The sequence below is a fragment of the Pinus tabuliformis genome, chromosome Q, assembly GCF_031772625.1.
Source record: "Pinus tabuliformis cultivar Carrire ecotype Pingquan chromosome Q, CPIR1, whole genome shotgun sequence".
Taxonomy (NCBI): domain Eukaryota; kingdom Viridiplantae; phylum Streptophyta; class Pinopsida; order Pinales; family Pinaceae; genus Pinus; species Pinus tabuliformis.
In genome coordinates, this window is record NC_142296.1 from 134,498,691 (window position 1) to 134,570,779 (window position 72,089).

Genomic DNA, 72,089 nt, shown 5'->3' on the forward strand with positions numbered 1-72,089 from the left:
TGGCGTCGAACACCACGCAAAATCTTCTGGTCGAAGGTCATTGATGTATACCTGTCGCCGGAAGTGAGAAACTTGCCATTGAGGCATGCAAGCTTCAAAGTACTGAAGGGGTTGTTCCTAGATCAACTTCTTGGATAATGAGCTGATGTCGACAAGAAGCGATCCGTCAAAGGAGGGCCTTGATGAATCCCACATCAGTGACACGGAACGGAGCTAATGATTTTAATGGAGGTGAAAACGATCTGTGACATATGATTCAGGGTGGCGGTCATGAATGGATGAAGGATAATGTATGGCAGTGGATGGGACCCGATTGACTCTTTCTGAACGACTTCTCTTGAACATATGGCGACACTGACGCGATAGATCAATAGCATTACCCCAAATATGGATGGTATGGCGAGACCATGGTGATGTGACCGGTGAATGAGACAACCCAACCCGATTGTGGTACGGAGGAAAAGTGTCATGTTCAAGAGCGACCTGCTACCATCAAAGTTTTCTCGATTTTCTCCCAATTTTTCCCCAGTCATTGCTGACCAATACCTCTTTATTTTTGTCAAGATTGAGGAGGATAACATATGCTTTTTCTATAACCTGCCCTTCGGGCAAGCCCATCGCTATGTTTTAACGAGCCTAGCGATAGTGAAACTCGTTCTCGTCTAAAGACAAGTTTGTCGCTATTTAGTGGTTTAACGAGTCTAACGACAAGGATAACTCGGTCCCTTTCATTTTTAGAGAGTCTGAAAAGGTACGTAAAGTTAACTCCATAAGTCCTTTTTCGTCATTAATCCCTTAAGTCCGAAAAATTATAAAACAATACAGAAGGGATGAGTTTTTGATAGTTTTAACGAGCCGAATAAAACAAGCGCTCGATCTTTTTTTGCAATAATCCCTCAGGTCCAAAAAAGATTAAAATCTAGAGGAGGGATAGCACTTCTGGTCGCTTTAACAAGCTGGAAGGCCAAAACTCGGCAATCTTTTCATATTTTACGAGTCAGTTGAAAAGAGCTTAAAGAAGACTCGTCTTCTGAGGAACGAGTGATGAACAGGGTTAGCAGCTGATTCCAGGTACAGGTTGGAATTTTCCAATCACGGAAGTGTCACAAGGATGGCTAGGTGAAATCACTCTTCGCAGCTGTTCCTCAAAATGGGTAAACAATCATATGGAGGTAAACGATCGGCCAAATGAAAAGTGGAGGTGACGGTGCAAACACGACCAAGGCTTTTATGGCTGATAAGGTTACGTACACAATGGTTATTTTACCGGTAATGGGTTCATTTTTTAAAGAGCTTGAATGTGCCAAAACACTGCTCAAGCTTATGTTTATTTTTTAACGAGCATGAATTCCGCGTTAAAACTGCTCGGATCTTGCGTTTATTTTTTAACGAGCATGAACTTTATGCTAAAACTGCTCGTTTATACCAGTCATATGATAAGAGTGTCTCATTGGAGATGCTATTTTTTATGGAGCTTCATCTCACGTAAGCTTTGCCCCGGATCCTTTCGTTATGCAAGTTCGGAAACGACTAATCCTACGAGTTTAAAGGGTTAGAGGTCCTAAAAATTTAAAAAATAAATAGCCGCCCCTTGCTTACACTCCAAAAGGTTTGCATGCCCCCAGGCATAAGACAGAGTTTCAAGGTTACCTCTACTTCTTTTCCGTCAAAACATTTGTTTTAACGAGAGAGGCTTACCTCTTTCAGGTTACCCAAAGATTGTCTCATTCGCGGCTACGAATAAAACATTTCTTCGGCGATGTCTACCAACGGTGAGCGACGACGACCGCCGACCCACATAACTTTGACAAAAGAATCTTATTCTAGAACAACCCCTCTTCCTCTACGGACGGGGTACGGACTAGTCATATTCTCCCGCGGAAACCTACCCTATACCCAAAGTTTCCCTGCCAAAGCAGGCCAGGACGCATGCCCCCTGGGTTCCAGTCATATCCTCCCGGATTACTCGCGCTCATCAGGAGGACGGACCGTGGGTTGAGACACTTCTTGCGTGAATAGACCATTTAGGGATGGTATATGACTATTTGCGATGCGTGATCCGGGGAATGAAAGTTGGTCCACGAGCTTGACCATTCTTCCTTCATGCGGAAAACACATTACTCTAAAGAGTGATGAGACGATGGCTCCCATGCAATATATATAGTCTCGTCCAAGGAGTAGGTTATAATCCAAGGGTCCTTGAACGACCATCACGTTCATTTGAATGGTCTTCCCTTTCAATGTTATGGGCACATTGGGGAGGATCCCTAAAGGTCGACTGGTTCCCTTATCAAAGCCTGATAGATTTCTCATTTCAGGCAAAAGTGCAGGCGAACCAAGCGCTTTCCAAGCAATAGAGGAAAGGATACTCACAGATGCCCCTTCATCAATAACTGTACCAGCCATTACCATTCTGCATATTTGGACAATGATTCTGAATGGTATGCTAGCTGGAAAGCGGGGTCTGCCTAGTTGGTTCCAGTTGAAGGACACAACCAGGTTGCTTGGTGGTGGGACCGAGTATACGGCCGGATAGCGCTCTGATGAACTTCCTTCCTGCGATAAAGGAATGGTGGCATTGCCCCCTTGATCATCAGAGTCAGTGCTGATGAAGAGAATCTGGACGGTGTCGTCTTTATTCTCCCCTGTGATGGTGTCATTCGAACATAGATCCTCTGAAGGCAAAACCGGGTCAACTGCCGTTTCAACCTTTAGACTTTCGTCAGGTATGGATTCAGACGGTTCATCTTCAATGACAGGTGCTTCGGCTGACCACCTGGGCGGGTCAGCCGAGTTCTCAACTAGCGAGGGACTTGGCAGGAGTCTTTGATATCCAGGAGGAAGTTGCGCTCGTAAAATTGGGCGATCTTCCAGAACTCTTTCTGCCTCGTCTAAGAAGGGACAACGGTGGATGGCGTGATCGCCTTCACACAGTCTGCAGGGAAATTTAGCTTTCCCGCTCTGTCCTGGGGCTTCACTCCCACTAGTTGACGGTGAGCAGTCGACATGGCTATCACAGGTCGATGCTACCGAATTGTGCAAAAGGGGGGACTAGTCCCTTAGTATCCGGGGGATACAGGGACAATCTCTATGGAAGTGGTCTCCCTTGCATATGACGCATGGTGATTTAGGCCTTACGAGTGCTGTGTGTGGATTTTTGTTAGATGACACTTGTTTGCCCCCAGTCACCTTAGGCTCCTTCTTCTTCTTTTCTTTCTTCTTCTTCTCCTTCTTCTCCTTAGGAACCCGGTTTTTTGTTCGACCAGTTCCGTCAAGCGAAGAGGAAGGAGGGTAGGAAGATGAAGTGGAAGGCTGGGAGGCAACTCTTGTCTGATTTAACTGTTGACTTGACTGTTCAGGAATGGTGGTATTCTGAACGACATTGGTTGAAAAGAGCCAGACTGGTAGGCCAATTGTCAGTCCTGGAAGTGACAATGTGGCCATGTGGGGCGCACCAACATCTCCCCAAGAGGAGAAGGGACTAGGATTTCCACCAAGGGGAATTCCTTGGTTGGTGTGCTCCATCTTTTCAACCTAAAGATCAACGCGGGAATAAAGGGTGATTGTTCCGTTTAAAATATATTGTTAACGACGCTTTAGACACAACTTGCTTTTTCACTTTTAAAGAGTCGAGAAAAAGCTAAAGATGACTCTAGTCTCCTTCGATGTTTTAACGAGCCAGAAGTGACAAATGCTCGGATGGACTTTTTCTGTTATAGAGTCTGAAAAAGGCCAAAAGAAACTGCTCTGGAGATCTAGGCAGAGGGTGTGCCAAACTTTTCGCAAAACCGCAGAATACTTTTTAAGGTACGGGCGGTCGATCTTCGTGAATGCTGTGTTCACTGCATTGCGATCAGTAGGGCGGCCGACACGGCTTCCTAAGGGTAAAGGATATATGCCTATAGGGGTGTCCCAATATATACGCGACGGTACGTCGGAGCACAATCCGTACTAGCGCTATCGTCCCTCAGGAGGAATAACCCACCTTCCACGAGATCGACAGTCACTAGGCTTAACGACGCCGGAACACGTCTCTAGCCTAGACCTCTATGTTGTGCGTTATGTTTCAAAGCGTTGTTAGGTTCATTCAGTTTATTTTAAGTTGATCTTTTTTAGAAGTTTGTCTTTCAGGATCACCACGAGATGTATGGTACAATTCCTAAATGCAGTCTAAGATGATAAGCAAGCTTTATTATCTTTTCAACTTTGAAAATCCTAGCTACTAAGGGAAAAGAAAGACATTATCTTTTCTCAAAGAGCAATTAGCACACTCTAATGCACTCTTTCCTAAATCAATCATGCAAACTATCAAATGCAAAATGCACAATGCAGGTGTTTGTTTTCCACTTTCTTAGTATAGATGCCTACAAAGAAAGCTTTTTGTACAACTTTGAATTTGCTTTTAAATGACAGATACAAACAAGTTTACTTTTTCGAAAACAACAAGGGTAGAAGAGATTACAATCACTTTGTGACTTTCGAAATAAAGACTTGTTTTGACACTTAAAAGAGACAAATTCAAACCAATAAGAAAAAGTAAATCTATAATCAATCTGCAAACAGCCAATGAACTCTCTCCTAAGATCACAGTCAATCAGATCTGAATCAAGGGCTACAGGATGATTATTTCACTCATGCAAAGGAAAACTGTAAATGATGTAAAAACACATAAAAACACTCACAGTCTTTTTGTACAAAAGGAGGTGGAATCTAAGCAAAGAAAAGGGGTTATCAGACTGGTACCTATGCTGGTTAAAGGCTACAAAAACAGAGATCAAAACAGGGCAACAGACAGCAGAGAACCCTAGCTGCACAAGGCTAAATTGGTTCAGCGCAAGTCTAACACTGTGGAGTTGACATTCAGCGCAGGTAGCCTTCATGGGACCTGCGTTGAAATGCAGACTGCCTTCACAGTGTCTGCGCTGAAGGAGAAACTCTCGTTTCCCCTGGGTTCTGGGTCACAAAATGCTCAAAAATCAACTGTTTCAGGCCAAATCAGAAACAAAAGCAAGGTATAATCAGAGGGATGCTTTGAGAGGGTACTAAAGACTATCACAAAGGATCATCAAGTCATTTGTGAGTCCATTGTTCAGATCATAGACAAAATCCAGTGAAGGATCAAGGCAACAACAGTCTACTTTGCAGAAGCAGTTCGATTGTTGCTGTTGAGTCTATGAAGCAAACAATGATGTAAACACAAATAAAATGAATAAAGCAATCTCCCCAGTGGAGTCACCAATTTGTTGTGGGGAAAAATGCCTATGCAGGACGATCCTATCCACCTAAGGTGTGACAGTGCCTTAGCAACAAACAGATACAGCTATTCTGGTTTCTTCCTTTATGAAATGTGAAAGAAGGGAGATCGATAGACTTACCGTTGTCTTCCGTTTGTCCCTTGATCTAGATCCTCTTCTCTTTGGGTGTTCACAGCTACTTGCCTCCTCGCTTGCTCAAGAGAACAGCTACTTGATTCCCACGAGATCACAAGAGAACAACTACCTGTGACAAGAGAACAGCTACTTGCGACAAGAGAAGAACACAACACAAATGCAAATATTCATATTCATAAATGATTCAGGATTAGAAGTAAATCAAATACACTAATGCAATCATACAAATACACCAGTATATAGGAGAAAACCAAGATAGCTTTATTGATTGATAACAAGGTTCAGGAAGAGATACAACCCAGAGGGCTCCAATCCAGCATCTCCTTCCCAGCAGAATGGAATTCCTTCTTCAGCTCCCTTCAAAGCATTAAGCACCCAATGTTTCCAGTCTCAAACCAACAGCAATTCTTTGCAATAACAAAATTCCAGCCTCTAGATCTCATGGAGGAGAGATCTATATATAGTTATTTTGGAGAGAGGATGAGTCAGCTTGAGATCTGACTAGTGTCCTCTCCCTCTCTCAGTTCTTGAGTCCACTTGGAGGTTCTTGCTTCCACTTGGAGATTTGGAACCTCTTACTCATCACCAGTCGAATTCCCTGAGGCAAGTGTCATTTTGGAAGCTTCCTGAGCATTGACACATTGAGGAATGAGCCTGCCACTTGTCCAAACTCGCTCAGCGCAGGTAGCCAGTGTTGGAGTTGACATTCAACGCAGGTAGCCAGTGTAGCAGTTGACATTCAGCGCAGATGCTCAGTGGAGCAGTTGACATGATCCTGAATTGACTTGTTTTTGAGTGGTTTCAGGTGGAGAACTTCTGTGAATTGCTGTGGTTAGTTAGCCTTGTTCCTCTAGGGGTAGGAACAACATGTTTAGGGACTTTGGATCCCTTAGATTATGGACATTTCATGCTCATTGCTGTAAGGCACAAAAATGTCTATAACAGGAGGAAGTGAGGCAGAGGCACCTGATGACAACCTTGTGGTGATCCTTTTTCTCCTTGCTAACTTGCTAACTGAAAGAAGTCACAAATGGAAGCAAGCTAACATACAACCAATCTAATCTACACTGTTGTAATGGAAATACAGCTACTTAAGCAAATGAACAATAAAACTATGAATCTATACTAACATACATGTAAAATAAAGAGGAGCCTTGGATACTCCTAACCAAAGAGCTTCAACCCTCTGAGCTAACTCAGTGCTAGCTCAAAACAAAAATCATTCTTGTTATCAAAATAATGGATTACATCAAAAACTGTCACAGGTCTTGTAGCTCGAAAATAGAGTAGAGTTTTACAAAAAAAAAGTGAATCCTACTGAGGTCCTAGGCCTCTCTACTTATACATGTAATGTCTCCAATGACTTCCTTAAAATTAGGGAGGCTTCGCTCCCAAACTTTGAGATAAATTGGTGCTTTGTCTTTCACTTGCTCGGCTACCTTCTAGTCCTCATGATTTGGAAGTTTGCACTCTGAGCTGATGGAGGAATATTCGAATGGATGGGTAGTAAATGAGGAGTATTTACCTCCTATATTTCCTCTCCCTTATCACATTCAAGTTTTGACCAAGGTCTTTGCCAAAATTCCTTACTTTTATGCTTTAATCCTGCATTAAATGCACATTAGACCACAAAGGAAAATATCCAACTCTAACTCATCTCGTAAACAAAATATAAAAAATTATGCAATAAGTTGTGAGAATAGTTGGTTTGACTAGTCTAGGAGGTGAATTAAGGCCCATATAATTACACAATGATGAGGCTCATCAGTTGGTGACCTAGAAAGCCTAAAGACCTAATGGAGACACTAGACTGAGTGAAATCATGATGGGGATGACAGACATGATTATGATACTCTCTTAATGAGGATACACTCAGATGAATGATGAAAGTGACCGGGATGTAAAAATTCTTGAGAAAGTGAAAATAACCCTAGACATACTAACCAGTGACCAAAGTTTTTGAATGGAGGACCTAGTAGAATGAAAAAAAATTGAACCTAAACCATAATGGTAATGCTGAAAGAGAACATTTGATTACTGGTGGCAAGCAGAAAAAATACTAACACTAACATGCTCAACAACATTTAAAATACTAGTCATAAGAGCATAGTCTTTATACCTTGTTGGTAAGTGAGTCTCCCTACCTAATATCCTTGGTAGCATACTTGCCTCAAATCTATCTTGATCACTCGTTATTGGACTTGGATTGCTAATTGCACCCACATCACTATATTCCTCCTTTTGATGTTGTCGTTGCATATGGTTGTCTTTGGCTTCATCATTTATATCATCAATTAGTAAAGGAATGTGCAACTCCTCATAGTTTTTGTCTCTGTTCCCTTCACCAACATTTTCATGGAAGATAACATCTCTACTCGCAAAGACCTTGTGAGTAGATGGATTAAATAGTTTATATGCATTGAAATGAGAATAGTACCCTACAAATATGCATTTTATGGCTTTAGCATCCGATTTATTCCTATCCTCAGGAATATGTGCAAAAGGTTTCGAACCAAATACTCTTAAATGACTGATTGCAGGCTTAAAACCATATAAATCCTTGAATGGAGTCTTGAGATAAAGACTCTTAGTTGGACTTATATTCTTTAAATAGACCGCAGTATTAATAGCTTCTAGCCAAAAGCCATTAGATAGGTTCTTACCTTTCAACATGTTGCATGCACACTCCACCAGAGTTATTTTATTTCTCTCTACAACCCCATTCTGTTGTGGAGTGTGGGGTACTGTAAACTATTGAATTATTCCATGATCCCTGGAATATTTGATGAAGTTTCCAAGCTTGTATTCTTCCCCTTGTATTATTATTCCCTGTATGCTTTTCAACCATACTTATGAATTCTTTAAAATATTCAAAAGTGTGACTTTTAGTTTTGACAAAATATACTCATGTATATCTTGTGCAATCATCAACAAATAACATAAAATAATAAGCTACTCCTAAGGAGCTTGGCTGCATTTGTCCACATATATAAGTGTGCACAAGTTCGAGTATATCTCTCTTATGCCTATTTAAATTTGAGGGAAATTCATCCTTGTGCATTTTTCCATGTGCACATCCTTCACAATCAATATGTGTATTTTTTAAAATAGGAATTCCATTAACCATACCTTGTTTCTGTAGCAACAATATGTCATGAAGATTGATGTGTCCAAATATTTGATGCCAAAGATCCTCTGTTGTCATAGTTGTTGAAGTTAAAGCTTGATGTGGCATGCTTGTAACATTGAACTTATACAGGCCTCCAGCTTGTGTTCCTTATGCCACCAACTTCTAATGATCCAACAAATCCTTTATGACACAATAGGTTTTGAAAATTTCTACCTTCAAGTTCAGATCTGCAATCATGGAAACCGAGATCAAATTCTTCTTAATGTCTAGTACATACATGATGTTTTGGATGTGCCTGATATTACCATCAAACAATATCACAAGAATATCCCCATACCCTTTAATCTGGTATGCTCTGTCATCACTAAGGTATATATTAGCACCATTGTTGGTTTCTTTAAAACTTTGAAACCAATTCTTATTACCTGTCATATCAGTGGATTCTCCGGAATCCACAAACCAAGTTTTGGCCTCATCAGTCTCAGTAGAGAAAGGAAAAACAGACACAATCAATTTGAGGTCATGATTCTGATTTTCATTAGCAAAGTTCCCTATATGCTTCTTATGTCTATGTCTGGCTTCATCAATCTTCTTTTTATAACAATTTCTAGCAATCTGACCAGTTTTACCACAGTAAAAACACTTGATTCCTGAATCATTTCTAGTTAATGACATACCTTGGAATGGATTTTTCTAGGGTGTACCACCACCTTTTTGTCATGCTCCTTGTTTCCCTTTGAAATGTTTTTTATTCGGCAATAATTCCAGGTTTTCATTTTGAGGCTTCAGATTCATATGCCTCTCTTCTTTTTGCATCAAGATATCTATCAATTCTTTAAAGGTGGGATATTTCTACCTCACTCTCAGCCCTGTAATAAACATCTAATAATCATTAGTCATACCATTTAAGGTAATCGTGAGAACATCACTGTTGGAAACTTTCTCTCCTATGTCACCCAACTTGTCTCTTAGTTCTTTGATCTGAGAGATGAATGCAATAATGGATTCATTCTCCTCCATTCTCATAGAGAGAATCTTACTCTTCAGAAAAAACAAGAGATTTGTATTCTTTATCTCATATAGATCCTTGAGAGTCCCCCAAATATCATTGCTAGTTTTGCACTCTCTGATGTTTTTCACCAATATTTTCAACAACACCTTCGCTTTGTTTTCTCTCCTCTCCCAATCTTGTATTGTTGTCGTTGTTCCTCCTCCGGTTGTAGTCGGCTTCGGTTCGTCCCCATTTGCAATTTCCCATGCACTTGAGCCCTTGAGAAGTGTTTGTAATTTGACCTTCCAATTGGTGTAATTTGACCCATCGAGCTTATTGGTCTCATTTAGATATGCTTCTGCCATGTGATTATTCATTGTGATAGGATCGATCTATGGATCTACCACAATATCCTCAATCTCTAGCAATTGATCTGGTCAACAACTAAACTACACCAGCACCGATGATCTTAATCTCAAAAAAAACAAAAAAAATGTACCAAAGGAGTGATATCTACCTTATCAAAGCACCACCAAAAATCACGCACCAAAAACTTGACTTTAAGCAATTTACCTCGGCCTCCACATACCAATAGATCAAAATAGAGTACCATCCAAAATCGGAGCAGGGTTACAACAACAAAAGCCACAAATCACGAAATATTACGGAAGGCGTGAATAGTAGCAGTGAGCACAACATTCAAAATGACGAAGGAAAAAAAGTTGGAAGGGAAGGCTTCCAATATGCTCAACCTTCACAGTTAGGGAAATCTCGGGAAAAATGGTCGAAGTCACCACACTGATAGTAGCTTCCCTCTAGAGTGATATAGCTATAAGCGATCTCAATCTTATTGAAAAGGATCTCAGTGTGATGCCAAGGGATATGGTTCCTCGAAGCAGTGTCAGCCTAAAAAAATGATAGGAAGACTAGAACACTATGCTAACAATCTCATCTATGATCTCAAGCTTTAATGCATCTAGGCTTTACATGGAGCATATCAACTTCAAATGGAACAATCCCGACCTCAAAACAAAATACAAAGCCACCACAAATTTCTTTTGGCCTTGTGCCACGAAAAACCTAAAGAAATAGGTGATCGGGTCTGCACTTATGACCTGCGCTGAACATGATCAATGTAAGGAAAGGGGAATCAACATGAGAATTGGTCTTAAATTCCATGATGATCCCCGTTATCACTAGCATGAGAATGAGGGAAAAATGTCATGGTCGTCCATCTTTGCTTAGCAAAAAAATGAGTTTCACAACAACTCCTTTGCCACTTAGGCTCTCTCGACAACACCTCTCTCCAGCTACCAAGGCTCTCAATTCTTCACACCAAAGCTTTAAATTGTCCAGCCACCAAGGCCCATAAATTGACAAACCACCAAGACTCTCAGATCAACCAGCCACCAAGGCTCAACTCTTCCGCCAAGGAACTTAAGTCAACCACCAAGGCTCACCCGCTCTGATACCATGTTAAAAAATTGAAGACAAAATTGAAACACTGAAACTAGAGCTCAGAGGTGAGTAAGTTGCACCTGGAAACTGCTTGGGTAGTACCGCACACATTCATTAATCATGGAATCAAAATATATAAGTTTACATCAATTTAGGGAGATCAAAATTGTCTCATAGAAAATAGAAACTAATCCTAATCTAGGATACACACACAACTGTGAAATAAACTTTCTCCAATATTACATAATTTCTCAATTATTTTCAACTATCTCAACCTTTAATTTGTGTACATTATTAAGAATATTCTAAAATATTCTTTGGAGGTTAAGACTCGTTTTACTATATAAATTAAAATAGTAATTCATATTCTATCCATTATATACCAAATCTTGAGTGGGCCTAATGGTTAAGAGCATGTCTTTCCTCCTAAGAGGTCACATGTTCAAAACTAAAAGTGGTAGAGTATATATGCCTTCATAGACTTAGCAGTCAAATAGTTGGAACAGGCGTACAACAACAAAATCCCCAAAACATGGCACAACATCGATCTCAGCAATGATCTCGAGCTTCAATGCATATAGGCTTCATATGGAGCATATCAACTTCAAATGAAACAAGCCCAACCTCAAAAGAAAATATATAGCCACCACAACTTTATTCTGGCCTCATGCCACGGAAAACCTCAAGAAAATGCACCAACATGTAAATAGGGATCGGGTCCGCGTTAATGACCTGCATTGATCATGATTGGTGTAAGGAAAGGGGCATGAGCACGAGAATTGACCCTAAATTCCGTGATGATCCCCATTATGATCAGCACGAGAACGAGGGAAAAATATCACGCTGGTTCGACTTTGCTAAGAAAAAAAACGAGTTTCGCAACAACTCCTTTGCCACCGAGATTGTGGGCAATTCCTCTCTCCAACAACCAAGCCTTTTAGTTCTTCAGCCACCCAGGCTTTTAAATTGTCCAGCCACCAAGGCCCACAAATTGATCAGCCACCAAGGCTCAACTCTGCTACCAAGGCACTCAATTCAGCCACCAAGGCTCACTCGATCTGACACCATGTTATAAAATGGAATACAAAACTAAAACACTGAAACTAGACAAAACTAAAACACTGAAACTAGAAGCTCACCAGTGAGCAAGTTGCACCTGGAGACTGCTTGGGTAGTACAGCACAAATTCATTAATAATGGAATCAAAATATATAGGTTTACATCAATTTAAGGACATCAAAATTGTCTCCTAGAAAATAGAAACTAATCCTAATCTATGATACACACACAACTGTGAAATAGACTTTCTCCAATATTACATAATTTCTCCATTATTTCCAACTATCTCAACCTTTAATTTGTGTACATTATTAAGAATGTCTTAAGATATTCTATGGAGGTTAAGATTTGTTTTACTATATAAATTAAAATAGTAATTCATATTTGTATCCATTATATATATCAAAGCTTGAGTGGACCTAATGGTTGAGCACGTGTTTCCTCCTAAGAGGTCACAAGTTCAAAACTAAAGGAGGTAGAGTATGTATGCTTTCGTAGACTTAGCAGTTAGATAGCTGCCTTGAGGTCTGGTACACCAATTAGAATATATATACTATAAGATAACTAAGATAAATCATTTAAGAAATTAGTGATATTAAAATGATTATAAATGAGTATACTTTTTCAATCATATTTTAGGGGCAAAAAAATCAATATCTTTCCAATAGTTACATTGTTGTAATGACCATGGGTATGGCCATCTTTGGTGAACCATAGTCAACCTAGAACATTCCATTCTCTACAAACTCTTAATGGCTAACCATTGTCATTCATGGTTAGAATGATAGTCTCGTACACCAATTGGATTATATATACTATAAGATAACTAAGATAAATCATTTATGAAATTAGTGATATTAAAATAATTATAAATGAGTATATTTTACAACATAACTAGGATAAATCATTTGTGAAATTAGTGATATTAAAATAATTATAAATGAGTATACTTTTTCAATCATATTGAAGGGGCAAAAAAATCAATATCTTCCCAATAGTTACACTGTTGTAATGACCATGGGTATGGCCATCTTTGGTGAACCATAGTCAACCTAGAACATTCCATTCTCTACAAACTCTTAATGGCTAACCATTGTCAATCATGGTTAGAATGATAAAAAATGGTCGACGAAGGTGTGTATAGTGGAATATGGTCAACTATAATTATCAATCAAGATCTCTATGGTTGAGTGTGGTAAATAAAGGTCAACCCTCTTAACCATGATCAACCCCATCAACCACCCCAACCATTAATGTAATATTTTTTATAACATTAATGTAAAATTAACATTCACATTAATATAAGCTTTCCGTGAACCCTCATCAACTAATCAACCCCATACAAAATTAAAAAAACTTACCTACCCTAATAACCCAATGCTAGAGCCACAAAATATTAACATTATTGGTTTGAAATTTTTTACCACATTTAAAATCTCATAAATCATACCAAAATCGTACCAAAAAGGCCTTTCAGGTCATCTTTTTGGCCTTGGGGCAAATGTATGTGATATATAACCAAAATTAAATCATTGTATTCTCTACGTGTAATCCTGGTTTTGGAGGAGAGGAGTAAGATCCAGGCTGCAAGACCAGCAGCGTCAACACATTTTTGCCGGCATCTGCAGAAGCACGTGCAACTAATTATTTTGTATTGAATTAGGACAACTTCTGAGATCCCATGGATCTTGAGGACATCATAAGGCATGCAGGTGAAGAAAAATTGTCTCTATTCATGGAAACAATCATAGCATATGCCCAACCATCAATCCAACTTGTCATCCCCACACGAGTAAATATATTACATCAGTCCCAACTTGCAAAGTATTCAGCCCTCTTACCTCACGTAACTGCAATCAGACTTCTTGGACTTCGATCTCTCTTCCTTTACAGAATGTATATGTACCTCATTTCAGGCCTTATTGGCCTTCAGACTTTTGAAATCTCTGTTGCTCTGCAAGAATTTACAGCAATGGATGGATCATGGGAGAGCAGTTGCTATAAGTACAGTCAGTTTAATGGAGCAGTCCAGGATGAGATGGGCAGCAAAGTTCAGATATCAGAGATTTTTAAGCTCCAAGGAAATTCTTATTTAGGTTTGGAGCTTCCAGAGATCAACATTAATGGATCAGATATAGCGCCAGCTGAGCCTTCTTCAGGATTTATGGAGACAAACAGAAGTCCTGAATTAGTTGCAGCGAGAGATATAATTGTTTCGAAAACAAAAACCAGTACAGGAATTCCAGTATCAGAAAGAGATGATTCCACTGATTTGATCCCTGCCATAATAGGTTCTGCTCAGGGATATTCCACCACTTTCGATTCGAGAATTGCGTCCTTGTCAAGTGCCTTGTACCCAAATGGCGATAATACACCTGCTTCTTTTCATGGTACAAATCCATCGTTGTGGCAAGACAGTGACGTCCGAAGGGCTAAGAAATACAAGGCCTTTTTGTCCAAAACATCAATGGCAGACAATAATTTGCCTCCTGATGGTGATGCTATTTATCGAACACAGATGCAAAGAAATAATCACATAGTGGCAGAAAGGCAGAGAAGGGAGGATATGAATGAAAAGTTTTCAATTTTGAGAACTATTCTGCCAAAAATAACAAAGGTATGATCAAGTTCTTTCCAGTATAGTGTTTATATTTTCTTCTGATAAATATTCTTTGATTTTAGAAGTGTCTGCTGTTCGGATTATCAGAAGGACAAAGCCTCAATCGTGACAGACACAATAAATTATGTCAGAGAACTTGAAAAGAAGCTTAAACAGCTTGAGGATTTCAAATCCCGAACTTCAGTAAAGGGATTCAAGAAGAACTACTCGAATGGCATCCATGAGAAGTTGGAGATAAAACTGGTAAATGACCACATCCCTAGTGTTTTTAAATTAAAACATATTCTACGGATCTCTTAATTTCAGGGTAGAATAGGAATTTCAAATGAGAAACCATTAAATTTGATAGTTTTTTTTTTTTTTGTTTGGCTCAGTAGTGACCATTTGAATCATTAAATATATATAAAAGCGTATAGAATTTTAAACATAATATTTAAGCGTATAGAATTTTTTATTATTATATTTGATAAATAAATCAATAATGATAAATTAATTTGCTTATCAAATTTTATTTCTATATTTATAAATAAATCAATCTTGATGAACAAATTTGCCCATCAAATTCCATCCATGTTTATGGTTGGTTCATCTTCCATCCCTGTTTATTGTTTGTTCTATCTTTATTATTGTGTGCACTGGGGTGGATGCAATATATGTGATCTATTCACAAAGTTCTTGAATGATGTGTGGTAAGTCCAATATGTTAGTTGCAGAATCATAGTCCGGAAGTTGAAATACAGAGCGTGGGAAACCGAGCTGTAATTAAAGTAACGTGCCGTTGTAGCCGTGGCCTGCTTTTACGTACTGTCAAAGCTTTGGATGACTGTAAAGCGGATGTGTTGCAATCCAATATGATCACGTTGGATAACATCACCCTCCAATACTTCACTGTTCAGGTATGTTACTTGAAAATAAAAATCCACAATATAAAAATCATATTTTGATTACATTTCTTTTCACAATGGTATCTTCTCATTTCTGTTAAGAAAACAACCAACCAAACTTAGAATAGAGAGACCAGGCACACTAATAAAATATAAATATTTAATCAGAAAATTCTTATCGATGGTCATCTGCTATAGTGTATAATTTTCATTGCGCTAATCTATGCTAGGTTTTTTTTTTCTCAACGATGTAATCTAAATGTTATAAATGTTAGATCCTTTCACTTTTTGTTAATTTTGGGGTGGGTAAAGAAATTTTGGATTTTAAGTTTTAGTAGTAAATGTTAGATCCTTTCACTTTTTGTTAATTCTGGTGGGTAAAGAAAGTTTGGATTTTAAGTTTTAGTAGGGGTTTTTCAACATATTGAATTTATTTATATATTTAAAAATATATTTTAAATGATTTAAATTTAACATTTTACTCAAAATTATATAACATTATTCTTTAAAAAAAACCAAAATCAAATTAAATTAAAAATTCTGATACTTTTTTAATGGTAATTAAAGAATAATTTTATTCTCCACTTTTTCCATTGGCACTTTCTCACTTATCACTTAGACTGCAAGACAATTACTATATATAGTTGTTTTTAGTCACATTTTTTGGAAGTTTTTTAGGTCTAATTTCTCTAAAACCCAACAAGAATTTATTGAAATCACAAGCTTGACTAACCCCTGCACACTCTAAGTGCCAGAGAGGTTTTCCAGGGCACTGAATCTATATACAGTCAAACAACCAGTTTAAATAACATAAATCAATATTTCAAATAAAATTTTTCCACACCAAAAACTCCAAAAAATCACACTAAAAATAACTCAGTTAGTATAAAAACAACTCAATTAGTATATTCAGTTGATTTGATTTGGATTGAGATTGACAACCATATTGTGGATTGAACAGTTAATTCCTGGAGTGACTGCAAGTGATGATGAGATAATCAGTGCTCTTGAAGAAGCCACCCGCTAACGGTCGACGATCTGCTCATTATTCGGACAGCCGCCGCAGCTGTCAATTGGTAACCACTGCTCCACTGTTGCTGCATCAATGCTCTCAAGCGACCGTTACGTACAAACTACAATCGAGGGGAAATGTGCGTGACTGCTATGTTTCTTCTTAACATAAAATTTATGGAAACATATTTGTGGGTTGAGAAGACTTCCAATATACAGTTCAAAATGCAAATTCTATTAGATTAAGTTGTCGCTTTTTGATGATGCAAGTGTTTAATAAATAAATATTTCTTCCATACTTGCAATTCTAATTCATATTCGAAGTCGAGAATTATCACGAATCCAAACCTTGAAAAAATAATTTAGAATCCTTTTTAATGAGTTAACGCATATCTTAATTCAAATTATTATTATTTGTACATCATTATTATTGTTATTGTAAAGTGCATATTATTTTTTCAGAGGAAAAAATCATCATAGATTTATATTAAGAAAATATAAAGATCTTCAATACATAAGCTGTTGAATTGAGCCAAAAGCCCAGCAACCTTTGCAAAAATTGGATAGAGATAGTCCGAATCTTCCATATCTAAAAAGGGAAAACATATACATCCCATCTACAAAGCCCTCTTGTCCAAAGTTGCTAACAGATTATACGATCATTTGAAGAAACAACCCTATTAAAAGATTACATACAAATAACACATAAGAAAATAGGAGCAGTCGGCCAGCCTTGGAACTGAGATCCAGAAAGACTGAAACCATCTTGCAAGAGAAAAAGCGCCTTTGGCAGATAGTCATTTTGATGAAAGGATTCATGGCATGCTTGAATATGATGAAGAATAGCATGAAGGGGTTCCTTAGAACCTTGGAAAATTTGTGCGTTCCTCCAGTTCCACAAGAACCAACATGAAATGATAAACAACGATCTCCAAGATGAGGATTGCCTACTCCACCATATAAAAGCATCCTGAACATAAGAAAAGATATTGTAAGGAAAACCAAAATATAAAGACAGCTCATACCAGATATAAAGGGACGAGGCACATTGAAAGAACATATGCAGATTAGATTCTGCTTCATTGAGGCACATAGCACATCGGCTCGGACCCTGCCATTTTTCCTTTGAAGAACCTCCCATGTAAGATTTTTGTTCCCAAATAGCAGCCAAGAGAAAATAATCATTTTGAGAGGACATGCAGCCTTCCAAAGACATGGAGGAAACAACGGATCAGGACTCCTTGTAATGACAGAGATCATATCTGCATAAATATGCTTTACGCTCACAGGCTGGTTTGATTTTTTGAGAGATCAAACCAGAAGATCCTTTGATCCCGATCGTATAATTCCCATACTACAAAGGCTCGCTTTTACCGAATTCGAGAGAGGGAGCATCGATTGGGGCAAATGCAGATCCTCCCCATCATACCAAACCAGGGAAGAACCAGACCATTCTTTTATCAGCTTGTCCCATGTAAAACATCCCAGCCTGTGTAGATTGTGGACCAACGGAGAAGGGGACGAGAACTCCCGGGCGCATGAAATAGAATCATAACCAATAAACATACTAGTTCTCGAGCAGAGTTTCCAACGAAGATTCTCTATGAAGAAAAGATGGACCTTCCTCAGACTTTGCCAAATCGTCGATCCACTCCTGATGCCAATGGACCGCCTCCTGTACCATAATTCTATACTCTTGCCTTTTAAATATTTTGCCTTAATAATCTTACTCCATGGCTCGTCGCCAAAAATACCTCTATGAAAAGACCTACAGAGGATAGCTTTCCCGAAAGTGCGCATATCTAAAAGGCCCCATCCACCAGCCCTTTTTGGTTTTGATATAGAAGCCAATTTGACAAGATGAATTTTTTTCTCAAATGCATGTCCTCCCCAGAGGAAATTAGCAATCAATCTGTTCATTCGGTTTATAATGCTGGCAGGAAGAAAGAAGCTATGAGCCGAGTAGACCGAAAGTTGTGAAAGGACGGCCTGTACTAAGATGAATCTGCCCGCCAGAGAAAGAAATTTAAACTCCCATCCTGAGATGTTTTTATAAAACTGGTCCAGTAGCCATTACCAATCCCTTTTGGAGTATTATTTTGCCTTTAAGGTGAAGCCCAAGTATTTAAACCCTTGCTTAATTGAAAAAGGAGCAATGCCCATCAATTCAGATATCCAGTGAACGATTTCCATATTTGAATCGTTATGAAACAAAGAGGATTTTTCCTTATTGATAAACAGACCTGTAGCTTTCTGAAATTTTGAAAGAATATCATTTATGCATGCCCAGGAGACCTTACAAAGCATAGCAAAGATGAGGACATCATCAACAAAGAGATTATGAGAGAGGGAGACATCCTTACAAATCTTTACCGGGCGGCATCTCTTGTCTTCAACTGCTTTATTTATCTGCAGACTGAGAGAGTTCATTACCAGAATGAAGAGCAGTGGGCAAAGGGGACATCCCCGTCGGTGTCCTCTCTCCGCTTGGAAGAAAAACGAAGGAAGTCCATTTACAATCACTAAATATCTGACGTTCTCAACACAGGACATGACCCAATTGACACTTTGTGACTTCAGTCCAATTTTTGCCAGCATAATTCTTAGAAAGCCCCAATCTACACAATCATAGGCTTTTTGCAGATCAATCTTGAGGATAGCCGCATCCAAATTCTTTGTCAGCATTGAAAACAGACTTTCCTAAGTCATGGCAACCGCATCCAAGATAATACGGCCCTTTAAGAACGCATGTTGGTCCCCAGAAATAAAGGAATTTAGAATAGGCTTCATTCTTTCCACAATGATTTTTGAGGTTAATTTGAACATGATGTTGCAGAGCGAGATAGGCCTAAAGTCGTGAAAGGACTCAGACCTATTCTCTTTTGGAATTAGAGCAATGAAGGTAGAGGAAGTGGCCGAATGTATGCTTCCAGACATCCGGGTTGCTTCAACCATCCGTAACAAGTATGTTTTAAGAAGGTCGAAGAAATGAGAGAAAAATTCGATTGGCCATCCGTCCGGCCCCGGACTTTTATCATTTTTAAAAGATTTGATAGCTCTTAAAAGTTCATCTTCAGAGATTGGCTTTATGAACTCTTCATTTGCTGCATCATCAAACATTTCCGGAACCAACTCTATGCCCCATAGGGCATCTTGAAAGAGAACCTCCCTTCTTTTATATTGATTTTGGAAAAATCTCACAGCCTCCATCGAGATCTCTTGCTGTGATAAGAGAACATTCCCCTTTTCGTCTTTAATGCTCCAGATAGAGTTTTTTTCTCTTCTTGCATTTGCATACTTTTGGAAGAATCTCGTATTTCTGTCTCCCTCTTTGAGCCAAATGGCTCTGCTCTTTAGCTGCCATGTAGCCTCCTCCTTTAGCAAGATCACTTGTTTCCTTTTCTCCAAATTTCTTATCTTGCTTTTTAGTTCTAGAGATAGACTGTTGGGATTAGCTAACTCTAATAGGGAGTCCAGTTCCTTTCGAATATTATTCAGCTCTTGTTTATCCATCCTCCTCTTTTGATTTTGCCATTCCTTCGTCACAGCCCGCAGTCTCTCCATCTTTACACGGAATGGCATAAAAGGCGCCATTTTGGATTCGAGGAGACTCTTCCATTTTCTGGCAATTATTTCATTAAAGGATGGATCCTCCAAATGGATCCTGTTGAATTTAAAAGGGTAACCAAGTCTGATTACATTTTCACGCCATTTTAGAAGAATGGGTCTGTTGTCAGAGGAGTGATCATTCCCGATAGATAATACTGGCATACCCAATTTCCCGATAATGCTAGCATGTATGATGATTCTATCAATTCTCTTTGCTATGCAAGCCTGCCCAGTCCTGCTGTTATCCCACGTAGGCCTCATTTTATCAGGGGCAATGTCCACCAGATCCCTATTTAGTAATTCCTTCCTTATTTTGTCAGCCAAATGGTCAATTTTCCTGCAATTACCCCAACATTCATCAGAACTGAGAGTCAAATTAAAGTCACCGGCCATCAACAGTGATTCGATCTCTAGAATTCGGGATTCAAAAAGCCTCTCCCAAAAGGAAAGTCTGTTTTTATATGGAGCATAGACATTAAGCAAGTTGAGTGCAGAAGCTTGACCCCTGATTGATGCTGATATTAAGATTCCTACACAGCACTTATAAGCTTTTGCCCTTATCCAGGCTGGATCCCACAAAACCACCAGACCACTAGACTGACCATTTGCCTCAGTGGCAACCATATACCACTTCGGAAACATTCTCCTAAAAAAATAAATAGACACATAGCTAGGATGCATGGTTTCCTGTATAAAAATGATCTTTGGATGAGCCAGGTAGAATACATCTTTTAGCGCATTAAACTTAGGGGCTGTGCCTAAGCCCTTGATATTCATAGAAGCAAGAAAGGTCATTTAGATGACTCGCCAGCCACGCATGCTCTAAGAGGCTGGAACTCTGATGAATCCAGAACAGGAACTTCCACTAGAGATAAGTTCCTCACACCATGCTCTGTGACTACAGATCTTCCTCTAAAATGACGACTACCACCCTTGGATTTCTTCCGGACCGTGATATTTTTTACAGATTTTGGACTTATGATTAGATGGGACGGACTGAACGGTTTATGAATGGTCAATGGTTCAAGTTCCAGAGATGTCCTATTGAGAAGGGAGTCAATGTCGCTATCAAAAATGTTGACTGGGGATGCTGAAAGCGAATTATCCGGGGAAAGCATGTGACAAGGATCTTTTTCTTGTATTTGGATTGGATCCTTCCCTTTTGGGTCAGCAGGACGAGATTTGACAGGTGTCGGAGAAGAGGAGGATATCTGGATAGGAAGAGAGCCAACAACAATGTCCCTTTGATTCATAACAGGGGGAGAGGGGACTGGGATGTCCTCTCGGGGTTCCGGAATTGGAGAGCATAAAGGAGGCGAGGTATTAGCATCGAAACGCCCAAGAGAGTCTTGAAGGGAGCAGCATGGGTCCGGCTTGGATAGTGGATCATGAATAGGGAGATTAAGAGAAATTTTTTGAGCAGGAGCCGAATGATTTTGATTTTCCAGATGAGAGGGCTCCCGAATATCCAAAAAGTCCAGGGAGCGTTCAGATTCAGACTTCCTAACTTGTTTGAAGTTAGATTTCTTGATTCTTCGGGAGAGTCGATGACTGCAATTTTTAACCAAGTGTCCTGTTTTATGGCACAAAGAACACCTGAAGGGGATACCCCAAAAGTCTAATCTTTGATATATTTTGGAATTGCCCCAAGCTATCTCCATATGATTAGGATATCCACCTTTGTACGACTTCTCTATAAGGATCCAAGCAATTCTCTTATCTTTCTCTCCTCTACACCAGGGGTATACATAAACAAACTTGCCTATCGAATTCCCAATTTTTGAGAGAGATTCTTCTGACCATAGTTCCAACGGCAAGCTCGGAAGTTTCACCCAGATTAGACTGTTCGATGGGGTGTTCTTTAATGGATCAAAACCAATATACCATCGAGAAAGGGCCAAGAAGCTTCTTCCAAAAAACCGAGGGAGTATTTAGAACAAACTCTAAATCAAATACTTTTAGGAAATGGAAAGAATACCATTCCTTCATAAGTCAGGAGATGATAGGAGTATATCCAATCAAAGGAGACCATTTGTCTGACAAACACTTCCTCATGTCCGAATCACCCATTTCAGGGAATTTCCATTTCCCAACCAGAGCTAAATTCTTCAGACTATCAATTCGATCTGAGAAGGTAGCACCATCTAAAGAAATGGCTTGCGGGGGGGTTCAGTCTTAACAAGATTCTTGGATTTGTTGTAAAAGAGAGAAGGAGACCCGTCTTTTTTGGGAAAATCCTTTTTAGACTTATGAAACACTTTACAGGTTGGATTGATTATCATGTCTTCCACCGTAGCTTGCCAGCCTGTAAGGTTTGAGCATGTTTTTCGCGCCTCCTCAGCTTGGATAGTGGCCTGTACAAGCGCCCTCGTGGCCGATGAGTCAGACCCATCTGCCATTTTGATAGAGATAAGGATGCAATTAATCCGACAAGTGCAGCAGCAGTACAAGCAATATCCAACCCGTAGATTCTTTTCTGAACCAAAATCCCCAAAAGGAGTAACTCCTAGAGGCTGAAGAAATTAATAGGGTAAGTCAGGAAAGATCCATATCGTAGATCCGATCCTGACAAAAGGACACAGCTAGATAGGGATAATTAAGAGCTCCAGCAAGATGAGGACTTGGGATCCGAAAGATAGAGGGCTCCAGAGAGGGAAATTGGAGGCGGAATGACTGACACTCTAGAATATGCTTCTATAGAAAAGACAGAAAAGGACAATTCCATTCCCCAGTCGAAAACTAGAAATGAATGAAAGAGATTTGTTGTACTGTGCCAAGTTAGGAAGTACCAACAAGAGCAAACGATGCAACAGATATGGGATGAAGCTGATAATTATCCGAAAAGATTTGAATTTTTCAGATCACCGGAGAGATAGGAAATGCCGTAAGCTCATCTGGTATTCCGGCAACCATTTTAAAACAACTTTGAGAAAAAACCAGATTGGAGCTATAGCACTATGCAGAAGAGTGGTCTTGAAAATCGATACAGCAACAGAATGGATGGAAAACACACCACCATTTCCCAAATCTAATGCGAAAATCTGAACAGGGACTGTAAAAAACTATAGAGTTCTTTAGTTTAATAAAAATAGACTTCTGCATTTTTTTTTTATCAAAACCTAAAAATTCGCCTTATCGATTCCAATAATATATGACAATTTACTACAGACCCTGATTAAGAACAACCTTCATCTTCAAGACCATTAAATGAGATGACATACAAGAGAAACGATACTGACCTTTTTGATTTTGCCCGAGCAGTGGAAGAGAGTGTCCATTACCATTCCAGAACTATCCAAACAAAGTATCAGAAAACCACGAAAAACTAAAGCCCGAAAAAAACCAGATATTTACTGCAAGGAATAGCGAAAAATTTGAAGTTTACAGACCTCCCTCGTGGAAATCCTTGCAGAGCAACCCGAGATCGTAAAGTGAATTATTAGAAATTAGTTTCTACAAGGAAAAATAAGTTTTATTACATATAGATTCGAACGCAGTTTCATAAGCATTTAATATAGAATAACAATTTCATCTCATTTTCATAAGCATGACTGCAGGAAGAGGGACAAAAATCATGCGACAACTCTAGCGTAGCCTTTTTCGAAAAACTGTCATCTCGTCATCCCACCCTAAGTTTATTTTTTTTTTTTCACATAAATATTTTTATAATTTTTTATAACTATACCAATGCAATTTAAATTTACAATTCTTACAATTTTATGAAAGTGAAGGAAAATTGATTAGAAAAAACCAAAACAAAAGTGTTGATTCACTTTTAATGACCATTATCAAAAGCCATAAAATTGAAGTGTGATAAATGAAATTTTAGAATTTCATAACTATCTATTTAAAATTTAATTTTGAGAATACTATGCAACATAAATGTTTTATTATTTTTCAATTTTTTTTACATAAAAATTAGTATAAATTAAATCATTAATAAATACACATAAATATTAATTCTTATAAATATCAAAATATTTATTTCATAATACATATTATATTACTAAAATTTAAAAAATCATAAAATTAATTAAATTATAATTTTATTTTAACTAGTTATTAATTAAAAAAAAACATATATACATTTCAAAAAATATGGAACAAGATTCATATCTATTAAGCTTTATTTTTATTTTTTTTAATAGATATTTTTAATTTGTAAATAGATTTGTTGATAATGATGATGATGGTTAACGTCCACTAAGACCAAACTTTGGTCTATTGGACTTAAAGAAATGAATTATTTACTTAGATTTAAGATTTTATTCCTATGCTCAAAAAGCTTGGAGAGAAGCTTCCCGAGCTCACTGTAATTTTGACAACGTAAAAGCCTAGGAAAGTTGGTATTGGAACAAAGATTTTGAAATGAGATCTTATGTGGTTGTCCGCGGGGCACTCTAAGAGGGAGTGATTTTCATCCTCGATGTTCGTATTCTCACAAAGATGGTAGAACCTTTCCATCCATGGTGTTTTAGGAACTACCCAATGACCCGTTTCACTATGGAGCTCATGAGAGTTTGTTCTAATCTTGACTATATTAATTTTCTTCTTTGAGCTAGTTAAAACAGAGAGATACTTTTGATCTTCTAGGGTGGGGTTGATGACCTCCTTATAATATCTTAATTTTCTTTTAACTCTTAAATCTTTCTCACACCACATTTTTTCTTCGAACTTAGAAGTAACCATATTTTTAATGTTATTAATGTTTTGTAATGCAATATTCTCGTCGATCTCCAAATGGTTTAACCAGGCCCTAGTGTCTTTATACCAACCTCATTTGAGCCTTAGGTGGTTTTGGTTGGAATTTAAAGCTGGCTTAGGAAGTCTATGGTCTCCTATGTTATTGAGTTTGTGCTTATACAACACAAGCCTAGTCATAGCTACGCTCTCTATAGGGGTAAGACCCACTTCTATAAGGAGAACAAGATAGGGTGTGTTGCTTTTAATTTTGAGGTTATATGTTATAAAACACTTCTGGATTTGCTCAATCTTTCTTCAAGATTCTCTAGAGATGCTACAACGCCAAACCTCACATCCATATAAGATAACCGGAGTGACTAAAGTTTCAAAGAGCAATTTTTTCTATACCACATTACGAAGTTTTCCATTTTACAATTATTTTCAAGACCAAAATAAGCTTTCCATCCACCATTAATCCTTTTCTCAATGTTATAGTTCCAATTGAGCTTGTGATGAATATCAATTCCTAGGAACTTGTAGGAAGACACTTTCTCCAAGTTACTATTGTCATACATAAAATTAGCGTAAGTGTCCTTCCTTGATTTGATAATTATAACTTTTGTTTTGTCAGTGTTAACCGTCATACCCATGGTAGAGCGGAGATCCTTAAGAAGTATAAGTTGCTTATCTGCGAGAAGAACAATATCGTCACCGTAGAGAGGAATGATGATGACTATCCCAGCTAAGATCGTGCTAGCACATCTTGCTTCCTCTAAACAACCTTCTAGATTGTCGATGTAAATGCCAAATAGGGTAGGGGAGAGGGGGCAACCTTGTTTAACTCCGATATTACACTTAATATCTTTCGACCACCCCTCATTTCTCTTTAACTTGGCAATTACATTCTAGTATAACCTTATAGCTGCAACTCTCAACTCAAAAGGAACCTTTAGCTCTTCTAATCTGTTCCAAAGGTTGCTTCTAGGAACCGTATCGAAAGCATTTCTAAAGTCCACAAAGCAACAAAAGAGATTGGATTTATCATTGCAACATTCCTCCACAATGATTCTAAGCATAGCAAGGTGGTCTGTTTTTGAGTGGTGCTTTCTAAAACCCTCTTGGCCTTTAGCCCACTTACCTTCACTTTCAAGCCATATGCTCAACTTCCTTTCTAAAATAATACCATATAACTTGCGTAGGAGAGGGCTGATCATAATTGTTTGATAATTAGAGGGGTTATTTGTATCCCCACTTTTAAAAAGAGGGATAATGAGGGTTACAATACTATAAACTAATACCAAAATTTATCAATATTACATATTCAAGAGTCATGATCTCAAGGGGGAGTTTCTTTTGAAGAAATTAACAGTCTTGTCAAACTCCATGTTAGAGCAGTGGTACCTCATGAGAAGACAATGTTCCTTAAAGACATGATTGGCCAATAAATGCGATTCACTGGCTCTATGAGTTATGTGTAGGGTGTCATGAGATTGTTATGCAAAGAAGTAGGAAAATACAAAAGGAAAAAAAATCATATAAACATAAGTTATTTTGAGGGTATAAAAGTGGAGGGAGCTCCTCTAAGCAACATGGAAATCGTCTGGTCAATATTAGAATAGTGTCAACATAATATGGTCAGACATTGATACTTCCTTTCAGCATAGTATAGGGAGTACTTTGCTTGAATCCAAGAAAACAACATTATTACGGATGAATGCGAACCAAGAAGGGATGATATTGTTTACAAGTCACTCGGAAGAACTCCACCAAGTCCAACAGATCAGTAAGTGGCATCCAGAAAGAAGAAACTCACCATCATTACAATCACCCGATCTTCTTCAGTAATAACGAAGCCATTTTTAATGTTATTTCCCTAGTGGTCGTAGAAGAAGTCCTCATTTTCTCTTTGTCCGTGTTTCTCAATTTCAAAAGATATACACCACTCTCTAATCCTTTAACAACATTGGATTTCTCTACAAAATTATAGAATGCATCCCTCCATAGCTCTGCTCGATCTAAAACCCATCTGAGGAACCCCCCACTAACACAATTCCACAACACTTCACACAACACCACAACTTAAAGCCATGAAAGAAACCATCAGGGTCCATACCACAACTGGAACTTATTCCACGCAGACTTTCATAAAATTCTCATCAATCTCAAGATTTTCATAATATCCAAACATCTATAATAACAATCACTCATTTTTAGGGATTTTTCTCCCCCACCCAAATCCATACGACTCGAAACTTGGCAATGATTTCAGTGAACACATGTTCAAAATCAATATCCTTCAGAGCCCATTTATTACATCGAATCCAGAAGAGGCCCATTTCTTATTCTTTCCATTCTCCATAAATTCTCTCAACAATGATCCCCATGTGCATTATGAGGCTTCCATAGCTAACCTTGTGGCAATGTATGCTAAAATCATTAGTCAGTCTTTTGGATTTTGGAACAGGTCACTGGGGGTAGACGACTTTTATGTTTGTTGTCACTCTGTAGGCATCCAAATTCCTCCATCTTCACATAAATGGAATACAGGTGGTGTGCTCTTCCAGCTACTACCATAAATTCTATGTGGCACACAAGGATGTTGCTTTGCCCCAAATTTGGCCTCGCTTACCAGAGTCAAGTTGGGTTCCTCAACATAAAGGGATTAGGTTGGTATTTTTTGGTTGTACGGTTGTAGAATTCCAAAATTCATCAGCTGTTAATGAGTGTGTGGGAGAATGAAACTTCAATCGATATCTTCCGTGGTAATCTACGAAATTCATACGAATATGGTTCTCGGAAGAGTAAATATTGTCTTCATGTGAAAGGGTATGAGGTCAATACAAAATGGATCTCAGATGCGATTCATTTTGGTTTTGTTCCTGTTATTATTTTTATCATTACGAGCTTCCCTTTGCAAACGTGTTAGATTATGTTAAATTCTTTGTTATCATACATCATTGTTGAAATGATAATTTCAACTGCAGTGCTTCCTGGAATCCAATATCAAACAGCGTCTGCAAAACAGTCTGTTTTTCTTGCGATGCGATCCAATTGCAAATCACAAATCACATCCCTGTTGTTTTTTGTTTTGTTCCCTTGACATGTGATCCAAAGTGATGTTGCGATGCGATCATATCGCTATCGCATAATCACGCTCGCGCCCTGATTCTGCCATTACGTCCTTTTCCCTTTCGCTGATTGTGATATCACGATGTGATCGCTATCGTAAATCGCATATCACTCCCATGTGTTAAACCCTCCACCCTATGGTCTTATGCCGATTGCGATTCCGTGATGTGATTTGACCGCCATCGCAGATCGCACCATTTGTCAAATAAATCTCAGCCGTCCATTTCCTTAATCCAACGACTTGTGTTCAAAGTTGCCCAATTTTTGGACGTGCAAAGAAGTAGGTTGCGATTCAGCTCCTGTGCTTTGAATTCTCAGCTACCGCAATTGAAGAACAACATGGCCAAGGACGAGAAGGAAAGCCTCAAGCAGTTCGCTCCATTTTTTTTCATTAAAACTTTCATATTGAATCAGAAGACCGCCAGTTTGCCAGTGAAGTAATTAATGGAATTTACAGTAGTTGGTAGAATGTAGGTAAATGTTTTAATTTTATTGTTTTTTATTTTTCACGGGAGTATGGCAAGTAAAACCATATATGTCCTGTTTTGTATCATTCATTAAATTATGTAAGATATGCAGCAGCGTGGAAAAAAATTTCTACACAGTAGTGTAAATTTTAAAGCAGAGACAGAGTAAATTTTGTGGAACTGAAGAGTTCCTGTTGTAATCCCTCTGAAGAGGAAGACTCTTTTGTAACATCAGTTTAATGAATACAAAGTCTTTTGTGTTTGTGAAAAACTCTGTCATTTCAAAAAAAAAAAAAAAAAATTTCGTTGCACCAAAATAGAGCATGAGTCTCTGTTCTGTTCAAGTTATTTGTTTTGGAATTAAACAGAAAATTCCCAATAGTGATATCGGAGCTTGTCTAGGCTCTTTGAAGGTGTCAAAGAAGCTGAAGGAAGGATTATTACTGCAGCAACTTCTCCAGCAGAGTGAAGACTCAAGCAAAAGAATCCAAGGTATTTCTCAGTTATTTTCAAATACATAGTCAAATATTTGAAGCATAGTTTAGAGTGCAAGGAATGGCTGGCTCTAGCGCCAGCACTAGCATGGGTATTTTTAATACTCAGCTCCCATAGTTTAATGGGAAAAGCTATGACTATTGGGCAATAACCATGAGAGCCATGTTTGCCTCACAAGATTTATGGGAATTAGTTGAATATGGGTTTGAAGAACCAGGAGATGAAGATGAGTTTAATAGATTAACTCAGGCAGAGAAAGATCTGTTGAAGAGTAATAAGAAGAAGGATTCAAAAGCCCTCGTATTTTTATATCAAGCAGTGCATGAGAGTGTGTTTCCAAGGATAGCAGCAGCCAAGACATCCAAAAAATCATGGCAAACTCTCAAGACAGCCTATCAAGGCATGGAGAAAGTGAAGACAGCAAAGCTACAGTTGCTGAGGAGAGATTTTGAGAATCTATGCATGAAGGAGTCAGAAAATATTGACTCATTCTTCACACATGTGATTGGTCTGGTCACACAAATAAGATCTCATGGAGAAACTCTTGAAGAAAGGAGGATTGTGGAGAAACTATTGAGGGTCCTACCCTCAAAGTTCGATGTGATTGTCACCACCATAGAAGAGACAAAGGATCTCACAAATTTTTCAGTTGATGAACTTCATGCATCACTGATAACACATGAGCAGAGGTTGAGTAGAAATGAAAACTCCTCTCTAGAGAAAGCCTTCAAGACCTAGATGTCCTTTGGAAGAGGAAGAGGTCAAGGCAGAGGAAGTAAGAAAGGAAGAAGCAGAAGCCAAAACAGAGGTGGAAGGAACAGTCTAGCAAATGCTCAAGGAAGAGGCAGCAATCCAAATCAGAACCAAGGCCAAGGCAGCAGTCAACAAAGTGGACAACATCATGCTCAAGGACAAAGGTATGAAAAATCCAATGTTCAATGTTATTACTGTAAAAAATATGGGCATTATGCAAATGAATGTAGCAAGGAGCGGCATGATATGAATAATAGATCTAGTGCAAATATCACTAGAGAAAATATCAACCAAGATAATGTGCTTTTAGCTTGTAACATGGCTGAAACAAACAGTGATGATATATGGTTTCTAGACTCCGATTTCAGCAACCATATGCCAGGAAACATAGCCTTGTTTTCTGCTTTAGATCAAAATGTGTAATCACAAGTCACACTTGGGACTGATAGTAAAATTTCTGTTATGGGAAAAGGGGAAGTAAAAATATTTACAAAGAAAGGTGAAAAGAAAACCATAGCAGATGTCTATTATGTTCCTGGAATGAAGTGTAACCTCTTAAGTATTGGACAACTTGTTCAAAAGGGGTAAAATGTTTTCATTGTGAATGATGTATGCACCATCATGGATACAGCACCTAGAAAAAGATGTATTGCTAAAGTGAAAATGACGAGGAACAGGATGTTCCCTCTCAGGATAAAAGCAGTTTTGAAAGATGGAAGAAATTGCAGCAGTTACACAAGAGACTTTCCAAAGCGTACCAAAAGATGAAAATTGGTTGTGGCATTTGAGATTTGGGCATCTCAACTTTGGAGGTCTTAATTTGTTGAGTAGAAAAGGAATGGTAAGAGGATTACCATTCATAGAGAAACCGGACAACCTTTATGAAGGTTGCATCTTGGGGAAACAACACAGAGAAAGTTTTCCATCAGGGAAAAGCATAAGGGCAAAGACACCCTTAGAAATTGTCCACTCAGATTTATGTGGACCCATGCAAACTCCATCATTAGCAGGCAACCAATATTTTCTAACATTCATTGATGATTTCACCAGAAAGACTTGGGTTTATTTTCTAAAGAAAAAAAGTGAAGTGTTTGAAAAATTTCAAAATTTCAAAGCACTTGTAGAAAACCAAAGCGGACTGCATATCAAAGTTCTGAGAACTGATAGAGGAGGTGAGTATATCTCTAAGGAATTCCTACGGTTTTGTAGAGAAAATGGAATTCACAAGCAATTTACATCTAGGTACACCCCGCAGCAAAATGGAGTTGCTGAAAGGAAGAATAGGAAAATCATGGATATGGCGAGAAGTATGTTAAAGGCAAAGCATTTGCCAAATGATTATTGGGGTGAAGCTGTACACTGTGTAGTATATATTTTGAATAGGTGTCCTACAAAGGCAGTGATGAACAAAGTTTCGGAAGAAGCATGGAGTGGGAGAAAGCAAGGAGTCACTCACATGAAAGTGTTTGGATGTGTGGCTTATGCACACATTCCAGATCAGCTAAGGAAGAAGTTGGACAACAAAGGGTTGAAATGTATTTTCATTGGATACAGTGAGGAATCCAAAGCTTACAGGTTGTATATCCCATCTACCAAGAAGTTTTTTGTGAGCAGAGATGTTCAATTCATTGAGGAGGAAGCTTGGGATGGAAGCATAGAGAAAACAGTGAATGTTAAAAACTGTTTGTCTCATGATGAAGATGATGAGGAGATGGCTGAAATACATCCCCAAATAGCAGTACCAACACAAGGACAGCAAGGGACACCCTTTAGGAGAAATGAAAGTGCTTCTCCAAGCACACCACAAGGAAGAAATTCAAGTGCTTCTTCAAGCACTTGCACACCAAATGAAAGAGGTAAGAAGTTCTGAAATTTAAGTGACATTTATGATGAAGGTATGAATTCTTTGTTTGCTTTATATTGTCATGTTGATGACCCTATTCATTTCGAAGATGCAATTAAGGATAGGAAATGGATAGAAGCTATGGATGAGGAGATTAATGCCATAGAAATAAACAAGACATGGGATTTGTTCGAACAACCAAAAGGAAAAGAAGTCGTTGGATTTAAATGGGTTTACAAGACCAAGAGTAATAATGAAGGAAAGATAGAAAGACACAAGGTAAGACTTGTTGTCAAAGGATACAAGCAGCAGCATGGGAGAGACTATGAGGAAACTTTCACACCAGTTCCTAGAATGGAAACAATGAGAGCAGTGCTGTCCATAATAACACAAAACAAGTGAAAAGTTTACCAAATGGACGTGAAGTCAGCATTCCTAAATGGAGTGTTAAAGGAAGAGGTTTACATTGAACAACCTCCATGCTATGAAAAGAAAGGCCAAGAGCACAAAGTGTGCAAATTGAAGAAAGCTCTTTATGGGTTGAAGCAAGCACCAAGAGCATGGTACAGTAGGATAGATTCCTATCTACTGGAAAATGGATTTGGAAAGTGTGAGGGAGAACCAACCCTCTACATCAAAGAAAATGATGGTAAAATTCTAATTGTTGTGTTATATGTTGATGATGTTATTTTCATAGGTAATGATGAATATCTTATTGAAAATTTCAAAACAGTCATGAAAGAAGAATTTGAAATGACTGACATGGGTTTGCTGAGATACTTCTTAGGAATAGAAGTAGATCAAAATGAAAATGAGATTTTTATCTCATAAGCAAAATATGTTAATGAAGTATTGAAGAGATTTAATATGCAGGACACCAAGGCAGCAATCACTCCCACAGTGATGGGATTAAAACTCAGCAAAGAGGACAGCAGCAAGGATTTTGATCCTAGTTTGTACAAGAGCATAGTTGGCAGCCTAATGTATTTGACTGCAACTAGGCCAGATATAATGTTTTCTGTTAGTTTAATTTCCAAATTCATGGAGAGGCCAAAAGAAGGACATTGGCAGGCAGCAAAAATGATTCTGAGGTATGTTAAAGGCACAAAAAGGTTTGGCATTTTATATACTATCTCAGAATGTTCAAATTTGATTGGATACACTGATATTGATTGGACTCGAAGTGTAAATGATCGTAAAAGCACATCCGATTATGTCTTTCACATGGGTTCAGGAGCCATTTCATGGGCTTCTAAAAAACAGCCTATTGTAGCATTGTATACAGCAGAGGCGGAATATGTGGCAGTTATAGCAGCAGCATGTCAAGCAGTTTGGATGAGAAGGATGTTAAGGAGCTTATGCCAAGAGAAAGTAAAAGGAACTGTGATTTTTAGTGATAACAACTAAGCTATTGCATTATCCAAGAATGCAGTGTTTCATAAGAGAACGAAACACATTAGCACAAAGTTTCATTACATTAGGGAATTTGTAAACAATGGAGAAATTGTTTTACAACATTGCAGGACTCAGGAGCAGGTTGTAGACATTCTGACCAAACCATTGGGGTAGAAAAGTTTTGAATTATTAAGGGAATATCTTGGTATAATTGATAACCCAATAGTTGAAATTAAAGGGGAGTGTTGAAATGATAATTTCAACTGCAGTGCTTGCTGGAATCCAATATCAAACAACGTCTACAAAACAGTCTGTTTTTCTTGCGATGCGATCCAATTGCAAATCGCAAATCGCATCCCTGTTGTTTTTTGTTTTGTTCCCTTGACGTGTTATCCAAATCAATGTTGCGATGCGATCATATCGCTATCACATAATCGCGCCCGTGCCCTGATTCCGCCATTACGTCCTTTTCCCTTTCGCCGATTGTGATATCGCGATGCGATCGCTATCGTAAATCACGTATCGCTCCCATATGTTAAACCCTCCGCCCTGTGTTCTTATGCCGATTTCGATTCTGCGATGCGATTTGACTGCCATTGCAGATCGCACCATTTGTCAAATAAATCTCAGCCATCCATTTCTTTAATCCAACGGCTTGTGTTCAAAGTTGCTCGATTTTTGGACGTGCGAAGAAGTAGGTTGCGATTCAGCTCCTGTGCTTTGAATTCTCAGCTACTACAATTGAAGAACAACATGGACAAGGACAAGAAGGACAGCCTCGAGCAGTTCGCTCCATTTTTTTTCATTAAAACTTTCAAATTGAATCATAAGACCACCAGTTTGCCAGTGAAGTAATTAATGGAATTTACAGCAATTGGTAGAATGTAGGTAAATGTTTTAATTTGATTGTTTTTTATTTTTCACGGGAGTATGGCAAGTAAAACCATATATGTCCTGTTTTGTATCATTCATTAATGTATGTAAGATACACAGCAGTGTGAATTTTTTTTTCTGCACAGCAGTGTAAATTTTAAAGCAGAGACAGAGTAAATTTTGTGGAACTGAAGAGTTCCTGTTGTAATCCCTCTGAAGAGGAAGACTCTTTTGGAACAACAGTTTAATGAATACAAAGTCTTTTGTGTGTGTGAAAAACTCTGTCATTTCAAAAAACAAATTTTAATTTCTGCTGTGCCAAAGCAGAGCATCAGTCTCTGTTCTGTTAAAGTTATTTGTTTTGGAATTAAACAGAAAATTCCCAATAATCATGACGATGTTCAAAACCTGAAGGAAATTTTACTCGCTAATTCTGAAAAAATGTATGAAATATTCCTTGCAAATTTAGGTCAAGTGAGAAAACACTTTGAGTGGAAAAACAAAAACCAAACCCATCTGTCATATGGCCCCAAGTTCTCAAGAGTAGTGGAACAGAATTAGGTGGTGCAGAAGGAAGACAAGAGGTTAAAGTTTGTGGTTGCATTAGTATTTTGAGGCAGGCATCGTTATATTTCTGAGTTGCATTACATTATGATAGATAATTACCTCTGAGCTGCATTTATTACACACCTGACATCGCTGAAAAAGTTGAAAGAACATTGACCGGCCTCTTGAACGCTGAGAACGCTTCCACTGCACTGCAATCCATGTTGTACATTTCATCAATTCTGAAACGGTTTCCACAGAACGCTGCAAATGAAGACTCCGATGAAAAAATCATGAAGATTATTCTAATTTTCTAAGACCATATTTTATCTCAAAGGATTGTTTCTACTTACATTGCTAGAGGAAACGATAGACGTGATAGACATGCATGTTATGAATGCATTATGCTCCCAGCACGTTAATCATTGCAAGTTAATACTGGTGAATTCAGTGTATTCAGAATGGTTACATAGTCAGTGTCAGCTACAGAGCCAATGCGTTATCGCCCAAGGGAATCCATCATAAATGTAGGCTAGGGGAATCCATTGTAATTGGAGGCCAAGGGAATCCGTTATAATTGCTAACATTATATATCAGAGATAAATGGAGATACAAATATGAATCTTGGCCAACGGTTGAAGCAACTCTCACTGATTTTCTCAATTTTTTTTTCTTCCAAACATTATTGTAGCAGAAGAACCAGCCATGTCTAGTGTTGACAATGGCAAAAACCAGGGTGCTGGTGCGGTGAGCGTGGAGGAAGAAAAGAAGCCCACGAACGAAGGTGCATGAATTATTCTCAAGTTCAAGGGCGAGGATGGAATTGAAGCATTCTACAAAATCAAACGTAGTACTCAACTGAGGAAGTTAATGATTTTTCACCGTGATAGGCAATTCGTTGATTTGAACTCCATACTTTGTTTGTTTCATGAGAGGCGTTTATGAGGGGAGAAAACTTCTGAAGAACATGAAATGGAAGATTGGGATGAGATTGATGCCATGCTTCATCAAATAGGAGGAGGTGTTAAAGTGGGTTGTCAACTGAATGAGAACCTCTTCTCACAACAATTTGAACTTGGAAATCGTCAGAACATATTTTGAACTTAGTTTCGGCATGTAATATAATTTTTTATAAAATCTTTCAGGTTGATGGTCCTCTGGTAGTAATACAAATCCTTGGCACAACTATTGCTGAAACTAGATTTTATGTTACATGTTCTGTCAAAACAGAGGAATGGAGCACTTCAAGGCTCTAAATATGTTCCTCGTGCATATTGTTATAATTGTATTCATATTCTAGTTTACTATCACGCCCCATAATGATTGCTCTTAAGATTATAAAGTTTGTCGCAATTCAATCATTTACTTCTGCATTAGATGCTCCACAACAATGCAACATTGTATTTGAAATACTGTTGACAGATTAGTTGAGAATGGTTTTTTTTTGCCGAAGCTTCGTCGCGGAATATGCCTTCTTATTCACAACGTAACTCACTTTTGTTTCTGTTTTTATCGTAATCTCTCTAATAGCATCACATTCATCATCGAATCATATGATTGGCATCACCGAATACATGTTGGAATCACATTCATTGGTATTTGTCATATCGTATGATTGGAATCACAGTCGTATCGTATGATTGGCCTCACATTCTTTGTATGATCCGATTGGTATCACATACATTATATGTATGGTATGTTTTCCATCACATCCACTATATAATATAATCTTTGTGGAAATTCAATATGGCATCGCATAATTTAATATGGTGTCACATAATTTAATATAAATGTGGCCATTAGTCTTCTTGATAACTTGGACAAAGACATGAATAAGGGAGTGGTACTCATGGCATTTTCCCACGCTGGTGAAGATCATCAATGACAACTATATATATGCAAGAGTAGCAAAATATGTGAAGGACAAGTCCATTTTGTCAAAGAATGCCATATTTGAAGGACAAGTCCACTTTGTCAAAGAATGCCATGGGTCAAGACATATCTGCAATTGACTTAATAAACATTGAGCAGTTTGCACAAAGGGTTATAGAACTTTCAGAATATCGAAAGAAACTTCATTCTTATCTTGTGTCAAAGATGCCAAATATTGCTCCAAACCTTGCAATAGTGATTGGTGGAATGGTGCATGAAAATATGTTTACTGATGGGAGGGAACTAGAGGCAACATTCATTCAATTCCCAATAAAAGAAGAAATCATCCATTACTTTAAGATGATGATGGAAACCAATCACAATTTTTGTGGCTATCATGCTAAGGAACTTCTTGGAATCAATGAAGCACTATATATTTAATAATATAAAAAATACAATATTTTTTTGGACCATTGCTTCAAAATACATGATGCAGATGAAATGGATGTTCAAGGTTGTTGCAATGGTTCAATGTTTATTTTTGCAGATTTATTGCCTATTACATACAGGGTTATGGAGTTACATCCTCAAATACTTGCCTCACATATTCAATGTCTCATGTACTTAATGATGCAATGCACTTATTATTTGGCGACTATAATTCATAATATCTTACAAAGTGTTCTCTCAACAAAATATGTGCAACATTTTCCAGAATGTTTTCACAACAATATCTTATTGTATTCAATCATTTCTGAATCTTATTTGGAGCAATGTTTATCAAGTAGCATTCAATCAATGATAGTTTCAACATTATTTACACAGACCAATACATTATAGTGTACATGCTACAAGGCATCTATAACCCCTTTCCATTGATGTCAAAGGGGGAGGTAAGCATAAGTTATGGTCAACAATGAGAAATGAGTAGAGGAGAGATATCTTTTAGGACAAAAGGACGAGGATGAATGAGTTGAGTTTCCATCAATTCCAAAGAGGGAGATTGTTGGCAATATTGCCATTGATGGCAAAGGAGAAGCAATGCTAGGAGAAACAAGTAGAAAGAGAAGGAAAAGGAGCAGAAGAAGGGGGAATTGTTGGCATTATGATGCATGTGTTGTCCTTGATGTCAAATCACTTGTAACGGAACAAGTATATGGTAACTAGATGAATCTATAGGTCATATCAGAGGTGATAGAATGATGGAACAAAATAATGGGTCAAAGGTTTATAGATCAAAATTAGAAGCTTGATACAAGAAATTATTGTCATTATGAATTAGATTTTGTCCTTGATGGTAACCTACTTGATGATGTGTCCTTGATGACAACCTATTTGATGAATGGACTACTTGATATACATAGGATGTGACAGAATGCATGGCAGTTGTATTTACAGATGTGATAGAATGCATGGTAGTTGTGTTTACATATGTGACAAAATGAAGGGCAGTTCAGAGGAGTTAGTTCAAAAATGATAAAGTGATGTATGATGGAAACTCACATTGTAACATGTCAATTCCAAGGTAACAGAGTAATGGAATAGAAGTACAATATGATGGGACAAAGGATTATAGGTCAGAATCAAGAAATTGGCGAAAGAGAATGTTTTAAGTTGTTTAACCTAGTCCAAGTCATGTATACACGTGGGTACAGATAATAAAAGGCGCGTATACGTATGCATGTAGTTTCACAGAAGGAAAAACGAGTATGGGATGGAAAATTGAAGTTAAAGAATACTAAGGGTCCATACCACGGTATTAGCGCATAACATTGAGTGGAATAATGGTTACTTAATCCTGTCTAAGAATACCATAGGTTCTAAGTGTTGTTTTGGTGCATGGTATTGACGAAGGCTCTAATTATATAAGGAGGAGAAGACCAAAGGGCTACAGGTTGTTGGGAGCTAAACTTGCATGTCTTTAGTTTCCTTTTTATCCTATTTTGTTTCAGATATGCACTCCTAAATAAGTTATTTCATATCCTAAATCACGCAGGTATACCTATAATCATGTATTTATGAATTAATTAATCATTGAAGCATAGTCTAGGGGATTATGATCACAACACTTGCTAAACTTCATCTTAAGTGAAGATTTCCAAGTCAAATGGCTAAGTTTAAACATCGAGTTGGTAGAGCTAATATCAAACTGCAGCTGTAACGACAGAACCGATCCATACTTACTTTTTTTATATTTTATATTCATTTTTGGGATTATTACAGCGTTTATATAATCGCAGGAAACAATTACCTTAATCTCAAGAACTACTTTTGTCTAAGAAAGAATCAAAAGTTTGAAACATGGGATTAGAGACAAGAGAGTTGAGATTTGTAAGAGTTACTTTTATATTCATGAAATTTATAGCTTTCTGATCTTTCTCTGAGTTTGTGAGTTCATCACAGCCCTGATCAGGGTGGTGGGCCCACTCTCTTGATCAGGTACTACTGAGATAGTGTGTGCCTAGTTTCTGTTTCATGTATGTATTTATTTTCCTTGTTGTGATGGTTTGATGTAAATGTTGTGAATCGAATTGTTGTTACAATTAATTGTTGTTGTCATTTCTATCTGTTGTTTCAGTTAATTATTGTTGTCATTTCCATTGTTGTTACAGTCGTTTATTGTTTGTTATGAATCCTTTTCCAACTGTGGGTTGTACAATTGTCCCTACATATACATTGTGTGTTATCCTTGCAGTAACAAGTAGATCCTGAATTCATAATTAATGTGGGAAAGGGTTGAATAGTTTTATTCACACTTGGACACCAACATTTTGGCGTTGTTGGGAGGGATGCTATCAAAGGTGCAAGAGCATAACCATCATTGGTCACTGGATCAATCTCATGTCCTAGGGAGAGAAGTTTTCTTACTCTACTCCACGTTCCGAAATTTATTATTTCTAGTTTTTTTCTATCTTTATTTCGATTGATTGCATAGAGGTCGCTCTCTTGCCCTGGGGAAGGAAGTTTTCTTACCTTACTCTAGGCCCTGAGCTTAATATTTCTTTTCTTATTTTGTTTTCCTTTTTATTTTCTCTTAAAACCTTTCTCTCATCCTAGGGAGGGAAGTTTTCTTACCTTGCTCTAGGTCTTGAGTCTATAATTTTCTTGATTGGTTTTTTTTTCTCTTAAGAATCACTCTCTCGCCCTGGGGAAGGAAGTTTTCTTACCTTGCTCCAGGCCCTGAGCTTACGGTTTTCTTTAATTTTTCTTTTGTTTTCTTTTCTGTTCCAAACCATTCTCTCACCCTGGGAAGGGATGTTCTCTTACCCTACTCCAGGCCATGAGATGTGAGAAATTTTAATGTTCTAATTACATGAATAAATATCTGAATAAAAGGGGTAGGGGAGGACCCCTGAGGAAAGGAAGGAAGGATTTAGGTAGGAACACCTACATCCAAGAAATCATTGTGAAAGTTGAATATAAAGCATCATCACGAGCCGCTGTTAGGGTGAGGACTCACACGCAGTCTGAGGGGAAATCTGTTGAAAAATCAATACTACCCTCGAGAGTGAGCACACCCCTTTCAATGGCATAAGGAGAACAAGTAGATAGAAAAGCATAAGAGAAAATAGAAGTACTCCTTTCAAAAGAAAAAGAAGAGGAAGTAGTGAGTAGAGGGTCAGAAAAAGAAATCAATCCAAGTCCACCTACAGAAGGAAATTTGGGAGAATTTGCTTCACCGCATGATGAGGGAAGTGTTGTTAAGCGACCTCAATCATCATTTGTCATACAATAGGAACCTGTTGAAATTTTGATTGATTGTTGGAGGGTATTCATGGCACATCCAACTTCCTTGATTGAATTTCCAATTGGAGACATTAGAGTTGATGCGCCGATGAAGTCCATTCCATTGACCACTTTTCCTAACTTCCATGCGCTTTCCTCAAAAGATCCAGATACATTTTTGTTCGAATTTTATATTGTCTGTAGAGGATACGACTACGTATTTGATGCTCAGAAATTGAAAATATTCCCTGCTACTCTAAAAGGGACAGCTCTACGATGGTTTATGGGCCTGGGTGAAAAATCTATCCCCTCATGGGAGTAGATGAAGAAAGATTTTATGGAGAAGTACCAAAATTATTGTAAATCCCAGAATATAAAGGAAGAAATTTTTAAATTTATGCAGGAGGAGGATGAGAGTATGGAGGATTGTGTGGAATGTTTTAAATATACCCTACAGAGATCTAGCCATAGCGACTTGGATAGGGATATCTTGAAAATTATTTTTCTCTAGGCCCTAAGGTAGGACTCTCTACATCTTTTGAATATAGTAGGAAATGGTGATATATCTAAGGAGGAATTTGACTCTATTTGTGAGTTATTCATTCAGTGTTCAAGAGGGGATGCAAGGAATAAGCAAGGGATTCAGACCTCCAAAACATCCAGAGGAGGAATTACAAAGGTAGAAATTAGGAATTTGTTGGATAACTTGAAAGATGACATCCTAAGTACACTTTCCTCCTAGATGGACATGTTAAAATAAAAATAAAATAAAATGGAGTTAGAAAGGACCATGGCCATCTTCTGCCCTCAGTGGAGGAAGAAATATCCATTAAAGGAATGTCCATTAAATACTTTATAGACTTATGCAATATGTGAGTAGGCTCACTCCACCAATTCATGTCCGTCCCTTCCTGGGATAAAGGTAGTATTCCAGTGAACAAATGAAGGAGTAGAGAAACTATGCTTTATGGTTTTCAAGAAACCATGGCAGCCACGGCCACCAAGTTCAAATCAAGGTATGTCTTAGGACCTTTCTCAGTATTTTATAAATTTAGATATGGGCCCTCAGTCAATACCTTTTCCATAATCATGGCCTCAATTTTATCAATATTTACCTTGGCAGTCTTGGTTCCCTCAGTCTAGTTCAAATCATTCATGGTCTTAGAATTGGCGAGGGCCTTCCCCTCCTCTTGGTCAATTCCCTCAACCTATGCAACAACAATAGTTACAACTACCTTCCAACATTTCTTCCAACACTCCTCCTTTCCCTCAGCTTCCTATCCAACCTAATCCAAATCCTAATAATAAGGGTGTTCAGTAGAGTGACACTCTCAAACTTCCTTCATATAGAATTTCTACTGTAGAATGTAATGAGATAAATTTGTGATTTGGTCGGGTGGTGAATGCTCATACTTCACCAATTATCATTGAACATGTTAGTGATGAAGATCCAAAACCGTAATCCAAATTAGCTAAGAATGAGTCAAATCAAAATTCTGTCAAACACCCCCTCATTCGCGTGCTACTCAGGGATACTTGACTGATCTGCCTTATCCCTAGACATTAGCCCTGAGTAAACATAATCCTCAACCAAAATTTGACCTTTTAGGGGAATTGAAAAACCTATTTTTCAAAATTCCCTTACTCCAAGCTATGAAGGATGTGCCTATTTATGTTAATACAATTAAAGAATATTGTTCCAAGAAACCTGGAAAGAAAACAAAGGATCTGCTTACCATTCATGTTATGGGGAAGCAATCATACATTATGTTGGGAAAATATGTGCCTCTAAAATATGGAGATTCATGGAACATAATTCTGATAGTGCAGATTAATAGGGTTGACATCCCGAATGTGCTGGTAGATTTGGGGGCTGCGATTAATGTTATCGCATCTAAAACTATGCTCACATTAGGTATATGAAATCTAAAACCAACTCCTATAGTCTTGGAATTAACAGATAGATCTACAGTAAGACCGATAGGAAAATTGGAAGACATAACCATTTCAGTAAACTCATGGTGTTATCTCGTTGACCTTATGGTATTACATACATAATCCCTAGCTGGTGGTCACCCTCTGATTTTAGGAAGACCTTGGCTAGCAACTGCAAATGCCTATATCAGATGTTGGTAAGGAAGTATGGTGATATCTAATGGGGAAAATACAAAGAACCTTATGCTTTACCCCCTGCAAAACCAAGTTCATCAGGTAAAACAACATTTACACTAAATTTCCTACCTTTAGAAGGACTTGAAACCGAAAGCAAGGAAGCCAGACCAACCCTTAATATTAGTCAAGCCCTATGTTTTAAAAATGAAACAGAAGATGATACTATTAATACTTTTATCAATACCCCCCATGTCGTTTCTTATACAACTTGTCAATTTCTAGAATTTGTTATGCGTTGTGAAACACATGAAACTATTGAATTGAGAATTGAAGATGAATATATTCTTATAATTGCACCCTGTGACATTATCCTTATAGAAATTGAGCCAGGGAAGACATTGAATACTAACCCGAATATTTCACCATCCTTGACAGAACATCTCCTGAATTTCCTTTGTGAACATAAGGAAGCATTCACATGGAATTATACATATATGAAGGTTATCCCTACTAATTTAGGCAGTCATCATATATACACTAAAGAAGATTTTCGGCCTATGAGACAACCCCATAGAATAATGAACCCCGCCCTGAAAAACATTGTCAAAGATGAACTTCATAAGTTAATGGATGTAGGATTTATTTACCCTATCTCGGACATTCAATGGGTGTCTTTGCTAGTTATTGTTCCTAAAAAGAATGGTAAGTGATGTATTTGTGTGGACTATAGGGAGTTGAAAAAAGCAACCTTGAAAGATCATTTTTCCTTACCCTTCATTGACCAACTCCTTGATACCTTAGCTGGGAATAAGTTTTTTCCTTCTTGGATGGGTTTAGTGGGTATAACCAAATCCGAATAGCTCCTAAGGATTAGGATAAAACCACTTTTGCATGCCCTTGGGGGACTTTCGCATACTGGGTCCTCCTACTTGGTCTTTGTAATGCGTCTGCTACCTTCCAGAGGGCAATATTAGGGATTTTCTCCGATCTAGTCGATGATAGTGTTGATATTTATAAGGGTGATTTTACACCATATGGGGGATCATTTGAGGAAGGGTTGGAAAAATTGGAGAAGGTGCTTAAAATATGCATACAAATGCATGTTTCTCTAAGTACAATTAAGTGTCATATGATGAGAGAAGAGGGTATAGTGCTGGGACACTTTCTTTTAGCTGTTAGAATTCAAGTTGATCTAGCCAAGGTAGAGGTAATATTTCATTTTCCTGTACCAAAGACACAAAAGTAGGTACGCATTTTTATTTTTTGCGCTAGCTATTATAGATGTTTTATAGAAAATTATTCTAGAATAGTATTTCCACTTTTTTATTTGTTAACTGAAGATACAGAGTTTTTGTCGACAATTGAGTGTGAAGAGGATTTTGCAAAAATCAAGGAACTAATCTGTCAAGCTTCGATCTTGTGAGGTCCAAATTGGGAACTCCCATTTCAAATCCACGCTGATTCCTCTCAAACAACAATAGTGGTAGTTTTGGGACAACAAGAGGACAAGAAGCCGTACGCAATATACTATGTTAGCAAGAATTTCACACCTAATAAATTAAACTATACGGTAACAGAAAAGGATCTTTTTGTTGTTATTTATGTTGTTAATAAGTTTCGGCATTACATTATTGGATATTCTAGTTTTTTTCATACTTATCACGCAACAATTAGATACTTAATGAATAAACCTGTAACCCCTGGGCGTGTCACAAGGTGGTTATTATTACTTCAAGAATTTGTCATTACTATCCATAGGTAAACTAGGCAAGAATAATGTAGTTTCTAACTTCTTGTCTAGATTAGATACTAATGATGAAGTTACACCTGTAGAATATAGTTTTCCAGATGAATATCATTTTGCAATTTCTACTCGTACTTTGTGGTATGCAGATATTTCTAATTATCTTGCTATAGGGAAGGTACCAAAGAATTTTTCATACAGGGAACAATGAAAGATCATTCGTTATAGTACCCGTTATTCATGGATAGCAAGATATATGTTTCATACAGGAATCGACCAGCAGATCCGACACTGTGTAGTAGAAGATGACACCTATGATGTCTTGAAGGCTTCTCATGAGAGCCCTTGTGGGAGACATTTTGTAGACAAACGAACCAGACATAAGGTGTTACAGATGGGATATTATTGTCCCTCCATCTTTCGGGATGCCATAGATTATGTCCGAAGATGTGATAGATGCCAACGGATGGTTCAACCTGGTCAATCAGATGGAATGCCATTACAGCCTCAAGTAGTCCTTAAACCTTTTGAGAAATGGCCTATTGATTTAGTTGGCCCATTTAATCCGTATTCACATCTGAAAGTTCATATTTTAGTCTAAACAAATTATCTAACGAAGTGGGTTGAGGCCAGGTTTGTGGCGAATGCCATAAAACAAGTTGTCTCAGAATTTTTGTTTGAAGAGATTTTTGCTCGATATGGCACCTCAAGAGAGATAGTTTCAGATGGGGGAGTGTAATTTACATCACCTATGATAGCAAGGCTTATGAACAAGTATGGGATCAAGCATAGAAGGACATATGCATACCACCCTTAGGAGAACGGTCAAGAGGAAAGCATGAAAAAGGTATTAGAAAACATTCTCATAAATACTATGGCAAAGCATCATCGAGATTGGGCTGAAAAACTTCCTGAAGCTCTTTGGGCGTATAAAACATCATGCCAGGATACAACATGTTTTTCACTGTTTGAGCTTGTCTATGATAAATCTTCATTGTTTCCAATAGAATTTGAGATCAACACACTTAGAACATCTCTCGAAGTAGTATTAGACCTTTTAGAAGCCCAGAAACACCGAATGGAACACTTAAACGAACTAGATGAAATTCGTTCAATGGTTGTCTGGAGAACTATTGTGATTCAGTAGCTGAGAAAAAAATGGCATGATAAATTTATTAAGAATAAGGTGTTTCATAAAATGGATTGGGCATTACCATATGATTCTCATTTAAAGTACTTTAAGGGTTCAAAGCTTTGCTCTCATCGGATGGGGCCTTATGAGATTGATGGTGTATTTCATAATGGGATTGTCAGACTTGTCATGATTGATAATACACATGCTTATTTTATTGTAAATGGACATCGTCTTAGACTATATCATCGTCTAGCCTCTAAAGATACCTTCTGTTATCTAAAAATCAAACCCTGGAAGGTTGCTGACCAGGAAGACCTTAAGTAACTATTTGAAACCTACTTTAGGCTGAGGCTTAGCCTCCCCATCCTGAGAGGGCTCTCTCAAAGGATTAATGTTTTTGATTATGATTAAAATGGCTAACTCTTGTGAAACAAAGATAAAAAATGAGAGTGGTTGAAACAAAACTAGAAGGTATCCATCGGGCTTATGGAGTCACAATCGTTTCAGTATAACAATGACATCAACCTTACATAGAAGTCAGGGCATTTAGATTTCTACCATTCAGAACACACCAGAAACATATAGAGCAACACATTTTATAAATATGCGAAAGAAATTAGAGCACAATCAATGATTTCTAAGTAATCACACATCTATACCATTGCAAATATTGAAGAGAAGATAATACACAACATTCTAAATAGTAAACTCCTTCTGATTCCTGAGAAGTAAAATCAAGTCTTGTATTACTAAAACAAAGTCATATACATAGAACAATAGTTACAATTTCTCTGAAATTTTCCAACCTCGAGTACATTGTTGTTTCTGCTATATATAGAATTCTTTACAAAGCTGAGATTCCTCCTCCAGCATGAGGGGAACTTGAATTTTGCTTGCTATGACATCTATTCCAACTTTAACTACTTATGAAATGCAACAAACTGCTAACTAGATATTTTAGAAACCTAAGACAATTAGGAGTCTAACTCCACATCATGATGGTAATAGCATTAATTACAATCAAATCTCGTTCCCTGACAAGTGGTCTCCTTCAATTTAGTTGTGGTGGATGTTCAAAACTCCTTACTGGTCCTTAATGTCTTATCCCTTTATGACTGTTGAGAAGTAGGAAACTACCCCTGTTTTTATGATTTTAGTTTCCTCAAAGATATTCGGAACCAATTAACCATGTTGATCTTCTTTAATTGCCCAACAATCTATTTGAGTGCCATGCTCTTTGTGTGCTGTAAGCCTCTTTTAGCTACAGATATTCTTCTTGTTCGCTTGGTTACTCTTCTTTGGACTGCTTCTCCTGTGGATTGTTCCTGTATTTCCTTCTTTGACCTGACCTGACCTTTCTTTTGGTAGACCCCTCCATGGAATTCCTGCAATGTGAATACTAAAGAAGTCTGCATCGTCTCAATCTCTGTCACTGCCTCGCTTGCAATGGATGAAGAAAGCTGATTAGCTTGATTTTCAAAGAATCTAAATTGAAAGCCATAATCATTCGAGCATAAGCTTTTTACAGATTGCATCTAACTGCCACAGTACTGAATATTTACAAGCACGACATTAACACAACTCATCTTTTAATAGGGTAAAAGAAACCCACAAGAGAACACTTGCAGTTGAAGATCTAAATAGAAAATAATCTACTTAGTAACAGACAATGTTGAAAGCTCAAATGGCCCTAGAATGGATATTATTGTGCAAATTCGAATCAGAATTGACATATGAATAGGATCCAAGGTTTGTACTTAGTATATTATCCACATTTTTGTCTACTCTGGGGGATATGAAAACACCTAAGCTATATGGCCAAGAGTCAGCAAATGAAGTATCTGAGAATCCAATTTTCTGGAAAAATTGTTGGCAGATATGATGGTGTTTGTTATAACAGGAGGCCAATTGGATTTCAGGCCAGAAACTCCACAAAATCCACTAGCGAAACCACCAAGAGCTCTGCGGGGAGCATTGTGTAGCTATGAACAGGCAGCAGTAGTATCTAAATAGTAAATACATATACATGAAATCTCAATTTCATGATAAAGTTCAAGATGATAATTCATGGTTTCCACTGCATTTATTTTCAGATCTCTTCTTGAACTGCACTATGATGATGGTCATGTTATCACAACCCTCACCTAAAGCTGTTGATGGCGCAAGACATTTGGCAAGCACTTTTTCACAGACTGTTGAAAGTTTATCATCAACATTAATGTGCTCATGTATAAAGTCCACAACTTGTTGGCTAGACATGACATCCCAGACTCCATCGCATGCCAAGACAATGAACTCATCATCCTCACATAGCTCCACAACATTTATATCTGGATTTGCAGTTACAATCTGTTTTTCAGCAGGGAGAAATTTGTTTTGTTTGAATTCCATATCTCCAATAGCCCTTGCCAAATTTAAGCTTCCATTGATACGTCCAGCATGAATGAATCCTCCAGCTCGAAGAATTCGATCCCTTTCGATCTCAAGCTCTGGCTTGTGATCTCGTGACAAGTTGTATGCCTGACCCTTTCTTGAGAGGACACAACGGGAATCACCAGCATTTGCCACAATAAGCTGATTATTTTGAAAAAGTGCAACACATGCCGTGCTTCCAGAAGTTGGCCCAGAAAAATCAGCATGTGGTCCCTGTTCAAATGCCCAGTCATCTTCTTGATCTTTATCTTTGTTCTCTATGTTTCTTGGAGAAGAAGACCAAATAAATCCCTCTAATAAGCCAGTGAATTTGTTGAACTTATCCCCAAGTATAGCTAATTTCCTCCAGCCCCTTTGCCCACGCATCATCTCATCCATCCTGTAAAATGCTCTTCGAAGACTTCCACATAAATCACCATTTGTGTAGGCCTCACTCTTCAAAACTTGTGTATGAAGATACTTTAGAACAACCTTTTGATAGATAGTTTCATCAAGTTCCTTTTTCTTAGTGAATTTCAAATTCAGGATACCTGATAAGACGTTTCTGAGATTTGGCACTTGTTTAAGTAAAGGCAGCATAAATAATTGCTCACGTGGACCACTTTGAGTTACGTCATTCAGAAGCAATTGGGACATTGAGTTGAAGAAGCTATATCCACCTTCTCGGTCTAAAGAAAAAGCAATAAGCATCCCAACTGTGTGACCAACGAAAAGTAACAGAAGAAGAAAGAAATCTTCACTATTGCTACCTTTTGCCAAGATGGCAAAAATTTGCATTCCCATACCAAGCGCACTTGAGTATATGTGTATGCAGAATGGAACATGATACAGGATACTCACAAAAATGCACTGGATCAAGACCACTGGAAAACTAAAACTCAGCTCAAGATTGTTTACAAGGAATAGTTTCAAACTGCCCCAAATCCAAAGAATAGATGCAAAACCCAGAAGGACATTTCCCCAATTGCTTTGATACCATTTCGAAAGCCTCGTTGAACGACCAAAACAACAGAGAAAAGTAAAACTGTAAACATGTGCCAGTACCAAGACACCTAACGACCTAATGATGAGGATAAGCAATTGAATTGATAGGTAAATTTCAAGGAGTGACATGTGGTGTTGAAACATTAACAGATTTTATTCTTGTGCTACGAAAACTCCTAGACAGTTTCGTAGTGCATAAGAACCTTGAAACAAGTTTCAAAATATGATGTTCATGTGAGCTATGAGACCAATGATAGACTAAGACAGAGAATTGACCCCTTTTGACATACCAACAAGATTCTTAACAAGACTCCTATTCAAAATCTTATACTCTAAAACAACATGAAAAGACCAGACCAAGACTGACACCAACCTTTGACAAGTTTAAAAAATTGATGCTCAGAATTTGAAAATATTTTTTCTTGAGTGATAACACCTTCATCAAACATCTCTCTGATAAATCTAGTTTGAAGGTTGTCAGTGTAGAGGATTCCTCCTCTGCATCCTCTGATTTAAAAACAACAACAACAACAACAACAAATAGATATATATATATATATATATATAGATATATATATATATATATATATATATATATATATATATATATATATATATATATATATATATATATATATATATATATATATATATATATATATATATATATATATGTTGTTACCACTCAATTGTTTTCTTACAGGTAGTACCACTGGTGTTTATATCCTACAAAGGCAAGAAAAATTTTGTAAGTACCCGGTGTTGTTACTCCTCTGATGTTGTTACTCCTCCAGTGTTGCTACTCTTTGGTGAAATTTTTTCAAAGTACTCGTTGTTGTTACTCCTTTGGTGTTGCTACTCCATCGTGTAAATTTTTCGAAGTACCTAGTGATGTTACTCCTTTGTTGTTGTTACTCCTTCAATGTTGTTACTCCTCTAGTGCTGCTACTTCGTGCTAAATTTTTTTCTAAGTACCCGGTGCTATTACTCCTTTGGTGTTGTTACTCGTCCGGTGCTACTACTCCATGCTGAAATTTTTTCTAAGTACCTAGTTTTGTTACTCCTTCAGTGTTGTTACTTCTCCGATGATGTTATCCTCTCATGGTGCTACTCCGTGGTGAATTTCTTCCTAAGTACCTGATGTTGTTACTCCCCTAATGCCGTTACACCATCAATGAGGTTAATCCTTTGTGGTTGTCACTCCGCAAGGTAAGTGCGCAATATGTCCCCGAGTAGACTTTGCCGCTTTGATTAGTAATTCTTTTGACATGACTTGAGGTGACCGTGGACGATCATTTTTAAGTTGGGGGGAGGTATATCTATATTTAAAAATGGTGGCATAATCAATTTCAACAATGATTTTCCGACATCATCATAAAAGCTTGTGCCAATATATCCACTCCACGATTCATACCTTACTCTGCACATTTATCAATAAATACTGCATTTAATGAACCAATCCCTTTAGAGCTTATGGAGTAATTACCATAATGGCTTGCCATTATTTCCATAACCTGCCATGGATTTTTCCCATATTTCTAAAAATCTCCATTCGTACACCCTTCTATGACCATTTCCTATGCCTTTCTCGAAAAATTTACATGTCGATATTCCCTCCTAACTATTTTTTAGCTACTTTGAAGTGTTGGTACTGAGCTATAGCAGAATGGGTGGAGCGGCTATGAAACACAAACTAGAGAGCACAATTTTGGTCCACAGTAACACAGATGTATGGAAAGTGTTCGTAAATGCAGGCTGGGATAGATATTTTGAGAGATTGTAGGGGTTTGACGAGACTGTTATAGCTGAAATTGCATTGAACTTGGAAGAAGATCATTCCAAAGTTCGGGGTCTCAATATCCATGTCACAGAGGAAGCCATCTCGGCTATCATTGGAATTCCATAAGAAGGGGGGAAGTGGTTTTCATGGAAGGCTACCTTGCTAGAGTTCCTGGAAATATTTTTACAAGCCCGTGAAACAAAAATTCAAAAAGGAAGGGGATATGATCATAAGTCACTACCTTATCCGTGGGTAAAAGTTTCATACTTCACGTTAAGATACATTACCTGCGAAGATTTCTTTACAATGTTGTTTAAGTATCATTTTAAACTGTTAGCATCCCTTCGGTTTTGACGCGTGCAAATTCATTTGTTGAATATGCCTTTATTCCTCTGGAAAAGTCTTCAACTAACGACGCAATCCACCCGCCGCTCTCGGAAACTATTAGTAGTCGTCAAGAATCATGGGTTGGTCCGACTATTGGTAATTCAAGCACTAGCTCAAACTCCTATACCTTGGTCAAAATTCATTGAATTGTCGAAAGAAATGGAGGGCATTATATGTGCAGGGGAGGAGAATGGTGAAGGCTTAGCCAAAATGGAAGATGCCACAACTGATGCTGCTCCACAAGACCCAGCATCACCTCTTGGCTCGGTCGGAATGGAAGATGGTGCAACCAATGTTTCCCCACAAGAACCAACATTGCCTATTGGCTCAGTTGAGATTAAAGATGCCACAGCTGATGCTGCCCCAAAAATAACCAACATCACCTGTTGGCCCAGTCGAGATGGAAGATGTTACAGCCGATGCTGCTCCACAAGAACCAGCTTTTCCTATTGGCTCGGTTGAAGTGGAAAAGATAGAAAATGAGGACATTGTTGATGTTTCTTCAACATCATTTGACAATTATCGAGGAGGACTACCACCACCACCACTTGAACAAACAAATTTGAGGTCCAAAGAAGAGATTTTAGATGGTGTTGTTATACAAGAACCAGCACCACCCGTCCAAGAAAACTTGGGGTCTGAAGCAGAGATTGTAAGTGGTGCTGTCACACAAGAACCAACACCACTGAGAGGAGAAACCCTGGTAACACAGTTCTTCAGGAACCACAGGGAGACTCGACTCAAAAAAAATGTAGGAGTTAAGGGGCATTATTTATGGAGAATAGTCCAGATGGAAATGGCAGAAGATGTTCTTCATTCTTCCCTTCTTGCAACTCTACCAAGAGGGGAAAGGAAATCTTGGACTCCTCGGCACTCGAAGGAGGAAAAAGTGATTCCCCCAATTTTCAACTTTGTTGGTACAAGATTTGATGCACTGGTTGAGGAAGCCACTCAAGTGTCAACACTCATCGTTGCACAGATGGAACAATTTGAGAACATGCGAGTCAGCGTTGCTACATAAGAACTGGTGCTGATGAGGGAATGGAATGAAGTAGTGATGGATGCTAGCCTTGTAGAGCCACCAAAGGAAGAAATTTGTGTTGAGGCCACCCCACAAGGGTTTGAGTCAACTTTCATACAAAGAATTGATGACTGGGTGGAAGAGAAAGCATAGGAGAAAAATGTTGAGGATGGTATTCTGCAGGTTTCCGAGACAACTCAAGAATTACCGAAAGACATAATGCCTACTGAAACTAACCCATCAGAGCTAGAGGAAGTTCTGGAACATATTGAAGTACAATCGGGAGAAAAATAAGTGGAGAATGTTGAACCCCCGACCATGGTAATTCCAGAAGGAAATGAAGGGGACACCACCCAAGGTGATAAGAAAGAAGACAAAGTGATAGTGAAGCTGGAGTGGTCGACACCTGTACTAATGACCCACCAGGCCCCACACCAGCTACAAGACCAGTAGAGGACGTCACTGTTAAGCAAGAATTCATTGAACAGTGTGCATGAAGGAGACTGCCCCTTAAAGAAAGGTATCTGTCTCAGTTTAATGAACTTATGAAATTAAAAATAGACAATCTAAGATTGATGAAATGGGTATTACGCTTGCAAAGGAGAGCAATAAGGTACATGAGAAAAATTGCAATAATTAAGACTTGAACTGCTCCCTCAACAGCTCAGACCAGAGAGAATCCCACTATTTCTGTTGCGACACAAACATAACCTATAGGCCATTTATGGGAGGCTAGAGAATTCATTTTGACTGCCAAGACTCAGAAATTGCAGTTTGTGGCTATTCGTCTTCAACAGGGAATAATTTCTATGAAAGATCATCAAGTAGAGGTAAAAAAAATTTGCAACCAGGCCACAAAAATCATCACTAGCTATGTAGAACTGTTGGATAGGGAGAGGCAGAAATGAGAAAAACAACAGAAGAAGGTCGAGTAGCTAGAAGAGTAGGTGCGAACGCTAAAATTCGATAAGGAGGAAATGTTTACCTTAGCACAGTAGGTAATGGCTTGTCACCCGCTGCTAACAATTATGATTTGTTTCTTCATGAACAATACCTTCTCTTTTTCCTGGAATGTATTCGTCTCGAGATCAGCCATGAAATCAAAGAACCTATACAATTTATCCTTATTATAAGACTTCTTGATGTCTTGAACCAACATTTAATATGTGAACTGTATATGGATGATTATTTCTTGGAAAATGACCAAGCATTCTACCCAGTCCCCTATGTAGGGGATATTCAACTGAGAGCTCTCACGTCTTACACCATCAATCAAATCAAGTGGAAGAATTCCATTGATACATTTGAAGCAAATCAATCTGCTACACCTCCTCTTATTCAAAGAGAGCATTGTCAGTCTGACACTATTTATAATAGGCATGCTACCTTCTTAAGGATTGAGGGACATCCAAAACAAATATTAGTGACTCATAGATGGTGCACCAGGTTATGAATGATATAGGTAGTTTCTTATTAGGACGAGGCTATGGATAGCTATCAGAGGAGATCGATGTTGTCATCATCGATTGTCAAAGTGTAGGAACATTTTGAGGCCCCTAACTATGCTTGGGCATTGGAGAGATTTCCTTGCTATATTGCCTACATCCATACTTGAGGGGTCCATTGGATGGGTTTGAGATTCCAGTTTCCCATCCTTTGGTTGCCAGCAAATCAATACACTCATGCCTACAATGTAAACAATGATTGGTGGAAGGATATCTTAATAACAAATGGATACAAATCCTCAGGGATAGATACGGCCGACAAATATGATCTTGCTCAGTTGCATGTTGATTAGAGTCAATGTAACCCATACCTACGAAGGTAACGGGTCACATGAGGACATGCAGAAAGACCAGTTGGGGGGAGATGCTGGGAGCTAAACTTGCATGTTTTTACTTTCTTTTTTATCCTATTTTCCTTCACATTTGCACTTGTAAATAAGCTATTTCATATCCTAAATCGCGCAGGTATACCTCTAATCATGCCATTATGAATTAATTAATTATTGAAGCATAGTCTATGGGATTATGACAACAGCTCTTGCTAAATTTCATATTATGTGCAGATTTCCAAGTCAAATGGCTAAGTTTAAACATCGAGTTGGCAGAGCTATTATCAAACTACAGTTGTCATGGAAAAACTGATCTAGACTTACTCTTTCTATCTTTTGTATTTAGTTTTGGGCTTATTACAGCCTTTATGTAATCACATGCAATAGTTACCTTAATCTCGGGAACTTTTTTTTGTATAAGAAAGGATAGAGAGTTTGAAATAGGGGGTTAGAGACAAGAGAGTTGAGCTTTGTAACATTGAATTTTATATTAATGAAATTTATGGCTTTCTGATATTTCTTTGAGCTCGCCAGTTCATCACAACCATGATCAGGGAGTTTTGCCCACTTTCCTGATCAGGTGTTGCAGAGATAGTGTGTGCTTAGCTTCTTTTTCATGTATGTATTTCTATTCCTCATTTTGATGGTTTGATGTAGATGTTGTGAATCAAATTGTTGTACAGTTAATTGTTGTTGTCATTTCTATCTATTCTTTCAGTTAAATATTGTTGTCATTTGCATTATTGTTATAGTTGTTTATTTTTTGTTAAAGAACTCTTGCCAAACTCTGGGTTGTAAAGTTGTCCTTGCATATACATTGTGTGTTAGCCTTGCAATAACCAGTAGATCCCATATTGGTAATTAATGTGGGAAAAGGTTGAATAGTTTTATTCACACTTGGACACCAACACGGGTGAAAGGTTTTTTCATGAATACTTCTATCTAAAGTATATTTTATGTTGTAAGGGATATGATTATGATATATATCTAAAACATCCTATGCACCCTTGGATACAATGTCTGATCAGGATCATGAGACCTGAAATGAATTATTATTGTATGATCTGATAATGGATAGGCTAGATCTAAGTGTTAACACATGTTTTATCCTTTAAGTGTTATGATCTGGTATATCTGAAGTCTTGAAAGTTACGAAGTTGTAAGTCATTATTTGCATATCTATACGGAAGTTCACCTCAGTGAAAGCACGTATACATGTGGATTCATCACTTTAAAGTAGTGTATGCAAAGGAAGGGCTTGTTTTTTAGAAATGACTGATCTATCTGATCAGTATTGTTGTTTTATTGCTATTTTTCAATGATGTATTCATTAGATCTCAAGTTAAACTAACTGTATAAGGGATTGAGTTTGGATGAATGATTGATTGAGTAAGAAGGGTGATCTTTGCTGCTATCTTTTAGAACTCTATAATATGACAGTAGATCTTAAGAATGTCCTTCGTTAGTATAGTTTTTGGTTTACAAGTTTTATGATTCAATACTTTAAGAGGTATATGTAGGTTGGGCTATAGAATGTAGTGTATACATGCAAGTTGTCCTCATTGAAGTAGCTTATACATTCTGACATATGATATTTGAGGTTGCAATTGGTTCTGGTTGTTGATGCAGTGTTCTTAGTTCAATTTTGTGTACTGGTTACAATGATCTAACTGTTCCAGTTTATTGGTTGAATTTTGATTAAGTGTTCGTTGATTGGGTTTTGAGTGAGTGGTTGACTTAATTGTATTAGAAATTGATGATTGGGTGATTCAATTGTGTCAGAGGTTTCAGTGATTGTTTCATTCAGTTGCGGCAAAAGTTTCAAAGATTGGTTGATTCAGAATGTGATGACTGGTTTTCAGTTATGTCAAAGATTGATGATTGGGTTTCAGTGATTGATTTATTCAGATGTATCAATGATGCATGAATATGTTACAGTGATGAGTTACAATTTTGATTTTTGATATTGAGATTAAGTGTTGATAATGGATCCAATCTGAAAATTTGATGAAACTTGGTCCATGGAGGATACTGAGGGTTGTAGTCTTCAGTGAGGAAGTCGAAGCTTCCTTCTAGTAGTAGCTAGTGAATAGGTTAGGGGGTTTTATCTCCCTTCCAGTAGTAGCTGGAGAACAAGTGAATTTTGTAGCCTTCTGTAGGTCGCCGTCTACGTATTGGTAATCATATGAGCCAATACAAGAGCTAGGGGGTTGTAGATCCCTTCGAGTAGAAGTTGGAGAATGAGTGAAGGTTGTATCCTTCTATAGGTGGGTGTCCGCGTACTGGTATGAGTCTATTTATATTAAAAATAATATAGAGACGACAACAGTAGGTGGTTTTCTCCATCATTGGGTTTCCACCTTAAATCTTGGTGTTCATGTGTGTTGCTTATGTGTGATGGCTTATTTATTACAGCACATGGTTACTATTTATCTAATGTTTAGTAATGTACTGATGCACTGGACGAAAACAAACATATTATGAATTAACTGAATCATAAGATCACTAGATATACGCTAATTATCTTAAGAACAGTCACATACACACGTAGGTTCCTTCCAGTAAAGTCGCGTATAGAAATAGGAATATGAAATGTAAAAAGTTATTGATTTGAAAATATTGATTCACCCCACCCTCTCAGTATTTTCCCAACAATTTGTATCAGAACAGGTCCTTTGGGAGAAGATTGATTGCTTGAAGGAGATCCGGTGTAACAATGGGAAAGAAGAAAAAGAACAAAGAACCTCAAAAGAAGAAGACATCTCAAAGGAACTGTTACACAGTAATTTGTCACCATTGGTCACCATCCCTGTTACCCCTGTTTCCATACATTGGAGGACGCATTCCGGGACATGTGAGCAGTGACATAGTCTAAAAACACTTGCATTATGTTCCCCGGAGTATGTACTTCATGTTCCCTGAAGACACCTTCTGCAAATTATCCCTGAAAAGTGCCCTTTTTTCATTGGCGCGGGTCCACAGTGTTTTATCCGCGCCAATCACTGAGATCCTCAAAAGGGGGTGCGACCATTGGCGCTCTGTCTTAGAACAACACTCGCGCCAACCAAGTTTGGTAATGATTTTTGACAAACGCGCACCCATATGTTTTTTCCCTTCAGATCACGAAGTCTTTTGAGGATAAAATCCATCTGATAGAGGTCGAGAGTCATCATCTATCCTTGACATCTATCCACAGTGGCTTTTCGGAGATAATGTCAATCCACAATGGGTGTCCTGGTGCATTGTATCTTCCTCCCTTCTCCATCTATAAAAGTCTGTCCTCATGCATTAGACAAGCTAGTTTTGGAGTAATGCTAGTTGTGATTATGCTTGTCCTGAGTGATAGTAAGAGTCTTGAAGCATAGGGAGGTTATGCTGCCGGAATCCTGAGAGAGAGAAGGTCTATTGCAAGACACACATAGCTGCTCGCCCAGCCAGAGGATAGGTTCAACGTCAGAACCTTGGTTGTATCTTTCTCTGCTTATTATTCATTAATAAACGACTACTGTTATGGTTCCAATCTCATTGTTCATCATGGTAATGTTTGGTTTATTTCCTTTCTGACTGAAATATAGTTGTATGTTAGTGGATTTTATGCTTGTTCTCATTTCGTTCTTTGCATGTGCAGGTATCCATATGCAGGGATCGCAAGGATTGTGACCTGCCGGAGCAAGGCAACGGGAGTATCAACTCTTCTTCGACATTAGCGTTGGACTCTAGGTTGGTTCTCGTAATCCGCTTTTAATATACAACTAGGAACTTGTGTAGTAGCGTGATTTGATTGTTGCTAGTCCCATTTTGGGCTAGTGGGATCGCCTCTGTCCGCAGAGGGGATTTACCTCTCCAACAATTTGGCGACTCCACTGGGGAGGAGCTATTTGTTGTTTGATTCATAAACCTTGGACAGATTCTGAAGCACGGCCAGGCAGCCTTTGAAACGCTATTGCTTTGCATTAGCGGAGTAGATCAACGCCACTTCAGTCGATCTCCGGTTTGGTTTATGAACCGAACGGCTTGGAGTTTTGTCTTGCATGTTAGTTTTCTCTTGCCTGCTTGGATAAATGAGCTTTCTGGGTCAGCTTTGAAGTTGTTTTCTGCTCTTAGACTTGTCTGAGTACTGTTGACCAGACCCTGGGCTGTTGTATTTATTTTTTGGGTCAGCAAACGCGGTTGGCGCGTTTTTTCCTCTGACAGTCGCGCCAGTTGGCGCATGTTGCACAACAACAACTCGTGCTTATTCCTGAATAGCGCAAGTTGTAGGCTGACAGTTGCGCCAGCTCTGTGAATTTTGCCAGTTTGTTAGTTGAAAGCTGCTTAAACTCAGATTTTTGGTGTTTGTATCTCTTTTGCAGCTTCTGGAAGTGTGTTGGACCTCTGTTTGACTGGTTGTTACCTTTATCCTTCAGTTGTTTGCTTATTCCTATCGATTTTGTATCCCAGCCCTAGAGCATCTAGTGGCTTTCCATGTCGAGCCTTCTGTGGGAAGTTTTGGTTTGATTATCCAGTCAACTTTTTGGTTCTTTTCCACACCGGTCTAGTAGTTGTTAAAGCTTGTTATTCCGTGCTTCTGGGCGATTCACTTCTAGCTTGTTTGGATTTTGCTTGACTTCATTTGAACTTAGATCACATGGTTCATTGAAGGTCTGTGCGCTTTTCGTTGTTTTGACAGTTCATTTTGGTATTTCAGATTTGGTTCTCCTTGCATTGAGTGAATTTTGTTTGTTTATGCTTGTTAATATCTCATGAAATTTGTTTAAATGCATTATGCCATTTTAAAAAGAGAAAAAACAAAAGATCTTTTTGCATTCTATTAGTTAGCATTTATTGTTATTTGTTGCTTTTAAAAAGAAAAGAAAAAGAAAAGTTTCATTTCTTGTTATTAGCTGCATTAGGATCTTTGTTGTTTGTTTATTGTTCATTTTGTTTGTTTGAAAATCTCAACTCTCCTGTAGTTAGAATTCATTGAACGAAATGATATAATTTTGGCATATAGTGTGCATTTAGGAAGTTTTGAGATATCACATACGGTAGGACCAAAAAACTGAAACTTAATTGAGGATCAACTGTAAAATAAATCGAATGAACCTAACAACGCATTGGAACCTAACGCACATATTCTAGAGGTCTAGGCTAGAGACGTGTTTCGGCGTCGCTAAACCTGGTAACTATTGCCTCGCTGATGGTTCGGTGATTCCTCCTGAGAGACAATAAGTACCAGTACGGACTGAGCTCCCACGTACCGTCGCGTATATACGGGAGACCCCACTAGGCTATCATCCTTTATCCATAGGAAGCCGAGTCTGCCACCTTACAAGCCGTAATGCACTAAACACAGCATTCGGGAAGATTGACTGCAGTACGGGAAGTCCTTGGTTTTCATCTGATTGCCGAGGTGTATAAGCAGTTTTACGGATTGTTTGGTAAACCTTTTGCCTAGAGTCTCCAGAGTAGTCAATTTTGATCCTTTTCAGACTCCTTAAAAGAAAAGGTGCCTGTGAGCGTCTTGTCACTTCGTGCTCATAAAACATTCGAAGGAGACTAGAGTCATCTTTTGTCCTTTTCTCGACTCTTAAAACATGAAAAGGTCAAGTTGTGTCTTTGCGTCCTAAAATTTATTCGGCCACGATAACATTTACCCAATTAGATTTTGTTTGCGTTAGTTTGAGTAGGGGTTGTCTCGGTAGATTCCTTAGGTTTTGTGAAGTTTCATCCTGGCGGAATTACCAATTTCGTCTTCTGCCGAGATACCAGTTGTGAGTCTTCCTGTGGTTCCAAGTATACAACCACTTAGTTCTCGTGCCCCAGGCGACGAGACTTACCAGTTTCATTGGAACCCTACGTGGGAACCTTCTGAGGACAGTGTCCCTTTTTGGGACTATACTTCTCCTCGTGTGTCAGTCCCACCTTCTTCCTCTGACATGGAGGATTTGTCCCCTACAACGACTGATGAGTCCGTTGCGACGAGCGGTGAAATTCCCACCGCAACGGACCCTATACGTGTTAGTAGTACTCCCACTACTACAAACTTACCACCAGGCTATAAAGCTTTAAGGGATACTATGCCCTCTGGAACTCCTTTCACGGGTTCTATTTGGTCACCACTCACTTTTCCTACTACGGAGCCTTTTACTCCGCAAAGTCGCAGTCCATCTGTTACCTCAGTCACAACCGCTCCAATGGTCTGTGCAGCCTCTTCGACTCCTATTTTTAGTCGTCCTTCGGCTTCCTTATTCGGAGTCTTTGATCCCATGACAAATGTCACAATACAGGGGCCATACGATCCGTATTTGTCGTCTCAACCGGTTGTTGAGGTATCAGTTCCATTGTCAATTGATTGGGGCTCCACCTCTTTTCACGGTGGTCAAGTTTCATCTGCGCAGTCTCCAAGACAATCTCCTCAAGACCAACAAGGGCAATCCTTTCATGGAAACCCTTTCGCTTCTGGTGGTCCATTTTTCTCTTCTTATGTTCAACCTTCTGGTAACTCAGGTCAGTCTTCTGTTCAACAAGCCCAACCTGGTATCTAGCAAGGTTATCCTACTGGATCGACTGTTAACCCAAACCAACCCAATGTCCAGTATACCTCAATATCTGGACCAGCTGTTCAACCACATGGTCAGCCTACCGTCCAGTATAGTCAACCTTCTGGGCAAGTCGGTCAGCCTCAAATCCACGTAGGCCAACCAACTGCCCAGCCCACTCAGCCATCTGGTCCGTTAGGACAACCTTCAATTGTGCAACAACAACAACTCCATTCCCAGCAGGTACAACCTCCTGGGCAGGGAGGTCAACCCCAATATCAACAAGGTTATCCTTCCGACCAGATAGCCCAACCTACAGGACATCTTTCTGGTACTGCTGAACCTGGTTTTTTGCCCCAGGCTGGACCCCAACCCCCATCTGGTTTTCAAACGCAAGCTGGGGTTCAATCCCAACCGCCTTATCAACCTCCGCCTACTCCTCAAACTCAGTTTGGAGTCCAGCCACCCTATGGTTACCAGCAACCTCAAGGGCAACCTTTGTTTTCCCCGTACCAAAATTACCAACAACCGCAGACGAATCCTTATTATCCGCAACCATATGGTGCTTCTGCAGGACCGTTTGGTAATCCATGGAGCGCTGGGGGGCAAAACCCAAATCCTTACGGACAAAACCCTATGGGGCCAAATCCGTCCGGACCAAGCCCTTGGGGGCAACTGCCAGTTGGTTGGAACCCTGGTGCTCCATCCCAACAGCAGCCCCAGATGTCCTTTAATCCTCAATTACCTTTCTTAGCGACTTTAGAATTACCGGATGTGTCTAAATTGACTAATGATCCTATTCTGCATAATCCATATTGGCCTCCGGTTCCAACAAAAATTCCCGGTGACTGTCCAAAATTCGATGGTAAGCCTAATGAGGATCCACAAGCTCATGTCATGACTTATCACCTATGGTGCTCATCCAATTCATGGCTTGATGATTCCATTCGGCTTCGCCTTTTTCAAAGGACTCTCACCGGCTCTGCCGCTAAGTGGTATATTGAACTCAATCGCGGATCCTTTCAGGATTTTAACTCCTTGGCTATGGCATTTCTCACTCATTTTCAGTTGCCCGTTCGATATGAAATGGGTACACACCTCCTCACATCCTTAAGACAAACGACGGCTACGCATATCTCTGATCATATCCATGAATGGAGACGGCGTAGACGTATGATCAAATTTTGGATTCCCGACCAGCTGCTTACTGATTGGTTTACGACTTCGTTCGTTCCTCCAATAGCTCGGGATATCGCCATGGGGGCATGTGTCACTGAAGAGCAAGCTATCGCGTGAGCTCAGTACCTTGACTTGGTTTACTCTCAGTCAGGTACATTGTATGATTATCTACCTGATGCCCCTAGACCAGGAACATCCAAAGCCCGCCAACACCAACTGTTGACGGTATTATTGGTACTGTTAGTTCATCCTCAAAGAAAAATTCCGCGAACCCTGGGAAGCAAAAACCACCTGTTTCGAATGAACCCACCTCCCAGGTAATACCCACTTCAAATGTTACTTCCGAGGTCAATGCCGTCCAATCCACCACGGCAGACAAAGCCTCGAAAGCAAAGAAGAAAGGGAAAGCGAAGAATAAGCCAGATCAACCCAAGCAGGAAGCCCCTAAACCTCCGCCCGAGGATGGTGCCAAACGCAAACCCAAGTATCCTTGTCTTATCTGTGATGAGGATCACTATACCAAAGACTGCCCGAGGCGGTCTGAAGTTAGTCGTTTGTTGAAAGGCGCTCCCGGGACTCCTGCGGTGCTTAAAGAACCCTTTCCCTCACAGCAAACTCAAAAAACTCAAATGGTGGCTGACCCATCTCAGCCTCCCTCTTCCTTCGGTTCTCAAGTGTTTATGGCTGGAACGATCCCTATCAATATCAGTACTCGAACAAAAGATTATCCGCCATCCACCGGGAAGGAACCTGAGATACCCTCTAGTGCTCCTCCGTTCAGTTCAGGTCCTCTCCACATTGAGAGACCTACAACTGAGACGCCTCTCCGACCCCCTCCAAAAGGAGTACTCCGGAAATCTTCTTACAACTCAAATGCTCGTGCTGCACAGCACTACAATATCGTTGAGGACTTAGCGCAGACTCCGTCGGCTATGTCTGCTTTAGAAGTTCTCCAGAGTTGCCCTTCTCAGAGGAAGTCCTTGCTCTCCGCTATTGGTGGCATAGACCCGGCAGATTCGGATTTAATTACTTTTGACTTGGAACGCCATACACAGAGACTGCCTCCTCAAATCGCATTCCTTATACAGGTTATCATTGATTCCAAAACAATTCACCGTACAGTCATCGATGAAGGTGCTTCAACTTGCATCATGTTTGTCGCCTGTTGGAAAGCTATTGGATCTCCTACCCTGAGTCAGTCTCCCACAACCTTGGAAGCCTTTGATGGAAGAGCCTCTCGTCCTTATGGTATACTCCAACGTTTGCCCATCACTTTAGAAGGGAAGACGGTCGAAATGGAAGTTGAAGTCGTTGATGCTACTCTTACCTACAACCTCCTTCTCGGACATAGCTGGATCTACGCGATGAAAGCTGTTGCCTCATCACTGTTTCGTATCATCCGTTTCCCTCATCAAGGGAAGATTGTTACCGTAGACCAGCTATCTTTCTTCGCTTCCTCTTCTGAAGGTAACATTCCTTTCGTGGAGCATACCTCGAAATTATCTGAGAGTCTGGGAGCTGGACTTTTCAAAGATCCCGCCCTTATGGGTGTTTTTCCACTCCCACCTCCTAACGTCGTCTTTGTTAATATGATCACTTCTTGTTCTGATCCGTGGATCATTCCTCCCACCGATCAAGTAGATTCTTGGGACGAAAAGATGCCATTGAGTCCTGCCGAACTCAACTACGTTGAGATTATTGCTGCATCGGCTCCCTCTTCCGAACTTGCTCTTTCGAGCACGGTTCTCCATTCATTCGATCCATCCTCAGGGCTTGTAGATGAGACTTCTTCGGATCCTTTGCAAGAAACATTCTCGTCCGATGAAGCCATCATTGAGACTATGTCTCTCGAGGAACTTCCTTGGCATGATTCTCACCATCGTTCCTCGTTCCTCCCTGCCCCTCAGGATATTCTCACTTGCCTTGAACGGTTTGCTCCTTGTCTCCCACTGCAAACACCTATTCAGATTAATCAGGTGTCTTCTGAAGGGAATATGGAAAATATTACGCAAACCCAGCCCATCGACATCTCTGTCAAACCAAGGATTGTTGAGCATATTCATATTGGAGTCACTTGTACTCCTGAGGAGATTCAACTTTATTCCAACCTCTTTCGCGAATTTCGTGATGTTTTCGCATGGTCCTACGAAGAAATGCCCGGCATTGATCCTAGCATAGTGGTGCATGAGATAATCACGTACCTAGGTGTTAAGCCTGTACGTCAACGTTTACGCCCTGTACACCCCAGAAAGGCTGCAGCGATTAAGGCCGAGGTAGAGAAGCTTCTTAAAGCCGGTTTCATTTATCCTATTCCGCTCACAGATTGGGTTTCCAATATCGTACCTGTGACTAAAAAACAGGGTACAATCCGCGTTTGTGTTGATTATCGTGGTATAAATCGAGCCTGTCCTAAAGATAATTTTCCCACACCATTCATTGATCAGATTATTGACCAGTGTGCCAGAAGTGAAATGTATTCTTTTATGGACGGTTTTTCTGGCTATAACCAGATCAATATTGCTCCCGCTGATCAACACAAAACTGCCTTTATCTGTCCATGGGGCACTTTTGCCTATAAGAAGCTCCCCTTCGGTCTTAAAAATGCCGGTGCTACCTTCCAGCGTGCAATGTCCTATGCGTTCCATGACATTCGACACATTGTACATCGTTACCTGGATGATCTCCCTGCTCATTCAGCTAAACGTCAGGACCACCCTAAGCACCTTCGCGAAATCTTTCTTCGCTGTCGATACTACCAAATCAGGCTTAATCCTCACAAATGTGTCTTCTGCGTTGAATCTGGCAGACTTCTCGGGTTTGTCGTTTCCCGAGAGGGCATCCGTTTGGATCCCCTTAAAGTCAAGGCTATAGTGAATCTTCCTCCCCCCGCTTCTTTGCACCAATTGCAAAGTTTGCAGGGTAAAGCCAATTTTTTACGTCGTTTCGTTCCAAACTATGCCGAGGTGGCCAAAGGTTTTACACGATTATTAAAGCGCGATGTCCCTTTTCATTGGGATGCCACAGCTCAGGAATCTTTTGAGCGTCTCAAGGGCCTCCTTGTTTCTGCTCCATTGCTCCGTCCTCCGAATTATTATCGCGACTACACCTTGTATTTGGCTGCCGCCGACACCACTATCGGCATGGTTCTTGTCCAAACTGATGATGATGACACTGAGCATGTTATCTATTATCTCAGCCGCAACCTTTTAGACACGGAAACTCGATATGCTTATGTCGAGAAGTTGGCATTAGCCGTAGTTTGTGCTGTCCAACGCTTCCGTCATTATATTCTGCTGCGTACTACTACTGTGATTTCTGATTGCAACCCCATGACGTATATATTGTCACGCCAGTTGCTGGGGGGCAAGTACTCAAAGTGGATTGTTATCCTCCAAGAGTTTGACTTGGAATTTACCACTGCCAAGTCCAAGAAATCACTTGTATTTGCTGAGTTAATTTGCTCTTTGCCATCCTCTTCCCCGACCTCTCACATCGAGGATCAAATTCTGGATGAGACCCTATTTCTCATTAGCACCCTCGATCCATGGTACGGAGATATAATCATATATCTGCAAACGTCCTCCTTTCGCCCGGGCGTGTCCAAAGACGCTCGGCGAAGGATTCGTCATCAATCTCAACCATACCGTATCATTGGCGATACATTATATCGTCTTGGCGCCGACTCTGTTCTCTGCCGTTGTCTTACTTTCGAGGAAGCTGAGCGGGTCTTAAATGACTGCCACTCTGGTGCCTGTGGCGGTCACATGTCCGGATATGCTACTGCCCAAAAAATCCTCCGTGCTGGTTACTTTTGGCCCTCTATCTTTAAAGATTGCATCCTTGCCGTCCGCTCTTGTCATGAGTGCCAGATATACCAACGGAAGATGCGAGCGCCTCCTGCTCCGTTGCACCCTGTTGTCGCCGTCGGCCCTTTTGCCAAATGGGGCATTGATTATATGACCTGTAACCCTCGCTCGGCCGGGGGGCATGGGTTTATCATCGTTGCCGTCGATTACTTTACTAAATGGGCCGAGGCGATGCCTACATTAACTGAAGACGGTCACACAACGGCGCAATTTTTATTTAATCATGTTATTTCGCGATTCGGTGTCCCTCAAGCCATCGTTACTGATCACGGAAAGCATTTCCGTAATCATATGATGTCGGAATTAACAACCCAGTTAGGCTTGCAGCACGATAGTTCAACTCCGTACTACCCTCAGTCCAATGGCCAAGTTGAAGCTATCAATAAGGTTTTGGTCACAATGCTTCAACGTACCGTTGGCATGCATAAGTCTAACTGGCATTTGATGTTGTTCCCTGCTTTGTGGGCCTACCGAACCTCTGTGAAGGATGCCACTGGTTTCACTCCATTCCAACTAGTTTATGGACTAGAGGCTACCCTTCCGATTGAATGTGAAATCCCTTCATTAAAGTTAGCTGTCGAGCTACTTCCCAACACCACTCCGTTAGAAAAACGCCTTCTTTACTTAGAACGGCTGGATGAAACTCGTCGCCTGGCCTCCTTGGCCATTGAAATGCAAAAGAAGCGATTCAAGACTCACTTCGATCAGACCGTACGTTCGCGTTATTTTGTTGAGGGAAACTTAGTCCTGCTCTATGATCAGGCAAAAGATAAGCTAGGAGCAGGAAAGCTCGAGTCTATGTGGCTAGGCCCTTACATTGTCAAAAAAGTTCTGCAGAAAGGGGCCTACGAGCTGATTGATTATGAAGGAAATCCTCTTGGGAAGCCCCGAAATGGGATTTATTTGAAAAAGTACTATGCGTGATGCTAGTGCATTTTATTTTGTACATACATGTACTCTAGCTAGTGTGTGTGTGTGTGTGTGTGTGTGTGTCAGTTTTAAAGGCATAGCTGCCACTTATTGTGTTTCTCGCTTCTTGTGCAGATGTCGAATACACCTTATGTTGGTTTCGCTGATGGTGCCTGCCACAGTACTCGCAACTTGTCCTCTGCGGCGTGGGTGATCTACGATCCTCATGGCGAGCTGATAGATTGTCAGGGTGTGTGTTTGGGTCGTACTACTAACAATGTCGCTGAATACTGTGCTGTAATCGAGCTACTTGCTGAAGCAATTAATCACGGCATTCGTGCATTGGTGGTGAACCTGGACTCTCAACTTGTCGTCCACCAGCTCAACGGGCAGTATTCCATCAGAGACCATCGTATTTTAAGGTTGTATTTACGTGTGAGATTGTTAGAAAGGAACTTTGATTTTATTACATATCAACATATTCCACGACAATTAAACACATTATCTGATGCATTGGCTAATCATGTATTAGATAGACAATTGCGTAATTTGTAACTAAAACATTATACAAGCAAGCACATGAAAAACACAATAATAAACCATAGGCATATGTATATATATACGTGTGTGTCATAATGTTTGCGCCCCGCGCATTACATAATCCAAAAAATAATACATGTCCAAAACTCATACAGCCGCTGACAACAAGTTTCTCAAAAACGTGCAAAAATGAAACCTAGGTGTCTAATCACGGTGATGCTCATGATAGCATGTCACCGCTCGCACCAAATGTCTCAACAGATGATGGACGCGAGTAGATACTCCCACCGTGTGCCTCTGGTACGCTCTAGGCACGTCTTCCAATCTGGCATAATCCGGAATCCCTCGAGTAAGTGCCTCAAGGTTCTGTACTAGATCGTCACCCGCATCACCCTCTGCCTGAGGGTCGGCTGCGGGTTGTGCTCTCCGTGCGTTATGAGGCAAGTCAGCTGGTCGCTCTGCACCAACATCTGCATACATATATATAGAGGTTGTCAGAGATAGACATGTATTGCAAAAAAAAACTTAAATACATAAAAACGTCAAAAACACAAAGAGTTCTTACCTAGCTCCTCGTCCCAGTCCTCTCCTGCAGGCAATGGGAGATCTGGATCTCCAGTAAAATCCGTGCCCGCATAGGGCCAGTCCTCGATGACAATCATCTGGTGACGGAGCCAGATAAAGAACTCGGGCCTCCAGGCCATCTGCTGGCCCCCTCCTCCTCTGGGCATGAGTTCTGCCCATCGATTCAACCTCGGCTCCCGTGGCACTGGATCTGCCACTATACCTCCCGGTACCCGGAATATCGGTAAGCGCTCCAGGAAGAACGTTACTACGATAAATCCGTAGCCAAACTGTTTGTTCCCATCACGCTTACACTTGGTAAGCTGCCTTTTGATGTTTGTCGTCACTGTCGTGGCCCAATCAAACAGTGTAGGCTGGAGACACTCAGTTGCCAGCAGCAAATGATTTTTGCTGGCCTCGTGGGGCGCCTGTACCCCAGCTGTCTGGGTAATAGTGAATAAAATCACTCGTAGTACCAGGTCGGGAACCGTGATAATGTCTACCTTGGCACTGTTTGATCCAAAATGTGCCCCAGGACAAACTCTTTCCATCACCTCTCCCATCTTTTCCCCGGAAGGCCTGCTACCAGTCAAGATGGGTCGTGCACCTCGCCGCGATAGACCAGTAATAAAATAGACATCAGAAACATCTAACTCCAATGTCTGGTCTTTCAGGCGAAATACCTGATCCTCCGTATCCCAAGCATCCACGATGAATCGTAGCAACTCAAGTTGTGCACGTAGACATGAGGTGAGGAAAAACTTTTTCAAGCCACAGTCTCTCAGAGCATCCATGCATGCATCATCCTCCATTGCCATGGCATCCACGGCATCATGCTCTCTTTCTCTCCATTCTATAGCCATCCTGACAGATCCCTGCAACCACAAAGTTGAAATTTTCATCATTAGATCATTGGTGAAACCAAAACTGAAGAAAATTTGCAATTTCACCGGCTAAATTTATGGCAAATTAAGATCGCGCGGTTGGCGCGACTGTTTCTAAAACAGTCGCGCCAAGGTCGCGACCCCTTTGGGTAAAAATCCCATTGGCGCGATCCCGAGCGGGAAACTCGCGCCAATGGCGCAACCCTATGAAATTGCAAATCCTCTTGCAGGGGACTAAATTATGGATGAAAATCTAAAAAAATGGAATGAAAACAAAGCTAAGGATGAGGCCTCTTACCTGTTGCAGACGGCGGCTCGAATGATCTCCTGGATTGATCGCAATCAGCAGTTGAAATTTGCACCCAAAACCCTCCAATGGTAAACTCACAAGGTAAAAAGTGAAAAGTAAATTTATTTTTTACCATTTCACTATTTATAGCATTTTTTGACCTAAAAATACATTAGAAATGATATTTTTTGAATATTGTTGGAATATTTTTATGTCAAAGTGGTTTTTACGCTGTTTTTTGTATGATGACAGGGGTTGGTGCAACTCAAAGCAATGAAACGAGCTTTTTTTCGACTTTTTCAAGCTCGGTAAAACATGAGAAAAGGTTGCTTTAAGGTCCGTTTTCAGCTCTTTTCTGACCATTTAAAGAGGAAAAGATTGCCGAGTTACTCCTCTTGACTCATTAAACGTTAATAAGGGGCGGTTGTTTTAAGTTCTTTCTGTCGACCGTTAAAACATAAAAAGATTACCGGGTTTTTGTCGTTTCAAACTCGTTAATGGTTACGAAACGACGTGGTTTTGATCGCTTTTTTACTTTTTCAGGTCGAAATCACTATTTATGAAAAGTACTCCTCGATCGTAATGGTCGGGCGGTTCTTTCGGGCATTATTTTATACTTTTTCGGGCGCGAGAGACACAACTTTACGAAAAAGGACACCCTTGGAGTTTCCTTTTCTGCTGTCTTTTCAAACTCTCTAAACATGAAAAGACGCCGAGTTCTTCCTTTGTCAGACTCGTTAAAACCTGATGACATCGGATTTTGTCGAAATGACGTACCACAAGCATATGCTATCCCCATCAAGCTTGTTAAAAATAATTGGGGTACTCGCCAGAGATGGCGGGGGAAAAAAAAAGGGAACCATAATTACCGTCGTGTCGGCAGTATGTCGCTCTTGAACATTGCACTTCTCTGCTTTCGTGTCTGGGTGGGGATATCTCATCTCATATTTTTCACTTGCCTCCGTGGACTTGGGTACTCCTATTTGACCTCTCATCTGCTCATTGCCTCGTCATCATGACCTCTGATACATTGATGTCAAATACTGCCAATTCCATTGACGTGCCGCCGATATGTTCAAGAGAAGTTGACCTCTGCAAAGAAACAACCTCCCTCTGATAGCTCGCACAATCTTGATTCACAACATTATCTCTCTGTCTCGTGTCGATGATGTGGGAAACATTATGGCCCACCTTCGATCAAGGTCACTTCCTGTCGACTTCAGCTCATTATCCAGGAAGCTGATCTAGAGACTCCCTTCTGGTGCCTTGGAGCCTGCATGCCTCAATGGCAGGTTCTTCGTGTTCGACGTGAGGTTTTCATCATTGGCCTCTGATCGAATGATTCTATGGGTGTTCGACGTCAGATCACTAATTCACACGCCGTACATTGTACCTATAGTACCTTGAGGGCCATTGTCATTATTGGTGGTACCTCTCGCGTCTGTTAACAGTTTCCAATATTGACTGGTTATCAGACGATGTTCATGCATGTTCGACTTCAGCTCACATATTCACATGTTTGAACTTGTACTTCTGTTCGGGTCGAGATGGAGCGCAAGACCCTGGATTGTGTCTATTGTAATCCAGGCGTGATTCTTGATACATGACTCATTCACTGGATGACTGCGACTATACCTGAGTCAATTCATTGATCCTAACCAGATGGTTGCGCCCATACTATGGATCTAGATTATCATGTACTCTCTTATGGATGGCTGCGACCATACCACATACATCATGTATTTGAGCTATCAATTGTATCTCTCAATGCAGATTCTCGGCGGCAGCTACATGTGTTCTTGTAAAGCATTTCACCCCTCTCTCTCTCTCGGACCTCATGCTTTAGGGGGCATCTGTTACACATTAATTTGTCACCATTGGTCACCGTCCCTGTTACCCCTATTTCCATACATTGGAGGACACATTACGGGACCTGTGAGCAGTGACATAGTCTAAAAACACTTGCATTATGTTCCCCGGAGTATGTACTTCATGTTCCCTGAAGACACCTTCTGCAAATTATCACTGAAAAGTGCCCTTTTTCCATTGGCGTGGGTCCACAGTGTTTTATTCGCGCCAATCACTGAGATCCTCAAAAGGGGGTGCGACCATTGGCGCTCTGTCTTAGAACAACACTCGCGCCAACCAAGTTTGGTAATGATTTTTGACAAACGCGCACCCATATGTTTTTTCCCTTCAGATCACGAAGTCTTTTGAGGATAAAATCCATCTGATAGAGGTCGAGAGTCATCATCTATCCTTGACATCTATCCACAATGGCTTTTCGGAGATAATGTCAATCCACAATGGGTGTCCTAGTGCATTGTATCTTCCTCCCTTCTCCATCTATAAAAGTCTGTCCTCATGCATTAGACAAGCTAGTTTTGGAGTAATGATAGTTGTGATTATGCTTGTCCTGAGTGATAGTAAGAGTCTTGAAGCATAGGGAGGTTATGCTGCCGGAATCCTGAGAGAGAGAAGGTCTATTGCAAGACATACATAGCTGCTCGCCCAGCCAGAGGATAGGTTCAACGTCAGAACCTTGGTTGTATCTTTCTCTGCTTATTATTCATTAATAAACGACTACTGTTATGGTTCCAATCTCATTGTTCATCATGATAATGTTTGGTTTATTTCCTTTCTGACTGAAATATAGTTGTATGTTAGTGGATTTTATGCTTGTTCTCGTTTCGTTCTTTGCATGTGCAGGTATCCATACGCGGGGATCACAAGGATTGTGACCTGCCGGAGCAAGGGAACGGGAGTATCAACTCTTCTTTGACATTAGTGTTGGACTCCAGGTTGGTTCTCGTAATCCGCTTTTAATATACAACTAGGAACTTGCGTAGTAGCGTGATTTGATTGTTGCTAGTCCCATTTTGGGCTAGTGGGATCGCCTCTGTCCGCAGAGGGGATTTACCTCTCCAACAGGAACAGTGACAACGGGAAGGACAATTGGCTACTAGGTGGATGCAATTATTCAGATTCAAAATCACCTTATATTGAAGATGAACAAGCAAAAGAATTATCATGTACTAATTTTTTGTCCTCTGGTCATACAATTCTTTGTTCATGCAATATTGAAGATAATGAATGTGACATTGAAACAACTGAATTTTCTCTTATGGGTGAAAGTGAAAGAAATCTAATAGAGTTAGAAGTTAAAAGGCTCACAGACAAAATTAGATATCAAAAAGATATATTTTACAAAAGGGATTGTACCTACAAAGAAGAGGTTACCAAGTTAAAAACTCATTTGGAGGAAGGAAACAAAATAAGGAAGCAATACAAAGAAAAGGAAGATCAATGTCAAAGGCTACAGGATGAAGTGACATCATTGAAAAATGAAGTGAATGCAAAGGATACAACAACCAAGGAACTTAAAGAAAGAACTAGTTACTGTGAAGGTCTTGAAGTTGAGGTCGTCTCTCTAAAGGAAGATCTTGAAAATTCAAATAAGCGGAATGAAGAACTACTTCAAGAATTTGTAGAACAAGTTCTCAAATTAAGACAACAAGTGGCAGAAGGAAGAAAAGTTGAATAAATCATGAACAAGAAGTATCTAGAAAAGGAAGAGCAATATCATGTTGAGGTAAATATCCTAAAAGGTAGATTAGAAGAAAAGGATAAACTATTACAATTTCAAGCTAGTACTAAGATTTTGGATAATATTCTTAGTAGTCAAAGGTCTCCTGCCATCAAATCTGGTCTTGGTTTTCATGAAACTGTTAAAAATGAATCTTGCTCACAAACTGAGGCAAGGAATTCTAATGAAAATCTGAAATGCTCAACAAGGAAATAAGAAGTCAACCCCATCAACAACCAAGGAAACAAAGTCTTCAAAGAAAATAATTTATTCCTAACTATATAAGTTCTAATCGATTCTTTCCTTTGATCAATAATGTTGAATGTTATATATGTCATAATTTTGGACATGTTGCAGCTAGATGCAGAAGTAGAATGTTTCAAGCTA

At 39.3% G+C, this 72,089-nt stretch overlaps 3 pseudogenes; 1 reads left to right on the forward strand and 2 right to left on the reverse strand.

Annotated features, from left to right (window-relative positions):
* Positions 1-22,432: 22,432 nt before the first annotated feature.
* LOC149218621 (putative glycosyltransferase At5g03795) lies at positions 22,433-34,653 on the forward strand (annotated as a pseudogene).
* An 11,952-nt stretch (positions 34,654-46,605) lies between these two features.
* Positions 46,606-50,889, reverse strand: LOC149218622 (uncharacterized; annotated as a pseudogene).
* LOC149218623 (putative protein phosphatase 2C 11 pseudogene) lies at positions 46,908-47,816 on the reverse strand (annotated as a pseudogene).
* Positions 50,890-72,089: the final 21,200 nt, after the last annotated feature.